Source organism: Crotalus tigris, unplaced genomic scaffold (assembly GCF_016545835.1).
Source record: "Crotalus tigris isolate CLP2741 ecotype Arizona unplaced genomic scaffold, ASM1654583v1 scf7180000023617.9722795, whole genome shotgun sequence".
NCBI lineage: Eukaryota > Metazoa > Chordata > Lepidosauria > Squamata > Viperidae > Crotalus > Crotalus tigris.
The window spans coordinates 7,383,705-7,455,793 of NW_024100081.1; the positions used below are offsets into that span (position 1 = coordinate 7,383,705).

Consider the following 72,089-nt stretch of genomic DNA (forward strand, 5'->3'; position numbering starts at 1 on the left):
ATAAATATAACTGTAAATGCTGACCAACTAGTTGTCTCCTCCCTCCCTCCCTCCCTCCCTTCCTTCCTTCCTTCCTTCCTTCCTTCCTTCCTTCCTTCCTTCCTTCCTTCCCACTGTTTCTTTTTTAAATGTATCACCTTCAAAATGAAGTTTTCCTGTTACATAAAATTATAATATTTTTTATTTCAGATAGCCACATTTCAGCTGACAGTATGCTGCATGGTCTTACTCTATATCACTGTTTCTCAAACTCAGCAACTTTTAAGATATGCGGACTTCAACTCCCAGAATTCCTGGTGGAATGAAAATGTTCATCTGTCTGTTGCAGTTAACATAAACTAAAGCATCATTCTCTCAAGTGGAATAATACAACTCAGAACTGACCATAAACGCTCCATTTGCCTGAGTGTCCCATTAGAGGGCGGGCAAAATTATTTTTTCTTTACAGCACATCTCACTTTCTCCAATCATGGTAAACTTTGGTCCTTTACCTTCCCGCCCAACAGCAGAAACACTGACTAGAATGAATGTTATGTGTAGTCCACTTTAGAGAAATCTGCCTTAAAGAAAATTTCTTCTAGATGGCTAACTACAAGGTTAATGGTCCCAATTTTTTGAGATTCAGTGATTAAAAACTGAATTGTATCATTAGAGGATATCTTTCAATGGTCTGTGTATTAGACAAGAAACCCTTATTCAACACGGAATTCAGTCTATTTTTTCCATATAGTCTTATGGAAGTAAAATGAAATGACAGGTATGCCAATTATTTGAACGAACGAACATATTCTGGAAAGATATAATAGTTTGCATTTGTTTGTCTTTGTTACATTTTTTTAAAAAAATACTTCACAATCCATGTTTGGGTGGTGTTAGAGCAGGGGTAGGCAACCTTGGCTCTTTTATAACTTTTATGCTGGCTCAGGAATTCTGGGAGTTGAAGTCCACGAGTCATAAAAGAGCCTAGGTTGCCTACCCCTGTGTTAGAGGTTTGTGTATGGGGGCAGGATTGTATGTTTCAACGCATGTCTATGTCTAAACTTCTGAATTTTTTTTCAGTACCTTCCCAATTTATATCATCTTCGTATTTCACGCCACATCCACCCAGGCCAACATAATTAAGATACATTGAACAACCTTTCTCTTAGGCAGATCCCTTTCCTGTTTTCTGAATAAAATGGTGTCCTGCGTCTATTTCCCAAAATTGAAAGAAAATTCTTGTCCATCTTCCTTCCTCAAAACAGATGAAAAAAGATGAGTGCTTGTCTATGTATTCTCCTCTCTAACTTTAGTGATAAATCAAAAATGTCTTGGGTTTAGTTGCTGAAGTTCTTGTTTGTGGGAGATATTTCTTATTCCTCTTTAAAGAGTTATTTTAATTGGCTCTTTGGGCTGCCCTGTATAACAAAGTCATTACAACAGTATGCAGTTTTGGTTTCCCAGCCTTTCTTTGCCAAATACTTCTGCCTTTTTTCCCCCCTGGACTCTCTCCAAGCCATGAATGAGCTGCCAAAAACTCAACCCACAGATCTCTGAGTTGTGCAGGAAGAAAGGAGGAGACAAGAAATCACTCTGTTCTTTCCTTAGGTAGCTAAAGTGTTCTGGAATGTTTGTGAGGGACAACCTCTCTAAATAATGGTTTGATAATTTAACAGGCTAATCTAGGCGGGGCCTGCCTAGGAACACCTTCCATCCTCTGATTGCGCAGGTTGCTTTCTTGCCTTTTTTAGGAAAGGAGTAAGTTTACTTCTGTCACCACCAACAATCTAAGCTATTGATCAGACAAGTGGTGTCTGTATGCCACCAACATGAAAGCTTTTATGTTTGTTATGTTTTGCCTTTTTGCTGCTTTTGATCCTGTGAGCTGCCAAGGAGGTAATATATTCCATTTTAGCTTTTTGCTTTGTGTTGGGTAGGTTGTGTATGACAGCTGATGTTTCCTTCTATAGGTTTCTTTAAAGTGCTTGTTTTTTTTCACACAGTTTCTTCTCTTCACCTCTGTTCCTTCTTGGTTGGTCTGTTGCATTTCTGTTTTTAGTGGTAAAAAATTAGCACTTTGTGGAGTTCACATTACCAGGAATTCCTAAACTGCTTGAAAGGCTTATTTGAGCTTGAGTAAACAATGTACAGCACATTATAATGTCTGCTTTATTTGGTTCTCCCTTATTGATATGTTTTATCCAGCTTTTAAATCCAAGAGTGTTAGAGTTGCTTTTCATGTTTTGAAAAAACAAAAGAGGAAATAGAGCCTAAAAAATACATGATTGCATAAGACTGGCATATGCTAACTTGTATGTAGTGATTCAATTTTTGAAATAATTTCTGTAGAAGTTCAATATATAGCAGCCATAATTTCTGGGCAGGCAGGAACTTAGATGCATCTGTCCTGCAGATTGGAAGGATAAAGGTTTCCATAATATGAAAGGAAGTAAACCTACATTAGACAGAAAATATAAATATATGCTTCAGGAAATCAGATGAGGACACATGAAATTACTTGCTGAAGCTAAAGAAGCCTATTTTCTGGCTCTGAGTCAACTGTGAGCCAAAGAAGGCTGGCACAGTAAATTCAGATATGTAAATGAAGAGCAGGCACAAGCTTAAAAATGTCATAAGCTGGGAAAGTCCAGAGCAATCCTATATGATGACTATCTGAAATTTCTTTTCATGTGATAATTATGTGATAATTATAAGTTTCACTTGTTGAAAAGAAGCAAAGGGAATTTCTTCTTTTCAATATGACACGGAGCAGAAAAACAAAAAAGGGAAAAAGAAACGGAGAAAGAGAGAGAGAGGAAGGAAGGAAAGAAGGAAGGAAGGAAGGAAGGAAGGAAGGAAGGAAGGAAGGAAGGAAGGAAGGAAAACATCTTTTGCTGTAACTACCGGTACCAGCAAGAGAAGTACAAATCCTCTTCTCAAATCTGTTTTTACACCTTTCACTCAACTGGTCAACTTAAGTGAAAAAAGAAAGCACTGGGCCTTTCCCTCCCATTTAGCTTGGTAAAAGGAGGCATAGGTAGGGATTGAAAGAGGCTGTTTCTCTGTCTTTTAAATATAAATATTCCTTTTTTCCCCCTTTGCATTTTATAGCAGGTTTGTACAATGTATTCTGGTCAGAATGCTCCTCTTCGCCTTCAGATTCAAAACTGAATTTGAGTTTGTTCTCATTTCATTGAAGTTAAATATAGTTAATATAATTGCCTTTTAGTCCTGTACTTAAGTGACTTTTCTGTGCCATTAAAAATTAACATGTGGTAATAACTTTGGAGGATTGCCCTCAAATGGGGAACTTGTGAAATCTGAGGCTGGGCCTCCACATCCTTCTGGATGGGACAGGCTGAGGGATGGACAGTGATAGGCCTTGCAGTGTCCTTTTTTTTTGTTTTCATTTTTAAATCATTTTGCTGAATAGGCCTTCCATTGAAGAGTCAAGCTCCAGACATTCATACTTGTCGTATTTATTTCCCAAATAACTTCTCAACCTTGGGAACTTTAAGATGTGTGGAACTGAACTCCCAGAATGCTCCAGCCAGCATGGCTGGCTAGGGGATTAAGGATCTGGAAGTCTACCATCTTAAAGTTCGCAAGGTTGAGAAACACTGCTCTAAATTCTAGCATTGTGGGAAAAGAAAGCAACGGAACCTTTCCCATTCTGGAAATCATAAACATATCGAGAGCATTGCTTTGTGAAAAGCTAACTTTTTTCTGGTTCCTTACATCTCTGTTACAGTATAACAAAGTTTGAAGGAACCTTGGAAGTCTTCTAGTCCAGCTCCCTGCTCAAGCAGGAAGCCCTATACCAGGGGTAGGCAACTTTGGCTCTTTTATAACTCGTGGACTGCTCAGGAATTCTGGGAGTTGAAATCCATGAGTCATAAAAGAGCCAAGGTTGCCTACCCCTGCCCTATACTATTCCAGACAAGTGGCAATCCAATCTCTTCTTAAAAACCTCCAGTGATGGAGCACCCACAACTTCTGGAGGCTAGCCATTTCACTGATGAATTGTTTTCACTGACATGGCTACATGTCTCTTGGATAAGCTTCCATCTGTTATTTCTTGTCTTGCCCGCAGGTGCTTTGGAGAATAGGTCAACTCCTCTTCTCTTTGACAACTCCTTAAATATTGGAAGGTTACTATTATGTCACCACTGTTGGTTAGATTAGATGTACCCAATTCCTGCAGCTGTTCATCATATATTTTAGCTTCCAGTTTTCTAATCTTCATTGTTCTCTGCACTCTTTCTGGAGTCTCAATATTTTTTTGTTGTCTCATAGTGACAAGTATAGTCTTACCAAGGCAATATATAGTGGTACTAATATTTCACTTGATCTTGATACTATTCCTCTGTTGATGCAGCCTAGGACTGCATTGGCTTTTTTGGCAGTTGCAGCACATTGTTGGCTCACGCTTAAGTGGATGTCAACTAGGACTCCTAGAACTCTCTCACAGTTACTGCTATTGAGCCACATACCACATATTCTATACCTGTGCATTTGGTTTTTCTTGTCTAAATGTAAAACCTTACTTTTCTCACTATTGAACTGGACTTTGTTGTATAGAGTCCAGTGTTCAAGTGTATAAAGATCCTTTTGCATCTTGGGTCTATCTTCTAAAGTGTTGGCTATTCACTCCAGCATGGTGTCATCTGTAAATTTGATAGGTTCTGCCTCTATCCCCTCATCTAAATTGTATATGAAGATGTTCAAAAGTTCTGGACCTAAGACAAAACCTTGGGGTATCCCACTGCATGCTTCCCTCCATGTAGATGTAGTTCTATTGAGGAACTATATGCTGAGTGCAATTGGTTAGTCAGTTATGAATCCATCTGATGGTGATACTGTCTATCCCACATTTTTCTATCTTACCAAGAAGTAGTCTGTGGACTACTTTGTCAAATGCCTTACTGAAATCCAAGGATACTATGTCCACAGCATTTTTCTGGTTCACTAATTTAGTCACTTTATCAAAAAAATGCAATAAATTTGCATGGCATAACCTGGATTGGACAAACCCATGTTGACTTCTATCAATAGCTTTGCTTGTTTCTAGATATTCACAGATCCATTGCTTGATTATCTTTTCTAGGATTTTCCCAGGTATTGATATCAGGCTGATTGATCTATACAGTATCCTTTTTTTGAAGGATTTGGAACCACATTTGTTTCAGTCCTCTGTAGTTCCCAGGGGTTCAGGATCTTTGAAAGATAAGGTTCAATGATTCTGAGATCATATCTGCCAACTTCTTCAAAACACTGGAAGGTAATCCATCAGGTCCTGGTGATTTGAATTTGTCTAGAGTGGATAGATGTTGTCTTATCATTTTCTTGCCTGTTTTGATTTGTATAATCTGTCTTTTATGATGCTGCTTTTGGTAGGATGGACCATTTTTTTTCCTTTTCTGTAAAGACAGATACAAAGAATGAATTAAGCAGTTCCATTTCTCTCTTGTTGCTCATCACCTCCTTGCCATCTTCTTCAATTGTTTTCCCCTTTAACATTTTCATCCATGGAATTTTTCCCAAGCTCTTTCTGTTGTTGAAGTCAAATCTGTTAAAGTTTAGATGCTGATTTGACTTTGTTGAATTACTTGTGCCTATATTTTGTTGAATTTTGGTATGACATGGTCACTTTCTCCCCAAGTTCCTGCAAGTTCAACCCCCTGTCTCATTTCATCTTGGTTGGTAAGAATTAAGTTCAGTGTAGTTGACCCTCTAACTGACTCCTCTGCCTTTTGGGTGACAACGTTGTCTGCTAGTTCATCAGGAACCAGTTTGATTTCCCACTAGATGCAGAGTTTGTCTCTCAATTGATGTTAAGGTAGTTAAAGCCCTCCTTTACTATTGTATGTGCTTCCTGCATAATTTAGCTAACTGATAGCAAAAAGTTCATCTTCTTCCTCTGGTTGGTTGGTCGGTCTGTGCACTTCTGGCCATGCCATTCCCTTTCTCTTTTATATTAACCCAAATGTATTTTTAAGGTTTTCATCCTTGTTTTTTTCTTTGGCACTTCTATAGAGGTGCAACACACCGACTCCTCTTTTGTTAGATCTGTTTCTTTTGAACAATTTAAATCTCTCTAGCAGTTCGTTCCAGTCATAGATTTCATCCTACCAGGTTTTGGTAATGGCAACAATGTCATATCTGCCCTCATGTAATAGGACTTCAAGTTCACCCTATTTGATCCTCATACTTTGAGTATTAGTGTATAGGTATTTGAGCCATATGTTTCCTTCCTACATCTCCTGTTTTGTATTTCAGTTGTTGATTGCCATGAGGTTTGTGCTTTGGATTAGATCCTAAAATTTGGTTTTCCTCCCCCTCCAGTTTTAATTTAAAGCCCTCCAGATAAGCCAAGCCAGTTGATTGCCAAAAACGTTATTCCCTATTCTTGTAAAGTATAGCCAATCCCCTGCCAGAAGCCCTTCAGGCAGGAATTGTAGACTGTGGTGTAGGAACCCAAAGTTCTCTCAATGGCACCATTAGGGCAAGATGTTTATTAAGCCAGTTCAAAGTTCACACAAATGAATGAGATTTCAAGATTGCTTAAACAAACAAGAGTCTTTGTTTTTAAAGTTATCTAGAAGGTATTCTAAACAATAATTTCTCAGATAAACCTTAATCTGTCTATTTCCTATACAGATATTTCTGTAAGTCTTTTTAATGATACTTGAAAAACTAGAAATTCCAATGTCTTTGTTCTGTAGAGTAGACTGGGAACTCACAAAATATAATAGAAGAAAGCAATATCTAAATCATTTTTGCCCTGTGCCAAGAAACCTGTACTCATGTACAGTAGTCACCCACAGTGCTTCTTGATTCAAAGTTGATCTTTATATTTTTATGCTTTAAATGTATAATGGCCAGATGCAAAACAAAAAGGATTCCTGTATCTTTAACAGTGGAGTAAAAGTTTCACTTGGTGGACAGAAGTCCTGTCTTCATTGGCATTTGCCTACTGATGTAAAGTTTGATATATTTTCTATAAAATGCTACATATTGTACATGAATAGGTGCATTCTGTCAACCTCTTGTTCATCAAATGGCTCTAACAGGCAACTTGTGGGGCCTAAAATTGACAGCAACAGACATTTTGATACTTCTCTTTTTGAAAAGTTTCTAAAGTTAACATTAGTCACGAACATTCATGAAAGTGAATGTAAGACTGTAACTGAATTCCCATTGCATACCAAGTCAGAAACCAGAGTTACAAACTAGAAATCAATTCACACAGTACGGTAAGCTAAAGCGGAAAATATATCAATATCACATTATACCTTAGCTCAGTGAATAAACAAGGTCATATATGTTCTCAATTGAATGATTTTTTTTATTTATACTGCTGGGTTCTCATTGATTTAAACACAAATACCTTCACTAACACACACACAAAATAGCTGAAAACTAATGGAAGTTTGATACTAGTTGCTGAAAGTGAAAAATCAAATTTTAAGCTTACTGGAGAAAAAAGAGAGCAATTTGATTCATAAAGAATAATCTTATGCATATTTACTCAAAAATAAGAGTAATAGGACTTATTTTCTAACAGCTCTGATCTGGCAATCGTATATGCAAATGAACTTTAAATAGAATAATTTAGATTTATTATGGGTTTCATGTCAGGAAACTGGATATAACATTACAGCCAGATTCATCATGTGGTACTGTGTTCTGTGCATATTAATTTATAAGAAATAATAAATTCAGTGGGATTTATTGGGAAATCAGATGACAGCTGCAAAATGATGTCAACTGTGATCATCTTTTAATTTTGTTTATTTATTATTGCTTAGCTATTTATGCTCATGGCTTGTCCAAATAGGCATAGAATGATGATGTATGTGTATGCGTATGCGTATGTATATGTATGTATATGATGCAAAATGTACAATTTCATATCAATCTGATTTCATCAAACTCTAGGGGTTCAATTTCCACTATTCTATTTCCTAACTTTATCATCAACAGATTGTCTAGAATATTTTTTTTAAGCCTCATTATTGGTGGGTTCCCTTTTGTACCTATATGATAATGTGTAACTCTTAACCAGGAGTTAAATTGTTACACATTTAAAACAATAAGAGCTGCACGTGTAAAAAAGTAACTCAGCATTGTGGAAAAAACTAAGTGGACTGGCTTTGTGAGCCCATGGGAATGTTTCAGAATGGTTTTACAATCCTGTACATATTTACTTGGAAGTAAATCCCAGTAGGCTCAGTGAAATTTCTGAATTAGTGAATATAGGACAGCACTCTTAATAATTAGATAGCCCTATGTTTTGGAGTCTTATGAAACTTGATGTTCATTAGTATGAGTTTTTCTTTTCTTTTCTGCTATCTGTATTCTGGTATTTTATGTATAATATATTAGCTCAAAGGAATGTAATAGGTAAATTTTATTGAGATTATTTATATCAGCCTAGATCAATGTTTCTCAACATTGGCAAGGTTAAGATGTGTGGATTTCAACTTGTAGAATTCCCCAGCCAGCTGAACAAGATTGAAAATACTGTCCTGAATATTAATTAATCCACATAATATAGAGACAGCAAAATTTTCTTGTTGGTTATCTTAGAGTTACCATATTCTGGTTACAAAAATCCAGATGACCGTGAGATGGCAGCAAACAGATGAAGAAAATTTAAGATTCCAAGATGCTTTCTGAAAGGTAGACAGTAGTTAAGATGTTTTTGTATCATTTTGCTTCATTGTCCAAGTTATTTGTATCCTAGAAATGACAGCACTAATGAACTGTTGTTAAAGGAAAGAAGTTTTGGCAGGACTCTTGCAGAAAGACAGAGTTCCAGTAGCTGTTTCTTCAAAAGAAACAACACATTGTACGGTGTTTAAAACATTCATCATGATGTCAGACCTGGCCACCAAATGCCTTTTTTTTTTTTTTAGCAATGGACATTGGTGCATTGCAACATCAATCAATATCATTCAGAGTTGTCAATTATTATTTAGGCAAAGGTTCCAGGCTACAAACAGCTGCAGAAGATAAATAAATAAAGTAGGTGAGACTTTACTATTGGATCACTATGCTGAGCAAGGTTTCATTTTTGTGCCACCCTTGAAGACATGGGAATAGCCTTATCAAGAATGGGCAGAACTTGCTTCCATTCAGGTGTATTTTTATTAAAACAAACCTTTTTGTTCTCCAAATGCCTCTAATTTGGTACATCTTTTCTCTGTTTGCTCTTTGGTTATTTTACATTATCTGGATGTTAATGAACAATTGCTTGGAATTGTCTGAGATTGGATTCAGAATCAAGATTGATGGAGAATAAAGTAGATGACTTTTCAATTTGTTTTAAGTTTATAATTCTACAAAAGGAAGACACAGAGCTCCTTTTCCTTTCACAGTTGTCCACAAGGATGACTTTTCAGAGCCAAAGAAGAAAAAAAAAACACACCCTCTTTCATCAGGAAAAATCCATTTATCTGTAATTAAGTACTGATTACTTAATTACATTAAGTACTGAGCTTTTCAGCACCTGGCTGTTCCAGGGCTTTCACATCTAGTGCTTACCTTTTCTGAATTGGATCTCATCAAATTGAACTAAGGTCTAATCCCCTATTTTCAACAATGTAAAAAAAAAAAGATAGAGTTCTATTTTTAAAAATACAGGCAAGATGCAAAATGCCAAGAGAGAACTTTGGACTGTTTTCCTTGACTATTCAAGTCTAGCATTAACTACGACAAAACAATCTGCTCCTGTACTAACTGAAGTAGAGCTTTTATTTGCTTTTAGAATTCCTCTGAAGTTTCAGGATTACAGAGGATTATCCAGAATGACACTACTGATAATAGAAAAGAGTTACTAGTTTGCACTTTTCTTTTCCATCTTCTGACAATTCTCTCAGTTTTTTCAAAACTGCACGTGGAGAAAGCTGGTCCTGCTTTAAAGACTGGACCGTGGTTCTGAAGAGAGGCTGTGTGAATTGCTCAGAATTCGAAGTTTAAAGAATTGGAGTGGTTAATCAAGTAAATATATTCAAAAGCTATAAAAAGCACATCTACAGATAGAATGTTTAGCTCAGGGGTGTCCAACTGTGGGATTTTAAGTCTTATGGACTTCAATTCCCAGAATTCCATGGCTGGCTGAGGAATTCTGGGAGTTGAGGTTCACAAGTCTTAAAGTTGCCCTCTTAGTTAGGGCTTTACACAAAATGGAAACCCAGTCACCGAGCCTTCTAAATTCAAAAGGAGCAGGGAGTGAATGTATACCCTCACTGCACCAACGTTCAGCAACATTGAAAAAGCTACTGATGCCATCAGGACACCGAATTTTTTTTTTTTTTTTAAAGATGCATACACTTTTGTTTCAGAGAAGACAAAAATTAAGACTAAGAGCACTAGAGTCACTTGTAGCAAATCAGGTCTGTTTCCCCAATTATCATAACCACTTTTGAAACTGCCTAATTATTTTGAGAGATTGCAGTATTAGGGAAGACAGATTTAGTTTATTTTCAGGGTGAGGCAAAGGTTGGGTGTTTTTCCAAGAAAGATTGTTGAAAGGGCAGCAAAACACAACTGGGCTGGGCCAAGTAATCATAATGTTGCAAAACAACGCAAACGTTTTCTTCAGAAAGAGATTTGTCAAAAATGTGCTTAGTAGGTTTCAATATGCCATCTACAATGAAAACGTTGTTTTTGACAGGAAAGTCAAGAGAAGAGATTACTTTCCTGACTTCCATTTAGCTACTGGCAGGGCAAGCTACTGTATATAAACAGGGAGAAAACTCCACACTCACTAGCACTGATGATGTTATGTGGTTGGATAATGAAACAACTGCAAGCGAACAACCAAGCTCAGACAATACCAAGCACTCCACAAAATATGTATTGACCACAATCTTGCATTAATTCCTTTTCTTCATAGTTAACAGGAGACTTGAGCCATGGCTACAAGGTATAATTGCCGTTATAGTCTTTTTGGTTTTGGCAATGATGGCCTTTATCATCAACAAATTATGGTGCCAGGATAAAAAGTAAGTGCTGATTTTTTTTCCCCCCTTATGTGGCATTTCACTTGGTTTTATTCTATATAAGTCTGTTTGGTCACGAGATCTGTGATTGGATTCCTCATTTTCCTAAAATAAAGTGGCTGCAGAGGCTATTAAACTGAAGTGAAAGTATTAAGGGAATAAGCTCCCAATGGTGCTTTTTTCCAAAAGGCAATTGGATTTTCTTGTTTTTTTTTCCTTTGAAAATGTTTTGCTTCTCATCTAAGAAACTTCTTCATCTTCTTCTTAGATGAAAAGCAAAAAAATTTCAAAGGGAAAAAAAAACCCCAAAACGTCCAGCTGCCTTTTGGAAAAACCACCTTTGGGATAACCATGGCCTTGATGAATGAGAATCTCCATAACATGAGGGAATAGGGTTAATAATCTTTTTTAGAGTCTTCTCTAAAAATCTTGTGTTTATATTACTCTGCTGGAAATGAAGGGGGGGGAAAGCAGATTTATGAATATTTTATCCTTTGTGATTGAAATTAGGAAAATAATTTCCCAATTGTTTAAGAGTAGTAAGAGTAAACTGGTTCTATGGCCTGGGCTGGATTCCTTTCTCCTTTCTCATAGTTTCCTCCTAATAGAAAAGGAGCTCTCACAATGCCACACCTGTTTTAGCTATGGCTACAAATCTGGGTACAAAAAGTCCAGATGGATTTGTTATCACATTTTAGTAAAGACTTAGATTTTATATATTTGTGATAGTTGTTTGGAATTTTACAATCCAAATCTGGTATAGTTAGAATGTACAGCAACTGAGTCCTTTCTCCTAGAAATCAGATACATACAAATTGCATACCAAACCTTGTGGAGACACAATGGGTTCACATATCAAATGTAATACTTCTATATGCAGATTAACAAATTAATTAACAAAGAAGATCTGAACTGTGCATCAGAAGTCCTCATCAAATTTTTAATCTTAATCAGCTGAGATGCAACTTTGTTATTGATTACACCATTGTGTCATCTATAGAATTATGGAATTATTGTTCTTTTTCATTCCATTAATGTTATTTATGATGTAAGCTTAACACTCTTAGGCTCTGTCTTATAACATTCAGAAATAAAGAAATATGATCTTCAGCTGAAAGAACTATATGTATAATTGCTCCTTCAATTCATCATTATGCTCCTTCTAATTGCTTCTGCAGTGATTCCAAAGAAGAAGATAAACAAGTGTCCTTCATGAATGGGAATACTAAAGAGTCCATCATTTCTAATGGAACGGAAGGAACATATTCACCAACTGCAGCAGACTTCAGGTTAGAGTTGTTTTCTAAACTATTAAAAAGAATAACTAACAATGCCCTTCCAGGAATACCTGCAGAAGTAAATCCTATTGTGTTCCATGGGGCTTATTCTAAAGAAAGTGAACGACAGCTGTCAGCCTACTTCTGAAAACAAAATGCCATTTTGATTTGGTTGTGACAACTTGTCCTTGATTGTCTTTCTGTTTTACTGCTGGTTAACTATATAACATAACAGGGTCTGTCAATGTGATCAATAATGACTGATCAATGAAAAGTTTCACATGATTGTGTTTTACTTATTTGTTTCCTTTAGCTGTTAATTTGGCTATGTGTTTAACCAGCAACCCTGAAATGCTTCGCTTCTGAAATCTATAGGAAAAAAACAAATTGATTTATGGATATATTAACTAACTGAGACCATTTGGGAATCTGAAATGATGTAGGGGTTTCTGGCTTGAGCAGGGGATTAGACTAGAAGACCTCTAAGGTCCCTTCCAATTCTGTTATTTTGTTATTTAGAACATGGAGTTGGTGTTTTTCCAAGGAAAACACTAAAATTCTATTAGGTTAACCATGTACAGGTATTAGCCCTGCGAGATCGTCCAGATAAGAAGCATAACCGGGACTACTAGAAAGGGTCCCTTGTGAAATCTTTTCCATGCCCTCCTTCCATCTAATGCGTGTGTCCAGTCTCCCAAGGTCATCCCCACATATCATTACATCAGAAGCAGCAAGTGGTTGTATCAGGGATAAAAAAAGTATGATTTTTCCAGGATAATGGATTAAGAGCATTTGTCACCCATACCGAAGACTGCAAATACCAATATGCCCAATCACTGCTCTTTCAAGGAAGGGAGGGATCATATGACCAGGACACTACTATGAATATCAATGGGGCTATCTCTCCAATTAGGAGAAGAAATTGGAAGGAGACCTACACATGGTATCCTTGAACATAGGATGAGTGCCAATATAATACATAAATATTTTTTTCTAATATTTCAGGTGTGTAGAAGGCCTTCATGTCTATGAAAATGAAGTTGAGATTCAGTGTGACACCATGACCGAATGTCATACTGAAAATCATGTAGAAGATCTTACCACAAAGATGTAACATCATTTTGTTATTTATTATTATATTTTAAAACCTCCCTATAATATAGATTCCTTACAAGATAAGCCCACATCATTTATTAGGTATGATTTTAATCAATTTAATCAGTTTATTCAAAGGCTAACTAAGTTGGGAAGCATATTAACATTTTTGCATTGGGTTTACTTGTCTAAGTTCTGCACATATTTAGGTAGAATTGATTGGCACACAGTATTCCCTCATATGTTTTTTCACCAAAGGTAACTCACTAACCTATTTTATTCTATTTTAATTTCCTTTTTGTATATCTTTGTACTTTATAATTTTTGCAAGTCTAGTGCCACAGATGGTCCACAAGCTCATTTTCAGGACTTCTGCAAATCAGTGTTATGTTCCTTTTTACCAAGGAATTTTTCTTGGTTGAAAATTATTTTTCTTCATGGTAAAAGATTTTATTTTATTTTTTGTAATCACCCTATAGGAGCACATGAATAGTGTTATTAATAAAGGTGAAGGCGTGGTGGTAGTTTTCCAATAGCTTCCATTTTATTTATTTTTTATTCTTGTTATAGAGTCACCATAAAAACATCTTTTTGGATGAGGCTGGAATGATTTCTGTATACAATTCTCATATATAAACTTTCAGTTTTCCTTTTCTTATCTACATTAAACAAATTGAAAAACTCATTACATATGAGCATATATAATTGGTTGTTACTTTTCTAATAAAATTTGTGAATAAAAAAAGGTGCTACCAGACTCCTGATTTTTTTGCTAGCATAGGCTAATATGGTTTTTCTCCTACAAACATAAGTGTTCAGAATCCTTTGAGAGTCTCAACAAATTTGTGGGTAAGATTACCCAGTAGACCCAAACTAGACACTCCATGTTTTTGATTACCACTTCCACAGTCCCATGCCACTGGCCATATGGGTTGATATGGTTGGCACAGTGGTGAGAATGCAGTATTACAGGCTAACTCTGCCCACATCCTGGAGTTTGATCCTAATGGGCTCAAAGTGACTCAGCCTTCCATTCTTTTGAGGTCAATAAAATGAGGACCCAGATTGTTTGGGGCAATGTGTTGACATTGTAAACTGCCCATACAATACTGTAAGGCATTATAGGGCAATATATATGACTAAATGCTAGTTTTTAGTGCTAGTGCTATTGATATGATTTGAAGCCAAACAATACCTGGAGGATATCAGGTTACCAATCCCTGACTATGCTATAATTGGATCTTCCAAAGGCCTTTGATAAGAGCACCCCTGAAGACTTTTGAGTAGAATTTATAAGATAAAAAGAAAATCTCTTTGCAGATCAACAATATTATGCTCTTCTCTAAAGAATGTAAATGGGCACTTCCCATAATGATATAAACAGTGTGGTTCCCCAAGAAAGTAGAAATATGTAGCTTATTTCTATATGATTTAGAGTTGAGTCTCAGTTGTCTTGTCATATCCTATAAACAAGTCTAATATGAAGCCTAATTTGGTTGGATTTAATTTTGCAAGATTAGAGAGTCATTGTGTGTGAGTTGGACGGCTATAAAAATTTGTTTAATAAATTTATTTTTCACATTTTTCTACTACCCATCTCCTCCCCTCCCTCCAGTGTGTGATTCTGGGTCGTATACACGAAAGTAAAAACAGTATATAAAAGTTAAAAAAAATAGAGAGAGGAGATAAAAACAATGTTAAAATTAATTAAAAGGAGAAGGGAGGGCTCTCAGGGCACTAGTCAGCCCCACAGATGTGCATTCCCCATGCAAGACTGCAAAGCCATGTTTTAACTCCTTTTCAGAAGGCCAAGATAGTGGAGGCCCGTTTCACCTCCAAGAGAGGGATAAATATTCTGCAGGATGAGGGCAATGGCAGAGGAAGCTGTCTTCCTGGATCCTGCCATTTGAAGTTCTTTAGGTGATGTGGTCTGAAACATACCTTCCTTGCTTGGCCTGGGCCAATATAAACGCATGCAGATGGTTCCATAGAAATAAATGAATAAAAATTAAATAAAAATAGAGAAAACATTAAAATATAAGGAACTCACATGGACAACAATGGCTTGTATTGTCAAAGTCATGGTTTTCCTAGTTATAATGTATAGCTATGAAAACCTGGACCACCTGAAAAGCTAAATAAAGGGGAAAAAATATCTTTAAGATGTGATAGTACAAAAACCCCTGTGGATGCCTTGAGTTGTAAGAATAAATGTCTAAAACCAGATTGCTCACAGTAGCACTAATAATGGGGCTCAAACTTAAGTACTGGAGAAATAAAACAGGGAAGGCAAAAGTCACAGGACAAGAATCATAATATGATACTTGGAAATATTGAAAGTGATTTTAAAAAGAGAGCCAAAGAAGAGAGGGTGATGGGATACTGGTACTGAAAACAAGTCTGAGCTTACAAGAACTCAAGGAAATGGTTACTGTCAGCCCCCCCCCAAATGATTTCTAACAAGTGGGAAAGAGTGGGAGATAAGTGAAAATTGAACAACAAATTGGAAAGAGATTTTGACATAATCACAAAGAGTTCCATAAAACCTTGAGTAGAATACACAACTATTGCAGTAAAAAATAGCTTCCATGATGCAATACATTAAGAAAGGAATGGAAACTAAAACAACCAATAATATAATACTTTTGCATAAATCCATAATGTAGCTTTAATAATGCTACATTATAACCATGCTTTGGAAAGAACTGCGTATTTCTCCGTCGGTTGTCTTCGGTGTTAATTGTTAGAACTGTTATCCTCTTCCTGTTTCATTTCTTAATTTTGCTTTCTGAAATGTTTTAAATGGATTTTATTATGGCATTTTTAAAAACCACTTTGATTCAAATCTGGTAAGAAAATCCAGTACCCAGTTTATGAAACTACCTTCTTCTAAGATAAAGGTAATACCTCTCTTGAATAAAGATGGACTAAGATTACACAGTTTTTTTTTTCTCTTGGCAACCCTACATATACACATACTTCCCAGTGATACAGAGCCCATCCAAGAACTCAGATCATAAGAGCATTACGAATTTATACTTGTTGGGTTGATTTGAAAGAAGCATTTAAATGTAATAAAATTCCAGTTCTACTAGCTGAAGAAGACATAAGGGCAATCTTTATAAATTCTTCTTCCTCACTGCCATCTCTTTGGAGCTTGAGAATCCCTTTCCTAGAAACCATAAGAAGCAACCCAAGGAGCTTTAGGAAGGAATAGAAATGTTATTTCCTGTTTTCAAGTGGGTACCTATCAGCAAGCAATTAAAATATATTTTTATTATATTTCTGTGGGCTTTTGGTAACTCAACTGGACAGAATGGAAGGAGGTCCAAATTCCACAAATTACTATACTAGTAGACCTCACTTAGCAACCACAAATGGGACTGGCAATTCTGTTACTAAGTGGAAAATCAATACACTCACAACTTCACTTCCCATTCAGTCAGTAAACGGAATATCACATAAGTGCAACTTCAGTTTTATTTCCATCTTCTCCATTAACTCTGCTTGTCACAAGCCAATTGTGAAATGGGGGAATGCCAAACACATGCAGGATGCTGTGATGGTCATAAATATGAGGATTGGCCACAAAGCTTTTTTTTTTACTCTGTTGTAGCTTCAAACGGTCACTAAACAAGACAGTTAGTAAGCAATGCTGTGTAAGGATTATAATATCTGTAGCTTGGGTGTAGGATGAGGGTGAAGGTTCATTCTCCGAGCTTGTGGGTTGGTTTCCGAACATTTTGTTACCAGGCTTGATAAGATGTTACCTAGACTGGTAACAAAACATTCAGAAACCAACCCACAAGCTCGGAGAATGAACCTTCATCCTCATTGTATAAGGAGGGTAAGACTAGCCTCACTGCAACCATATAGCCTTGAGCATGTTTAAAAGATTGGGTGTGCTTCCCTCTAGAGGTCAACAATTAGTGTGAAATCACAAAAGCTTAAAAGAACTAGTTTATAAAGGCATGAGTTTGAAATGCAGACCATGTCATTTACTGACTGTTTGTATGCAAAGAAGTCAGTCACAGCATAGATTTCTTTTTCAAACGTGAGTGTTTTTTTTAATCAGATACATATTTCCTCAACTTATTTTGCATCTTCATGTATTTCTGTCAATGAAACCTATGTTGGAAAAGGAATTTTAGCTATTATATTTGTATAGTGTTAAGAGAAAAATATGAATTTAGGCCTTTAAATTAATTCCTCAGGATCAATCAAAATTTGGAGTTGGGGTATATCCTCTTTCACTGCAAGAAACACACTTTGTGTCAGGGTAGTTGTTATATCCTGAGCCTGCAAAAGGGCAGGCTCGGGACGTTGCAACAGTCCCGGGCAGCTGCAAGTTGCCCGGGATCAGACTGGTTGGCGCCAGCGCTTGTGCGCATGCGCGAGGCGCTTCGTGTGCCTAAATGTTGCCTTTTGGCCCAGGGAAAAACGTCCTTAAGAGAGGCTAAGAAGTCCGTGCTGCCTTGAGTTGTAACAGGGCTGCTGAAGAGAAATAAAGAAGGTTACTGAACATCAAGAATGTCTCGCGTCGTCATTGCCATTAGCCGAGGACTCAACAATGGTGACGAGGATGGGATTGCCTTGCAATTACGCAAACAATTGTAAGCTTACCCTGGAGTCCAGCACAGCGAGGAAATGGCGTTAAATTCAGCAACTGCCTGCCAATACAGCTTCGTTGGAGGTAAGCTGGCTGATAGACCCTTCCTGCTTTACTAAAATGGCAAAGATTGGAAAACTTTCAGAGTTTGATATTACACATCCCGAAAGATGGGAATCTTACGTGGCCCGAGCAGAAAATTATTTCAGAGTTAATCAAGTAAGAGAAGAGGGCTTAAAGGCTGCCACCCTACTCTGCGTTTGTGGTCAAGATGCATTTGAAATTGCTGAAAACTTAGTAGCCCCTGCACCTCTTGAATCTGTTACTTACACAGATCTTAAGAAATTACTGAAAGAGCATTTTCAACCCAAGTTGTCTGTTATTGCTTGGAGACATAATCAACGGGCTGGTGAATCAGCTAAAGAGTACATTGCTGCATTAAGAAGGGCAGCTAAGCATTGTGAATTAAAGACTTAGAGGAAAGACTGAGAGACAGATTTGTATGTGGACTGAGAAACAGAGATGTACAACAAAGGCTTTTTGCCAAAGAGGACATATCATTCCAAGATGCCTTGAGAGAGGTTACTGCAGAAGAGGCAGCAAGTGGGGCAATCAAGAATATGAGGCCCATCAAAAGCTTTCCAGAAGCTGTTTCCGTGCATCACGAGGGAGTTCAAGGAAGCTCAGAAGAGGAGCCTGATGAAGAAATAGATCATCTCTACCCAACCAAAGAAGGAAAGCAGAGGGTAGGCAAAGAAAAGTCTTCACCTGTACCCAAGTGCTTCGGATGTGGAGGTCGCCACAAGAGGACCGACTGCAAGTTCCGTTCTGCAATCTGTAGAGCATGTGGGAAGCAAGGCCACATAGCAGCTGTGTGTCTGGGCCGACAGAAGGTACAACCCTGAGAAGAATTGCGCCTGAAAGGTACCAGGGTCCCCAGCCAAAACAGGGTGGGTTTCTGTGCTTCACGAAGAAGCATTTTTAAGACAGGCACACACAGAAAACTTAAAAAGAAGCTGTCACTTAGGGTGAAATTGCAAGGAGTTCTATTGGTCATGGAACTAGACACTGGGTCTGCACTTTCAATCATCTCCATTCACACATTCAGAAAGATTTGTTCTGGTAGTGGTTTCCGGGCCAAGCTTAGGCCTTCTAACATAGTACTAACAGTCTTTCAAAACTCCAAAGTGTGTGTTAAGGGGGAGGCCACCCTTAACATGCAGTATAAGGATTTTGAAGGTCCATTAGATGTATTGGTAGTGGGGGGTGATTGTATGAGTCTCATAGGACTCGATTGGTTTGAGGTCCTGGGAATACAAGCTACAGGGCTCAACAGCTTGCAAACGTTAGACTTACAGGAAGTCTGCAAGGAATTTGCACATGTATTCAGCCCTCAGTTGGGCACATACAAGGGTCCCCCAGTGTCTTTGAAATTAGACCCCACTGTCACTCCTATCAGAGTAAAGGCAAGAAGGGTACCTTTTGCCTTAAAAGGGAAAATTGATGCTGAATTGGACAAATTGATTCAGCAAGGAGTCTTAGAACCTGTTGACTCCAGTCCATGGGAAACTCCCATAGTAACGCCTCTTAAGGCTAATGGGGATATTCGCATTTGTGCAGATTACAAATGCACGCTCAATAAGGCATTACAACAACATGCCTATCCTGTGCCTATTGTCAGCCACATTCTGGCTTCCCTCAAAGGGGGGCATATTTTTGCAAAGCTTGATTTAGCTCAGGCTTACCAACAGTTGCCTGTGGACGAAGCTGCTGCTGTGGCACAAACCACTGTAACTCATAGAGGGGCATTCAAGGTCAAGAGACTGCAATTTGGAGTAAACGTAGCTCCTGGAATTTTCCAAAGAGTAATGGAAAATACCTTGAGGGGTATTCCAAGGGTTTGCCCCTATTTTGATGATGTCTTAATTGCTGGAGAATCTATCCAAAATCTGGCTGAAAGATTGAGGGCTGTCCTGCTGAGGTTTCGGAAAACAGGACTCAAACTCAAAAAGGACAAATGTAAAATTGGGGTGTCTTCTACAGATTTTCTGAGGTTCAAAATTGATGCCAATGGGATTCATCCTGCTGAGTCCAAATTAAAAGCTATCACACAAGCTCCCAGACCTAAGTCCAAAGCTGAACAGCAAGCTTTTCTGGGACTTTTGAATTTCTACAATTCATTTATTCCTAACAAGGCTGATGTAGCTGAACCATTTCATAGGCTTCTTGACAAACAAGCTGTGTGAGAATGGTCACAAGCACATGAAGCAAGCTTCAGTAAGGTTAAGGCCTTGCTAACATCTAACAATGTGCTTGCACATTTTAATGAAACACTCCCTGTGTGCATTGCTTGTGATGCTTCCCCTTATGGCGTAGGAGCTGTACTCAGCCATATCACACCTGATGGAACTCAGGTTCCTCTTGCATATTACTCCAGAACTTTATCCTCTGCTGAGAGGAATTATGCCCAGATAGACAGGGAGGCCTTAGCTGTTGTTGCTGGAATCAAAAAATTCCATGATTTTTTATATGGCAGACATTTCACGGTCTACACTGATCATAAGCCTTTGTTGGGATTGTTTACAACTAACAAATAGACCCCTCACATTATCTCTCCCAGGATGCTCAGACGGTCAATCTTCCTGTCAGCTTATGATTTTTCTTTAATTCACAAACTGGGCAAAGAAATGGGCCATGCTGATGGCCTCAGTAGATTACCCTTACAGGTAGTTGAGGCTGACCCTGCCCCGGCAATCAATATTCTTTCAATTCAAGCACTGCCTGAGTCACCCCTTAACACCAGGGATGTGGCTGCTGAATCAGCCATGGATCTTACACTCTCTCGAGTCTTATCCTGGGTTTTGTCTGGATGGCCAGAGAGTTGTCCAGGTACTGAGTTTCAGAGTTTCTGGTTAAAAAGGAACGAGTTGTCCACCTTCCAGGGCTGTCTGCTGTGGGGTAGTAGAGTTGTCATTCCTACCTCAATGAGGTCTAGAGTCTTAGGGTCCCTTCACGAGGGTCATCCTGGCATTGTTCGAATGAAGGCGCTTGTGCGCAGCCACTTGTGGTGGCCTGGGTTAGATAAGGAAATTGAGGTTAAGGTGCATGCTTGTCATCTTTGTCAATGCTCACGCCCAGAAATGCCACAGGCTTCCGTACATAGGTGGGAGGAAACACAGTCCCCATGGTCTAGGGTGCACATTGACTACGCTGGGCCCTTTCAGAGTCAATTCTTCTTGGTCCTGGTTGATAGCTATTCAAAATGGCTTGAGGTTGTACCTGTCTCGTCCAGCACCACTGCAAAGACTATCCAAGTATTGTGGGGAATTTTTGCTGCACATGGGCTTCCGGATGTTTTGGTGTCTGACAATGGCCTGCAATTCACTTCTTCCGAATTCCAAGCTTTCTTACAGGCCAACATGATTCGTCATGCCACTTCTGCTCCTTTCCACCCTTCCACCAACGGGATGGCTGAACGGATGGTCTGCATCACCAAGGATGCTTTAAAGAGACTTACCTATGGGGACTGGCATCACAGGTTGGCTGACTTCCTCCTTTCCTACCGCACTACACCTTCCACTTCTACCGGGAGGAGCCCAGCTGAACTTCGTTGGGGGTGCAAACTGATTACTAAACTTGGCCGGTTGCATCCGGACAGACTGCCGCCTAGGGGTACATAGCCCAGGGCACCGCGGCAATTGCAAGTGGGTGCCCCTGTATGGACCCGTAACTGCGGGCCAGGCCATTTATGGGTTCCTGCCACTGTTTGCAAGGTTACAGGCCCTTTGTCTTATGAGGTCTCCTTGGAAGACGGCCGCATCCTGCGACGGCATATTGACCAGCTGCGTACAAGGCTGGACTCACCTGCAGAGACTCCTGGTTCTTTTCCAGGGGGGAGGGGGACCCTTACAGGCAAAGGGAAGGGTGTTGGCAGCATTCAGACTCTCACAGTGAGGCCACAGACGGCCTTTCGCATGATTCCGCGAGTGTTCCAAACAGGAATTCAAGGGAACCAGTTAGCGCACAAGCTACAGCGCAGACTCCAGCCAGGGAGTCACCCCGGGGGCATAATTATTACACACGTACACCTTTCAGCACTCCAGTCAGGGAGAATAACCGGGAGCATCCTAATAACTCAAACATTGCAAGAGAGCTGCCACACAATCAGTACAATTGGCCCAACACAGCCACAGTCCCCAGAGAAGGACACTGCCACAGGGAAGTGGGAGAAGAGCCAATTTTAGACATTGGACCCTCTGGTTCAACGGAGGGGGGAACTGAGTTTTGGGACAATACTGAAATAACAGACAGTCCTGCTATGGAACTGGGGAGTGGAGGAAGCCAGCCTCCCGTTAGGTCCAGTGTGGGTTTGAGAGGCCATTCAGAGCTACCCAACAATGGCAGCTTAATAGAAGGGTCAGATCGCCTGCAACTAGGCAGGTCAACCAGGTTAGAGAGAGAGCAAAGTCCTGGCCTGACGAGCCCGGTGGGCAAGCAAGCAGGCCAGGCATCAGGGCACAGTCCATGGGGTCACCAGGGTCTGAGAAGGGGGGTGAACCTATAACCTCCACAGGACAAGGTGTACTTGTAAATAATCCAGGCCTACGTAGGTCACAGAGAGATAAGAGGTCTCCCAAATATCTTGAAGATTTTATAACCTTACTGGCCAGGCAGAAGACTTAAGTGTATTCTGTGGAAGCCGGAAATGGGAACACAGGAGTTAATCCCCAGACTATAGCGTGGTACCATTTAACAAGAGTGTACACCACGCTCGTGTTGAGGTTGTGTTAAAATTGTCATGTAGTCTTAGCTGGGGGGGAAGGGATGTTATGTCCTGAGCCTGCAAAAGGGCAGGCTCGGGACGTTGCAACGGTCCCGGGCAGCTGCAAGTTGCCTGGGACCAGACTGGTTGGCGCCAGCGCGAGGTGCTTCGCGCGCCTAAATGTTGTCTTTTGGCCTGGGGAAAAACATCCTTAAGAGAGGCTGAGAAGTCCGTGCTGCCTTGAGTTGTAACGGGGCTGCTGAAGAGAAATAAAGAAGATTACTGAACATCAAGAATGTCTCGCGTTGTCATTGCCATTAGCCGAGGACTCAACAGTAGTGGTGGTGTGCAGAGGAATTTTTTTCTCTTGGAAAAAAAAAGTTACTTATCTTGGTAGGCCTATTTGTTACTATCTAGAAGAGAACCTATCCACCTGCATAATGACTGAAAAAAATATATGGCTGCCATGGATTTGATCTATCGCATTCTAAGCACTATTCTCTAGTGTAGAAAGAAAACTGCTCTATAAATCAGTGAGGAGAGTTATGAAAAAAATCATTTATATTCCTACATTAGAGGAAGAATACATTTTCATGCAGAATACATTTTCATGCAGGCAAATGTAATAGCTAGAAACAAATGATATCAACCCCAATATTGTTCAAGGATTTTCAATTTTAGGGAGGAGTATTAGGAATGTGCACTACCTTGAGTTTCTTATAAAGTAATAAAGGTAGGATAAAAATAAAAAAGATAGATAGATAGATAGATAGATGATAGATAGATAGATAGATAGATAGATAGATAGATAGATAGATAGACAGATAGATAGACAGATAGATTAGGCAAGACCTGGCTCAAAAACAGCAACTGTGAGAGGGACCTTGGAATCCTAGTGGATGATCACTTGACTATGAGCCAGCAGTGTGAAGCAGCAGCCAAAAAGGCTAATATAATCCTGGGTTGTATAAACAGAGACATAGAATCAAGATCACACAAAGTATGAGTACCGCTTTATAAAACCCTAGTAAGACCACACCTGGAATATCGCAACCAGTTTTGGTCAACATACTACTGAAAAGATGTTGAGACCTTGGAAAAAGTTCAGAGAAGAGCAACTAAAATGATCAAAGGCCTGGAGACTAAAACATATGAAGAACAGCTGCAGGACTTGGGTTTGGCTAGTCTAAAAAAAAGAAGAAATAGGATGACATGAGAGCAGTATTCCAGTATTTGAGGGGCTGCCAGAGAGAAGAGGGGGTCAAACTATTTTCCAAAGCACCTGAGGGCAAGACAAGAAATGATGGTTGGAAACTGATCAAAGAGAGAAGCAACTTGGAATTAAGGAGAAACTTCCTAACAGTGAGGACAATTAACCAGTGGAACAGCTTGCCTTCAGAAATTTTGGGCCTTCCATCACTGGAGATTTTTAAGAAGGGACTGGACAGTCACTTATCTGAAATGGTATAGGTTCTCCTGCTTGAGCAGGGGGCTGGACTAGAAGACCTCCAAGGTCCTTTCAGACTCTATTCTATTCTATTCTATTCTATTCTATTCTATTCTATTCTATTCTATTCTATTCTATTCAGATGATAGATAGATAGATAGATAGATAGATAGATAGATAGATGGATGGATGGATGGATGGATGGATGGATGGATGGATGGATGGATAGATAGATAGATAGACAGACAGACAGACAGACAGACAGACAGACAGACAGACAGACAGACAGACAGATAGATAGATAGATAGATAGATAGATAGATAGATAGATAGGCAAGCAGGCAGGCAGGCATGCATACATGCAGGCAGGCAGGCAGGCAGATGCATTGTAAAAAGCAAACTAAGTGATAGATAACAATTTTATATATGCAGTCACACTAAAAAGCAGAATGCAGTCAGAAAGAAACGTAAAAGGCAATCATGTACAAATCTTGATATAAGATTTGTGTTCATTGTTAAAATAAACAAGGTACTAATTTATTCTGCTTTTGCAAATGCCTCTTGATGTGTGTTTTTTTTTAAATTTGATCTGATTAAAAAGGAAGAAAGAATTTAGATTTTATATCACCAGAAAGACTGCTTTTTGGTAGGTGGCATGGATGATCTTCATTTTCCAACTTACTTTCTTCAGGTCATCAGATGCTTTTAAAAGTATTTATAAACGTATTTCTGGAGGTGGCAGAAATGCAAACCCAAAGCATAATTCCTAGGAAAATTATAGCATGAAATATGGCTCAGACCAAGAGGCAGTTAAACCACTGTATTTTATTCTTTTAGCATATAATAAATGACACATGAATTAATTTCCTATATATTATAAATTTTTTTCTCAATTTTTAATTAAAATGTGCTTTGTCCCTCAGTTTTCAAGTTGTAAGCTAAAATTATAGATTCAAATATTTAACCATTTTATAATTTCAGGCATAGAATACAAGGGCCGGAGTTAAGAAATTTTCCAAATTCAAGGACTGTGAACTTAAATACAAATTCATTTCAAAATTACATAAATGTGTATTGATAAGCTTTAATACTTCCAGATTCAGCATGCCTTCACTTAGAAAATCGCTCTTAGGAAGCAATAGACCATTTTTAGTGTTGTTGGTTTGGCAGATACTAGCACTGAAATTTAATTCCCTGAATATATCTGGAGGGAATGAAAGAGCAATTCAGAAGGTCTTTTAGAATAAGTACAGTATTCACACTCATCTTTGGGAGCCTGGAGCCAATGGGACAGATCAGCGTACGATTATTTATCTTCAGATTCCTTTTTCAAAGCAAAACAGCTTTGAACACACATTTGATTTCCATTTTGTCTAGAAATCTCAATGCAATAGCTGTACGAAATGTTCTTCTTTTTTTTTTTACCTGTTGGAAATCTCTCCATGTGGGCAAAAATCTGGGCAGCAGCAATGGTAGTGTGTGCAAGTGAACATACAACGGCACATGTGTGTGGGCAATACAAGATAGCACAAAAGTTTTCCTACTCTTTGTTCACACAAATGAAAGAAATAAAAATGCCATCCTTTGTGGCCTGTACACTCAGAAGCACTCAAACAAACACCCCCCCTGAGCCTTCCCTTATCACTTTATTACACCTGCTAGAATGAATAGATTAAAAGGCAAAGGGAGGGAGGGAAGGCAGAAGAATCTGGCAGAAAGTGTGGGTCGGGGATTGTTAATTATTCTCTGGGGTCTCTAATCTTTAACTGGCAAACAGCATCACTAACTGTCTTAAACCTCCTTCTGGAAGACACTGATAATAAACCATCTGCATGGAGGAAACCAATTATCTAGCCCTCAGTAGCCGCCTCTGACATGGCTGTAGCAGGAGATAATAGATGCACAGTATGTAATAATGACACGTCATTTATGATTATCTCCCCGATACATGACCTTTTTAGCACTTCTAAAAAGAGAGAGAGAGAAAAAACGAGCATCCTGGGTGCTTAGCATCTACACACACACACACACACACACACACACACACACACACCATACATCTTCTTCAGCCCCGTGATGTAACCTTGTTGCAAGTGCAACTGGAACCTACCGAGCTGTTTAATTGGATTTATGGCCCATCCCATCAGACATCTTTAATAAATGGCTGTTTGAGGTTCAGCCATCGTTTCCATGGCGACTGGAGAGAGAGAGAGAGAGAGAGAGAGAGAGAGAGAGAGAGAGAGAGAGAGAGATGGCTAAAAAAATTACAGAAATAGCATGGTGATAGGAGCAGCCCTTTGGGCTAAACACTCAAATGATTAGATATCTATGGCCAGAACCAGCTACCTCAATCTCCTACTCCATCCAGTTGCATAATGAGCAGATTCAATGGATCCTTCAAGAGAGAAGTCAGCAGTGCAGTTATGGGTGTTTCTCTTGCCCTAACTCATGACAGAAAAAAAAATGATGTGTTTATATATACATTGACCTACTAACCAATAACCTCATATCAGCCATAGATGTGAAACTATCTCCTATAGTTGAAGTATGGTTTAGCATATCGTGAAAGCAATAGGTAACACAATCACTGTTTCTGACTGAAAGCTTATCTTCTGGACTTCATCTCAAAACCTTCATCAATTGTGTATGAACTTTTTCTGCTTGGAAGTATATAGGAGATATATTCTGAATCTTCCTTATTTGTGTCAGAACCACCTACAAATTATAAGTCATAGAAATATAACATATTAAAAAGTACATAAAATAAATAAGATTAAAATTAAATGACATTTGCCCAGTATCAGGCCATATCAACAGCATTTTCTCTTGCCAGTATGAGGTCTTCTGTACGTGTTGAAGGACATTATAGGCACCAGAGCATATGTGAGATGAATAGAATAACAGAGTTGGGAAGAGCTTCTTCTAGCCCAACCCCCTGCTCAGGCAGGAAACCCTATATCATTTCAGACAAATGGTTGTCCAATCTCTTCTTAAAAATTTCCAGTGCTGGAGCATTCACAACTTCTGGAGGCAGGTGGTTCCACTGATTAATTGTTCTAACTGTCAGGAAATTTCTTTTTAGTTCTAGGTTGATTCTCTCCTTGATTAGTTTCCATCCATTGCTTCTTGTCTTGCCCTCAGGAGAATAGCTTGACTCCCTCTTTTTTGTGGCAATCCCTGAGATATTGGAACACTGCTACAATGTCATCCCTAGTCCTTCTTTTCATTAAACTAGACACACCCAGTTCCAGCAACTGTTCTTTATATGTTTTAGCTTCTAATCCCCTGATCATCTTTGTTGCTCTTCTCTGCACCCTTTCTAGAGTCTCAATATATATTTTTACAGTGTCATGACCAAAACTGGATTTAGTATTCTAAGTGTGGCCTTACTAAGGCATTATAAAGTAGTATTAACACTTCATGTGATCTTGATTCTATCCTCTGTTAATGCAGCCTAGAACTGTGTTGGCTTTTTTGGCAGTTGCAGCATATTCCAAGCTCCCTCTCATAGTTACTACTATTAAGCAAGGTACCACCTATACTTTACCTGTGCATCTGGTATAGATGGATTGAGATATATTCTGAATGTCCATCTATGATGCCATGTTCATCCAATATTTATTCCTCTCTGAGTTAGTAAACTTACTCAACAAGCAAAGTAAATGAGATACTATTAAGGACAGATGTATGTCTAATGATTACTATTTAGTCATGTCTTTCTCAGTTGATAAGGAAATTTATTGTCAGTGATTAATGTATTGCTATAGAAATGACAGAATCACAAGTTACTTTAAAGATGAAAACATTTATTACATCAGCTATCAAACACTATGTTTTTTTTTGAAACTAGTCATCAGCAACAAAATGTGAAAACTGATTATAATGCCTTAAATACACCATAGAACAGTGATGGCGAACCTTTTAGAGACCGAGTGCCCCCACCCCTGTCCCTGCTCCACCGTGCCCGCTGGGCCACCTACCACCTCCACGGCCCACCACAGATCACCCAGGCAGCCCAGCACTGCTGTGGTGGCCACGCCCTCCGCCCATGGCCTCCAGCATCATCTGCGCACGACAGAGCGCAAGGGCAGTCTTGTGCCTGCTACCCAGCTACCATGTCCTTGGCTGCGCTGCTTCACGTGGGCCATGACCGAAGGTGGCTCTCCTCTGGGGGGTTGCTGGTGGGAGGAGGCAGGGCTGGGGCAATGGTGCGTGTGCCCACAGAGAAGGGTCTGAGTGCCGCCTCTGGCACGTATGCCATAGGTTCGCCACCACAGCCATAGAAGATATATAGCAGTGGTTCTTATACTGAATTCAATGACCCCCAAGGGAGTATTTTGGTCATATCCTGAGGGTAATGGAGCAATTTGTAACTGCTTATTTGTGAGCCAAGGATCAAATCTGGGACTGCCTCTCATGAAACATTTGCATAGAACAGCATACTCTGTAGTTTTGATGAGGGTAATTACATTATTCATTTTGAGTCATCAATTTTAGCCATCAGATGTCTTTCCTTTAAACGTATTTGAAATACATAAAATATATGTTACATTTATTTTTTTATAAATTTACAAATAAATATAAATATTTATAAAACAGATACAGTTCATTTATTTTAATTTTCAGTTACAGATTCTACAAAATAAACACAAAAGGGAAAACTCTGGGCAGTCACATAGCTTCCTGTCATATGTTATTAGTCTGGGATATTAAAATAAGGTAAATAAGGGGAAAGATTCAAATATCACCTCAGCTGTTCTAATTTCTAGGAAGCCTAAGGTACAGAGTAACAGGTTCCTTAGCTGAAAATTTCACAAGCTCAGTTCCATACATCAATTTTCTGAACTGGATATACAGTTAGGGGTGAATTTCTGAAGGGATACAGGTGAACTACAACTCTTCTTCCTACATTGCTAGAAATGATGACCTGGAGTGTCACAGATTGCCTACTAAGGCATCAGAGATTCAGTTTGGGAAATCTTCTAGAAGTAAGAATTGAGAAAAAGACACACAGTTCAGCAGATGTGATATCTCTACGGAATACTTTTTACTCCCTGTCCAGCTATGGTATAATAAACTAAGGACACTTGTCTGTTCTTTCTAAATCCTTTTGCTGCCATCTAGTGGTTTGATTCAATATAACATTAATCCCCTTCCACCTTTTCCTTTGATTCACCCTTCTCACTAAAAATTAGCAGAATTTCTTCACCGGGAAATGCTTTATGACATAAAGTGAATGAGTCTGAGACTGGGACCAAGACATTGTTTTCCGAGTGATCTGAATAGTAATAGTAATAGTAATAGTAGTAAAGTTGGAAGGGACCTTGGAGGTCATCTAGTCCAACCCCCTGCTCGGGCAGGAAACCCTACACCATTTCGGACAAATGGCTGTCCAGTCTCTTCTTAAAAACTTCCAGTGTTGGAGCATTTACTGCTTCTGGAGGCAGCTGTTCCACTGATTAATTGTTCTCACTGTCAGGAAGTTTCTCCTTAGTTCTAGGTTGCTTCTCTCCTTGATTAGTTTCCACCCGTTGCTTCTTGTCCTGCCTTCAGGTGCTTTGGAAAATAGCTTAATTCCCTCTTCTTTATGGCAGCCCCTGAGATATTGGAATACTGCTATCATGTCCCCCCTTGTCCTTCTCTTCGTTAAACTAGACATACCCAATTCTCGCAACCGTTCCTTATATGTTTTAGCCTCCAGTCCCCTAATCATCTTTGTTGCTCTTCTCTGTACTCTTTCTAGAGTCTCAACATCTTTTTTACATCGTGGTGACCAAAACTGGATGCAGTATAGATATCATGTTTGCCAAGAAAAGAAGTAGGATAAAAAAATCTGACGATGTATCAAGCATCTATAATTGATAATCCTTTGTTGAGCTTCTTTACATTGCCAGAGGCAAATTGAATCTCCTGCAGCTCAGCTCACACATTTTTCCTTTTTATCATTGCCAAGAATGCCACATGCTTACTTACCATACTAAAGTTCACTAAAACTATCTGAAATATAAATTATCCTTCAAAATCAGAAGATTCATTTGCTCTTTAATGCACAACAGTAACTGTAATTGATAAAGTCAGTGAAAGAATTTAGAGCATTGACACAAAACTTCCACATCTGAGATGCCAAATGGAGGTGACTATTAGAGATCAGGGAAGACTAGATTCTTTTACTGCCATCTAGTGGCCAACTGGAATTTGGCAGCCTAGATAGGATAGTGCTTATACTTTCCAGCACTCAAGATCAGACCAGGTGTTTGCATATGCATTTATCTGTCTTTATCTCTTTAGCACATGTTAGTCTGCCTGCTCATAAAAAAAATAGAACTGAGAGAATTAAATTTTCACGCAAAGAGAAATTTGAACTGTCCTGCCATGATTAAAGTAGTCATGGTGTACGGACCAAAATTAAGCCCAAAAATTATATTGCTAAACAAGACAGTTGTTAACTGACTTTATGTTATGACTGTTTTTTACAGTTGTTAAGTGAATTACTGCAGTTAAGTTAGTAACATGGTTGTTAAGTGAATCTGGCTTCCCCCTTTGACTTTGCTTGTCAGAAGGTAGCAGTGACCCCAGGACACTGAAACCGTCACAAATATTAGCCAATTGCCAAGCGTCTGAATTTTGATCACATGACCATGGGGCAACAGTCATAAGTGTGCAAAGCAGTCATAAATCACTTTTTTCCATGCTGTTGTAACTTCAAATGATCACTGAATGAAAGATTTTAAGTCGAGGACTATCTATATTCAGTTAACCTAGTTTTCTGGTTTTGCACAATAACTTGACCCAAAAATTGTTCACATGGAGGAGTTCTCACAACTTCTTAGGCAATCCTTTAGTTGGCTGGTTGTTGGCTTAGTGCATTCCTGCTCAGGAACTCTTAGTGTGTTCCACTCAGTGCCTATATTTTAATTGTACACTACCCAGAGTCTCTCTGTGAGAGAGATGAGAGATAGTCTCTAACTTTGATGTACAAATAAATATGTATAAATAAATTTTACAAGCATAGATATTGGGAGCTTGAGAAGTAACGTCTCATGTGTTCAGTAGTGAATGCATCTACTGATGCAAACCTTAAACTGTTTACTCTTTATTTTGCTCACTTTTAAAGTAGAACGTAGATTTGGGGAAACTATTAGAGCACAGCACCCATTTGTACACATTCAAACTCATGTTCTAAATGAATGGTGCATTAGTTGCTTAAGATATGTGCAATTGCTGTATGTTTGCCTTGGCACTTTTATGCCTAAGATGGTCATATATTCCTTTCCAGGTTATAGTACTTAAAATAGCTTAAAAATAACCTCCTTTTCTTAAATAGATTTAAAGATTGCTGGCTGAGGAATTCTGGAAGTTGAAGTCTACTTATCTTAAAGCTGCCCAGTTTGAAAAACACTGCAATAGAATTAAGCACATGCTCACCCTTTTTTAAAAAAAATGTCTGAAGTCCTTGAATAAAAAGGTTATTGATGTCAAAACCATTTATAAAATCCTGGTGAGCCACCAGCCCCAGAGTCAAGGACATGGTCATAAAAAAAACAAGATTGGGGAAAAATCCAAATATTTCAAAGAGCACCTATCCTGTGCAGCAGAAAAAATGAAGCAGGAACTACAAACACCCCCCCCCCACTCAAAAAACCCCATATAGCTCAATATTCCTGGTGATCTACAGATGTTGCTCATCTCAAGTTTGTGAAAGTAACAAAAAAATTGAATGATTTTTCAGACTTCTGAAAGAACATTCTATGGGTAGATGAATCAAAAATAGATTTTTGGGATCTACATGGATATTAGAACACTAGCAGAAACCAATCCCTGCTTTTCAGCTCCAAGTGCAGGATATATTCTGTATTCATTCTACCCCTTTCTAATCTTTGCTTGATGGTCCTATTCATGACCACGACTGTAAATATTCAATTAACAGACACTTAAATCTTAAAACCTTCTGGTTCTTAGACAAAAGCGGTTGCAATTTCATCCAAAGAGAATTTCCTTCAGGGATCCAATAGCCACGGAATCCTCTATTAGTAGATAGAATCACCAGGAATCAGCAACCTGTTAGAATGACTGAAAATTCAGTCTCTTTATTTATAATTTTTTATCTTACTTTTTCCTTACCTTACTATTCACTTACATTGCCATTATATCCCTTACAATCTAGACTAGAGGTCCCCAATCTTTGCAGCTTGGTGGCCCGGCTGGGAGGGAGAGGAACGGGGAATGCCAGTGGTGGGCTGGCGCTCGTGAGCACATGCAGCTCCATTCACACAAGTGAGAAGAGAAGCCTTTAGGGCATGGTTTCATGCTCCTTCAGGCTTCTCCATGCCAAAAGCTTTTGCAAAGGGGCAGAAGTCCTAAATCAGCGTGAGGTTGCTTCCCTGAAGCTTTTTGTCCCTTTGCAAAAGCTTTTGGCATGGAGAAGCCTTTGGGGGCACAGTCTTGTGCTCCTTCACTCCAAAAGTGGATCAGGTGTCCTGTGCAGGCAGCCTCAGTCAGTCAGCGCAGCTGAGCAGGGTAGGCTTGACCCACTCAGCCTCTGCTCTCATTGCTCTGCTTTTGGAGCATCGGGAGCAGGCAGCTTGGCAGCCCGGCGGAGGGGGGGGGGAGAGGGGAACCCGGCCGCACACATGTGCACAGCTCCACTCATGCAAAAGATAAGCCTTTGGGATGCTACTCATGCAAGTGGAGCTGCCAGTACACACTGGCCCATTTCTCACATGGCCCAGTTCCAAATAGGCTATGGCCTGGTAGGGGGCTGCAGCCAGGGGTGGGGGACTTCTGATCTAGAACATTTCATTATTTCTCATCTTTTTAAATAGCCATCATCTGTTTCGAACCAAAAGAGTCTTCGTTTTCATTTCTACTGTATGTGAACCAGTTCTTGTAAGCATGTATCAATATGTCTCTCGTTGGTCTTCTCAAAGTCTACATTTCTTGTATGTGTCTTATTTTTGCAGACAGCTTCCATTCCTTTTAGGGATTATTAATTCATTAATTGGATTTTTTGGGGAGCATTTATATGTGCTGCAGCTGCCAAAAAAGCCAACACAGTGCTAGGCTGCATTAACAGAGGGATAGAATCAAGATCACGTGAAGTGTTAATAGCACTCTGCAATGCCTTGGTAAGGCCACACTTGGAATACTGCATCCAGTTTTGGTCACCACAATGTAAAAAAGATGTTGAGACTCTAGAAAGAGTACGGAGAAGAGCAACAAAGATGATTAGGGGGCTGAAGGCTAAAACAAATAAGGAACAGTTGATGGAACTGGGAATGTCTAGTTTAATGAAGAGAAGGACGGGGTGATATAATAGCAGTATTCCAAAGAAGAGGGAGTCAAGCTATTCTCCAAAGTGCCTGAAGGCAGGACAAGAAGCAACGTATGAAGAACAGGTTAAGGAGACCATGTTAATTTGGAGTAGGGATTTTGGTTTCAGTATTGACCTACATATTTGGCAAGAACTGTGGGAAAGGAATAGGAAACTCACTTTAGCTACCTCATATAAGGAAAATCTTTACAAGATGTTTTGTAGATGACATTTCCCACCCACAAGGCTAGCCAAAATGGGTTCAAACATCTCACCCCTATGCTGGAAATGTAAAACAGCAATAGGTTCATACTACCATATGTGGTGGGAATGTCCAAAGACTCGTGAGTATTAGAACAGGACACGAAACTGGTTGAGGGATATATTAACACTGGGCTTAGAGTTAAAACCTGAACTCTTCTTTTTGGGAATAATGACAGAAAAATACAAGGGAACAATCTACCTGCTGCTACACATCCTGATTGCAGCTAGGCTTGCTTTAGTGCAAAAATGGAAGAGCAAGGAAATTCCACAGAGGAAGAGTTAATACATAAAATATTAGCATGTGCGGAAATGGACAGGCTCACAATGATATTAAAAGACAAATGTGGATCAGTTTATTATGAAACCCGGGATAAATTTTACCGCTGGAGGAATTTGAAGAGGACGGTCGGGATTAAAGATTAATGTTAAGATAGAAATATATGTTATTTTAGAACAAGTATTGTATATAAAACTTAGATGTATATGTAGAGATGAAGAATTGATTGTAAAAACTGGAATAATCTGATAAGAATGCATATACTGGAATGTCACGTTAAATCCAATGTTTGTTTGTTTTTAAATGTATTATAAATAAAATTTGTAAAAAAAAAAAAAAGAAGCAACGTATGGAAACTAACCAAAGAGAGAAGCAACCTAGAAGAAGAAGGAGAAACTTCATGACAGTTAGAACAATTAATCAGTGGAACAACCTGCCTCTAGAAGCTGTGAATGCTCCAACACTGGAAGTTTTTAAGAAGAGATTGGATAGCCATTTGTCTGAAATGGTATAGGGTTTCCTGCCTGAGCAGGGGGTTGGGCTAGATGACCTCCAAGTCCCTTACAACTTTTATGATTATGATTATGATTTATTTATTTATTTATTTATGAGACTTATATACCGCTTTAAGTGCAAGCACTCTCTAAGCGGTGTACACCAGTAAGCAATGTATATATATATTTACATTGCCCCCAACAATCTGGGTCCTCATTTTACCTACCCCGGAAGGATGGAAGGCTGAGTCAACCTTGAGCCGGTGAGATTTGAACCGCTGACCTGCTGAACACAGTCAGCTAAAGTGGCCTGCAGTACTGCACTCTAACTGCTGCGCCACCTCGGCTCTATGATTCCAAACTAATTCTGTAAATCTTTTACCTAGTTGCTTAAAGACACTGATTCTTTCCAAACCATAAACTGAAGCATATAACCACTACTTCCACTGCATTCGTGTACTATCTTTTGCTCTTTCAACTTATCACCTCTGTCTTTTGAGGGTATTTCATTCACTACACCGAATTATATTTTTCTTACTTTTCCCTTTCTTTTGACCCATTTGCTATTTCTTCATACACTTGCTTCACAGTTCGATATTATCTGTGTGACTATATACTGAATAATAATATACTTGCTTTGTACTGTTCATTTATTTTTGAATTAAATCCATATTTATGCAGGATCCATTCCATTTTTTACCCTGTTGCTTCTTCTTGTTTTAATATACCCACTATTTAAGTATCGTGTTCCCATTATATTCCTCAATTCAGGAGCACAGTACCTACTTTCATTTTGATATGGTTTACCCATAACCATTTTTTGGTTATTTCATGAACATGTAACTCTTCACAACAGACCACATAGCCACTGTCTTTTTATCAGCATTTGCACCTCTGAAAAATTCTCTATCAGTTTTCCTATCTTTAGTAAATGTTCTAATAGGATACACAAAATTATTGACTTCTTTTACCTTTTCAATAGTTATGTATACCCACTTTTTCATTCAATTTTCTCTGTTAAGCATAACTACTTTGGTGTTTAGTACATTATCTTTAAATGCATAATGACTCATATAACATAAAAACATGCATTGCAAATAATTATACTACCAAGTTCTATATAGATTTATTCATAAATTTGTTAAACTAGTAAGGGAATTTCCAAATCCTTCTTTTACTCTCTTGCTCTATGTTGAATCATTGGCTAAGCACTTCATTTATACTGATTCATAACCTATTTCTATTACATGTCTCTTTCATCACATTTTTCTTAATTTCATTGCATCAATTAATATAAATTCATCATTACTCCTCTTACATTCTAAGTTGCAATCTTTCATTGCCAAGGTTGTCAACAAACAGTCCTACAGATATTGACTTCTGATGTCTGTCATGACTTTAATTAATCAAGGTTTTCACAATGCTTTTCAGTAAGAGAAAGTGTAAACTAGGTGACAAATCTTAGTTCTACCCATGGCAAACATCCTCTGCTAATAGTAAAAGCAATAACGATCAGTTTTGGCACATTTTGGCTGGTGTGTCAAAAGCCCAAGCCAACCAGAATCAATATTGTGGTCATGCTATTCTATGCAAGCTAAGATCTGTAAACAGCCTTGTAAGCCAACATACTGTTGTTCACATCCCACTTATCTGAAAGTACATGCAAGGTACTGCCATACACTAACAGAAACATATTTTTTAAAAGAGAAAATGCACCTGAGGCAAAAGGATTGTGTATTTAGGAAAATATTGTTAAAAAGTAGAATGGATGTAGAATTCTTTATTGTAATGGCACAAACATTCATTCATTGTAGACAGGGATGATTGCAGTTCTCATCTGATTTTCAGGTTCTTCACTGCATAGGATAATGGAATCTTGATTAAGCTGACCAGCTGGGCGAAGAGGCAGTGTCCCTTATATCTAGGTATCCACTTGATATATGAGGTCATTTCTGTATTGTGCATTATCTGTATAATGACATCATTCTACAAATGACTATTGACATAATTTGCATCCAATGACATAAATCATTGCTAATTATCATACCTCTCTGGATTACTTAAGATGCAAAGGAACTTCCCTCTATTTTGGGGGGAGGAATACCAAACAGAAATTTGGTGCCTTGTATCTGAGGTCTGCTAATTGGTGATCTGCTAGAGATTTAATTCAATTCCTATTATTAATTTTGCTGTATCAAGGATGAGTGTTGGTGCAGGGTAAGGTTCTACTGTAGATAGAGTTACCATGAGATAAGATGGGTGGCCTATAAATTTTATAAATAAATAAATAGAAAACAGATTCAGTTTTCTAATCCAAGACATGACCCCATATATTTTGCCATCCATGCAAATCTTTATATGTGTTACATGATTTGAGGTTATTTAGCCTGTAAACAATAAGTAAATAATAATCCTCTAATCAAACATTGATACATATCACAAAAATTCAAAGTGAAGTGCCACAATTTTTCTTTGGGTGAAGTAAGAGTTCCCCTGAAAATATCGCATTTTGTTTTAAAAGTTGTTGTTCTGTTATTTACAGTTTTAATTAATGTGGCATGAAACTTACATAAGTTAAATATTACACAAGTTAACAAGTCTGTAAAAATACAAGTTCTATCCTTGGAGCTACTTTTAATATATAAGTTGAAAACAGTTTCTGTTGCATGCATAAGTAGACAAACATGTTGCTGTTTTCATATACATTCACATTAGCTAATATTCACATGAGGGGGGGAAATGACTGTTTTCAACATCTCCCAAATTAGGAATTCCTCTTTGAAGATTTTTTTTAAAAAAACGAGGCAGTCCCTTAAACAATCAAGCTGTAAGCTGTTTAGGGCTTTAAAATATGTCTGCTAAACCAGCAATTGTCAGCAAGTATTACTCAGTACAGTTGTCTTATGAACCTTGGAATTTGTACATGCTTCAAAAACCGGAACATGTTAAGAAAAAAAATCATGAAAAACAATAATTTCAAACGATTAGTTAAAATCATACATCATTTGAGCAAGTTAACCCTAAAAGATGAATTCTACATTTTTAAAAGAAAAATAAATAAAAGGTCATATCTGCATATCAGCTGTGGTATACCTCAGGATCACCTGAATGGTGCAAATGGATGTGGAACCTTCGTGGAACTGCTGAAAAGACTGTGTTGTAAACAGGAGATAGGGATCTGAAAGAGGGGCCAAAGGGGCCATCTACATTAAGATTGAACATCCCTGTCTCAATGGGGGGGGGAAGGCAAGGAATATGACACCCTCTATCTCCTTTTTTACAACACAGTCCTTTCAGCAGTTCCAAGAAGGTTCTACACCCATTTGCACTATTCAGGTGATCCTGAGAGCACAGCTAAATCTCCAAGTGGCCTCAGTGACTCTCAGAAAGAGGCTAATAACCAGATGACTGCAAGGAATATACATCTTTCCATTCTCCATCATCTTCTTGGACAAGAAGCGAAATGTCTTTTGAAAGAAAACACTTTTGGGACAGTTATTTTGAGGTGTTTTAGGAAAGCTCTCTTAACTTAATATTTGAGAAAGGTAAACTTTTAAAAAAGAAACACTTTTTCTGCTGCTATCAAGTGGACTAAAGTTGTCTCACAAGAATATATAATTACAGTATAGTAGTCATTATGTTGTTCAGTGACAATATATATTTGCACTGATGTGAATAAAAAGAAACTTAAAAGAAACTTCAAATCCTACCATTTAATCTCAATTAAATACACACTTTCTTGAAGATTACAGTTTAGAACTGTAAAGGAACCCCATTTTTTAAATTTTGTCCAAGCACTTAGCAACCTCCTAAAATTTGGAGAAGCAGAGAAACAAAAAATGGCTAATGGAAAAGTTATTCTAGAGCTATATTTAGAAAGAATAACTACCTTGACTCCTTTTTAGACATTCTCAGCATTCTATCCATTTACAAAAGGTAGTTATATAATCATAATTTGAAAGCCTGAGGGCCATAATTTATTTTTCAGCAGCATGCCAGTATACAAATTAATATTGATTTCATTTGGTTAATAATTTTAACATTGGATTAAAATGTAATTTTACATCTATATTCAGTTATTTCATGTTTTCCCTCTTCTATTACATTAACAATTCAGTGTGGTAATGAAATATGGAGATGTCAATGGAATTTAGGTTGCCCTATTACCTTCCCTTCCACAAGAGATCAGCTCCCCCCCTTTCCTTACCTGCTCTGTAATGTCCAAATTTGGATGAGCAGGCAACAGTTTTGCCAGAATGGCTTACATTTATTGACCACAGCTAGCAAAGAACCTGAAGGAGGAGGGAATTAGAAAAACAGGTTTTCCCTGTAAGTGCACTGAATTATCTTCATGATGAATGGTTGCTGTTCCTCAGTTCACTATTGCAAAAGAATTGGAGAGACGTGTTCAAAGTCTGAAAGATTTATTTATTTATTTATTTATTTATTTGTCTATCTGTCTGTCATCTATCTATCTATCTATCTATCTATCTATCTATCTATCTATCTATCAAATTTATTTGTTGCTCGTCTTTAACTTCCCGAATGGTTCAGAACGGTACGAGTAGCAAAGACATCCACTTTTTTTTTTTTTGCTTATTATGCTTTCTGCTTATCATGTTTTGATAAGCATGTATGAGCACTCAAAGATACAGCCTTGGCAAAAATCAGTTGCTTCCACAAACACCTCCCTGTTAGATGCCAAGCCTACATTTAAATCTCAGGGAGGAAAAAACCCAGAGTTAAAATAAAACTTTTTCAAGCAATTACAGTAAATGTCCATCAAGTATCTTAACTCATGCGTAGGTAAAGCCATAACTATGATCTCCTAGATCAGGGGTGTCCAACCATGGCAATTTTAAGACTTGTAGACTTCAACTCCCAGAATTCTTCAGATAGCTATGCTGGCTGCCGAATTCTGGGAGTTGAAGTCATCAGATCTTAAGTTGGCAAAGTTGGACAAACCTGTCCAAGAGTGTGATTCATCTTACAAAAGGTCATCTGAATTTACTGATGAAAGAAGGAGAAATATGCTGATACTTATTCATAATGACTTCTAAAGCAAAGGTTAGATGAGATTATAAGTTTGAAAATTTTACCTTCATTCCCAAGCATATGATGAAATGTTGAGAAAGTTCGGGTGGAAGTGGCCAAGGTACGACAAAAGACTCAGTTGAGGAACGCCCATTTTGCATTTTATTGGTGATGACACTCATACTTTTATAAAACCCAGCCAGTGAAGTAACACCATTGCAGAGGCTTCAGCCTCATGGTATTCATGATGGAGAAAACACCAAGTTTCTACCAGCTCACACTCATTGGTTCTGCTTTCTGTCTTGCTTATGTCCTGGTTAAAATCATCCAACTGTATCACTTGAGACAAAAGCAGATTAAGGCTTATAAGAATTTCCCAGGCCCTCCTACTCACTGGCTGTATGGCAACATCCATCTGGTAAGAAGTGGTAAAATATATGGGGAGGTGATGGGGCAGAAGAAGACAGTGAATTTCTGACACAGTTTAATCGCTAGCATATCTTGAAATCATTTGAAGATTGTAATTGTCCCTTTAATAATATTGAATATTCTTAAATCATTGATTGTAGCTCTGTTTCTGTCAGATGAATAACTTCATTCTGATGTCTGTGTTCCACAAAGTAATCTAAAGAGTGGCTAAGTTATTTATTTATATCAAATTTATCTAGTTGCTGATCTCTCTAATTCAGGGAATATACTATATTTTCTCAAGTATGCATTGTATCATGAGTGTCTTTTACACATTCTTATCTTTGTTTACATTACTCAGGATGATTTAAGTGGATTAATATTCTGACTCTGAAGAGTGCCAGGGTTTAAAGACACAATTTTGCAACTACAGTGTAAACATAATTTTCTTTTTTCCTTTCCTTTCTTTTTTTCTTCTTTTTTTCCTTTTCTTTCTTTCCTTTTTTCTTTCTTTTTTCTTTTTTGCAGATACCTACCCAGAAAGAACTACAATATTTGTTGGAGTGGTCTCAACAATATTCTTATGCTTTTCCCATATGGTTCGGGAGCTTTTTTTCTGCTGTAATTGTTGCTCACCCAGAATATGCCAAAACTTTGTTTGCCAGAGGAGGTCAGTCCATGTTGGTTAGGACAATGACTATTTCCCATGCAAGTTATATGTATATAGAGATTTTCACTAGAAAATTGACTACTTGGCTATTCCTGGCAGTCCTCCTACATATGGAAGTATGCACAGCCACTTCATTTTCCCACAGCAAAGCACTGTAAACAACTCTTTTGACCTGCTCTAATTTTTAAGAGGTTGAATGGATTGAACTTTAATAGCTGAACTGAAGTTGATATTCTTACTATATACTATGGAAATGTTTTACAAAGCACAAAATGATAGATTTAAGATTTTTGTAGCAACAGCCAAAAAAGAGTGGCCCATTATTTTTGTCATGAACTTTGATAGCCACTAATTTTCATGTAAATTAATTTGGTTGTCATATGTAAGCTGTATATACATCTGTGCCTCAGTAACTCTGAGCCACAGGTGTGTAAGTATATATCAGAGTTATTGATTCTCTCATATTTGTTCAATGAAAGAAAAATGCAGCATACTTCCGATGTGAACTTTATCTATGCCAAATAAGTTAATTGTTTCAGTATATGTTAAGCATTGTATTATAACTTTGTTCTGATCTTCTTTGAATTTCCTAGATCCAAAGCCTGAATTCATCTATGCATCTTTGATTCCTTGGATTGGTATGTGTAAAAATTAAAATCAATTATAAATATTTTTTCTATTTGTCCTCCCCCTTTTTTTCCAAAATATAGTTAAACTGACAATTTTACTATGTTGTTTGTAGTAGTGTAGCTTTCCCATGTTAATTTGATCTTCTCCAGTCTTCTGCAGGCTAATTGTATATAATGGGACCAAAATCTGGAACTATATTCAAAAACCGCATCTGAAAGTTATCAAATTGAGAAGGCCTGATTTAATTTACAAGAAATTCAATTTGATCATAAGAGTCTGCTAATCACATCTACACTTTAATCAATTAAATGATGCATTGAAGAGGCTTGTCCCAGGTCATCCAATGGCTTCTGTGCCTAATGGAGGACTAAAACCAGTCAAGTCATACCTTCTCAGCCCAAATCAGTATCAGACTCTTCAAAAACCTTCTCACATTATGTAGTGATAGTTTTGTTAAAAGAACTGCAGTGAGGGTAACACAAAACAAGCAGACCCTGCAAGTGGGGCAACACTAGGAAGAAAAACAACAGAGTATAGAATAACCTTCAATATTTGATTTCCCTAAAATTCAAAGAATGGATGAAAAGCTACAGGGAGATGAAAAGGTAAATTTTATCTATGTTCCTGATGAATAAGCAAAGGAGAGATAAAGAAATCATATTCCTGTCAGGAATTCTAAGGCAATTTGAAATGATATGCAACAGTCCTTGAGCTCTGTGGATGAAATATGGTCATCACTGTCAAATGAATATCAAAAGATGCAATTTTGATTGGTGCAGACCCATTTTTAAAACCCTGCTGTCATTTCTGATGAGATTTGTTTCATGGGATTTTGAAAGATGGGCCTGGACGTGGCAGGTACATTGACTCTGTCTTAGCACTTTCAAATATCTCAAGCCTGGGATAAACTGCCTATCTATTTTGAATGCAAACAATCTCTTAGCTCAGTCAGAACAGATGGAATAATATCATTATCACCATCACCGCCACTACCACTTAATTCAATGTAATTTATCTTTTTCTTTTTGTATCTATAGGAAATGGACTGCTTGTCTTAGCTGACACAAAATGGCACCAGCACAGGCGATTGTTAACACCAGCTTTTCACTATAATATTTTGAAGCCTTATGTGGCATTAATTGCAGATTCCACCAAAGTTATGCTGGTAAGGAAAGTTTTTTTTCTCTCAGGCTGTACAAGCAGATGCAAAAGGAACCATCATAAACTGAGCAGGACCATTCCTAGATAGCTCTCGGATAAGAGACCTTCAGAATTTTCAGGATTGTAAAGGTAGTCCTTGACTTACAACACTTCATTTAGACACCGTTCAAAGTTACAACAGCACTGAAAAAAGTGACTTATGACAGTTTTTCACACTTATGACCACTGCAGCTTCCCACGGTCAGGTGATCAAAATTCAGATGCTTGGCAACTGACTCATATTTATGTTGGTTGCAGCGTCCTGGGGTTCACCTTTTGTGACCTTTTGCCAAGCAAAGTTTCCATGGGGAAGCCAGATTCACTTAACAGTCACGTTACTAACTTAACAACTGCAGTCATCTACTTAACAACTGTGGCAAAAAAGGTTGTAAAATGAGGCAAAACTCATGTAACCACTGTCTCACTTAGCAACAGAAAATTTGGGCTCAGTTTGTAGCTGTAAGTCAAGGACTACATATAAACTATTCCAGAGCAATTCCGGAAAATGAGAATGGGAAATCTATGTTGTTGCTAAGTAAATAATATGGTCATATCTATGTAGTTATCTGAAGCTGAGATGAACTCAGTGATATATTGGACTGCAGTTCACCAAAATGGCACATGGCATAGGAACCCTATAAACAGCTTACACTGTTTCATCTCTATTTTCCACACTAGGATAAATGGGAGAAACTGATTGCAAAGGAGCCCACAAAGTCTTTGGAGATGTTTGACCATGTTAGTTTAATGACTCTTGACAGCATCATGAAATGTGCATTCAGTCAGAAGAGCAATTGCCAAACTGACAGGTTAAAACTTTTATAATAATACATTCTAATAACATGAGTATTGGATAACGTTGATCATATTTGTAAAAAATAATATTTTTGTAAGAAAAGAATCATTTTTTTCCTCCATCAGAGATCTAGATTATTATGTCCAAGCTGTGTCTGACTTAACTCTTCTGTCATTTCGGAGAATTACCTCCACTATACTTTTGAGTGATTTCCTATATTCATGTACCCCGTCAGGAAAAAAATTTAACCAGGCTTGTAAATTGGCACACCATCATACAGGTAATCTTGTGTTCTTTGGTAAGATTAAGATAAAATTACTGTGAGCGTAATCTTGGGTTGCCAGGACATATGAAGATGGAGGAGGAGTGGCTGTAGCCTAAGGTCAACTTTTGTGGACTGTTTCATTAATTGAAAGCAAACATATTGAAACTACTTGGAGTGAAACTCTTTCTTCTTATGCCATTATATAAGAGCTATTATATAACAAGTAGAAACAAATAAAACATTGTTTTATTTGGCAGCGAAGTCATTCAATCTTCACTCAAAAGTTAATGTTTACTATATGATGCTTAAAACAGCATGTTTTAATTTTTCACTTACTTCACAGTGCTAGCCTCTGCATGTCTTCTTAGAAGCAAGTCCCATAGACTTCACTGAGGCTTATTATAATATAAGCAATGTCTTCTGATTCTGCTAATTAGTGGGATAAGCCTCATTAGGGTCTTAAGATATGTTAGTGAAATCCTTGACCTGCCAACACACAATAATCTCTATTCAGCACTAGTAAAAATTGTCTAGCGTCAGGAAGACCTTGCTGAATTTTCTTGGAGCCTAATGAGGGATTTCGGTATATTCAGTGATTTTATTCTGAATAGCTCTTAGCTTGCATATTGCAAATTTTATTTGTAATAAAAGGAACAAAATTAATCTTTCAGGACAACATAAGAACCTTTTTTTCTGAAGTCAAGGGATAAAATGAGGTAAACATGGTGAATTTCTCATTTCTGGCATTTAACTCATCTTGTATTACTTCATAGAAAAAGTAATTGAAGAGCGAAAGAAATCACTACATAATGAAAGAGAGCTTGAAAAGATCCAAAAGAAGCGACATTTGGATTTTTTAGACATTCTTCTCTGTGCCAAAGTAAGAAACTATAGGAAGTTTTTTTGTAACAGCCTCTTGACTCACACTGTTATGAAAGATATTGCAATACAAAATGAAATATTGGTTTTTTTTTACAATGGTAAGTAGAACAACTTGGACATAAATTTGATGTGCTAATGAAAAACTGGTAGATCTGAACAGGTATTATAATAAACTGGGGATAATTAATCTGAATCTTTATCAGTGGCTTATTTGCAATGTTTGTAAAAAAAAGAGAGAGAGAGAGAGAGAAAGATGAGAAAGTCAACAGTACCATAGAAAAATACAGTTACAGCAACCTATATTTTAAATAGCTTGCATTTTGTACACTTCAGATAGGAGTTTTCTGTATCAAATGGTTGCTGATTCAGAGCTTTTGTGCAAATAAATTATGGAACAAATGGGGCTGCCAGGTCAGGGATTTGATGTTCTCCTTAAAAGTTGCAGAGGAGTGAAAATTTCATCTGATCTGTTACTGCAGCACTTAAGAGGAACAAAGTCTATATGGTAATTCTGATTTTTTTTTTCTATTATTGAACAAAATGTTCAAGGCTATAAAGGGGAAAGCTTCCCTGTTTTTCCTTTTATAACATGTTTCAAGCCGTACAGCATGCAGATGCAATGGGAAACAGAAATAATTCTCATTTCCTTTAATGAGGTAACACTGGAAATTGGCTAAACAGGGTAAAAGGCAAATAGCTATGGGCTCATTTCTCAAGCCCTGCTCATCTTGCCCTGAAATCATATTATTGTTTTTAAAGGACCTGCCCATGTGACAGTTGCCTTGGCCTCATTCCCAGCCTATTGTAGAGACAATGTTTTCCTTTTACCAATATTTTTCGCTGAGGATGCGATCTATGGCACTTTATTGGCTAGGGTGGGAATAAAGAGTCTTTGAACTGTACTGTTTTTTTTTAATTAAAAAAATCCTATAATCATTTACAATTACAGAAGGGAAGATAGAAGGTGAGGTGGTGAAACCTCATAAGTCTTGCAAAAATAGCACTAAAAGAATCAGATGTATTTGTAGTATTATTTGGAAAGGGCAGGGAGAAAGAAAGTAAAATAAAGATTTTTATCACGTACTCTGCTGGAGAAAAGTCCCCTGAGGATGAGTTCCAGCACAAGTCCAAAAGCTTAGAAGACTAAACCTCTGGTCCTAGTGACTGGCCCAGATTGGATCCTGCAACATTATCCTGGAACACTTCACTTTCATTTGCCAAAATAAAGTCAGCCAATTTTAGGGTATTTGTATCTGAAGCAGAACATCTCGATTCAGTAACAGCTTTGTTCCATATTATAGTATCAACCATGTGAACTCTTAAGTTTCCTCTTTCTGCTATGTATGTATGTATGTATGTATGTATGTATGTATATGTGTATGTATATATATATATATTTGTTTTCTGAGGTTTTCGCGGGTGTTTGTATGTAGGTCTTTGGTTATTTGGGTTTTCTCCCACGTCAAATTGGAAGTGGCTTGGCGACGTTTTGACGAAGTCTCATTCGTCATCTTCAGGCTGGTGTTTTCGGCTTTGTGCTTCTAGGAGCAATGTGTGATCGTAGCTGTTTCTTCCTTTTAACTGCCAGTGGGGGCATGAACTGATTGGATGAGAGCTTGGCTGTGTTCTGATTGGATGGAGGTAGGAGCTTGGCTGTGCTCTGATTGGATGGAGGGTTGGCTGTGCTCTGATTGGTTGGGGGAGTGTTCTGTTTGGGTGGGGGCTTTGTTGTGCTCAGGTTAATTTGAGTTGCAGGGGGATGTGAGATGGTGAGCATTGCTATTGTTTGGCTTCGCGTTCGTGGTCATGCCTCATCTTCATGGTGGGTGTCAGTTTGCTTCATGTATGGATTGGAGTGGTTTAAAGTGGCTAATGATGCAGCTGTGGTCTGGCTTCTGGTTTGTGGTCGTGCCTCATTATCGGTGTGGGTTTGGGTTTGCTTTTTGCATGGACGTGTGGTGGTGACATCCTGTGTGGCTTTTGTGAGTGTGGGTCTGGTGTCATTCTTTGTGTTAGGGACTCGTTTGTCAATAAGGGCGGGTTGCTAATTTCATTAAAAACACGAATCCTGAGCCATACTATAAAAAACAAATAAACACGAACACCAGGAAAAAATGTAAACTAAAAACGAACACCAGGAAAAAATGTAAACTAAAAACGTTTAATCCAATGCCAAGCTTTCATCGGCCAACTACCGACATCATCAGGGCTTAAAACAGGTCGATGGGAGTCTCCTTTATAGTGTTAGTAAGTTTTTGCGCACGGCTCCTGGACCTTGTCACCAGTCCACTTAACAGTCCTAATTACTTATGTAGTGTTAGGCTCAAACACACAATGCAGTAATACCCCTGTGAGGAGAGAACGTGTACGATCCACATTAGATGAAAGAAATGGACCAAGACGAGGGTCGCAATGCGATGATCAGGGTGATGCAAATGAAATGAACATCAAAGAGGAAGAAGAGGGGGGGGAGACTGCAGGTGCAGGGCATGGCCATGGACGAATGGGAAAAATGACGGGAGGAAAAGACGAGGGGAGAACATCAAGCCCACAGCCCAATAGGGTGAGAGGGAACAACTGGATAGATACAGAAGAAACTAACGGCCAAAAAAGTGGGGGAAAGAATATGCGGACCCTAGGAACCTGCAGTGGGGGGATAGATAACAACACACACACAGAGGAAGAGAGTGGAGGAAGGGAAGCAAGTAATGAAGCAGCAGCCCCAAATAACATCAAGAAAACAGCCAATACACAGTTTAACCAATTAAGACTGTTAAGTGGACCGGTGACGAGGTCCAGGAGCTGTGCGCAAAAACTTACTAACACTATAAAGGAGACTCCCATCGACCTGTTTTAAGCCCTGATGCTGTCGGCAGTTGGCCGACGAAAGCTTGGCATTGGATTAAACGTTTTTAGTTTAAATTTTGTCCTGCTGTTCGTGTTCTTTCTGAGATTCGAACCTGGGCTGCTTGCATGTTAGGCAGCTGTGTTGACCCCTAGGCCACATGCTCTTTCTCACTTTGTCAGCTCTTCAGGGAGGGAGGAGAAAAGGGAGGAGATATGCCTTGAAAAGGCAGATCACCGAGACTAAAATTTTTATTTAAAACATAGCTTTCATCAGCAATTGCTGACATTATCAAAGTATAAACCAGGATTGGGGAGCTCATTTTTATAGTTCCTGAGAAGCTAACAGTTTAGGCAATGAACACATTACAGGTCTGTTTGGCCCCTGCCCTCCCCTAATCAGCTGTATCAGTTGTGTTTCTGTCATGCCGGCTGATGTCTGTTTGAATTTTACCGTTCTGCCTCTCCTCACTTGCCCCGCCTGCCGGGAGCGTTTGTCTTGAGGCGCATGATCGTCTGACGTCTCCATTTGACTATTCTCCTCACTCTCATGCCTAAGTGGTTAGCTTCTCAGGAACTATAAAAACGAGCTCCCCAATCCTGGCTTATACTTTGATAACGTCAGCAGTTGCTGACGAAAGCTAAGTTTTAAATAAAAAATTTAGTTTCGGTGATCTGCCTTTTTAGTTTTATTATGTATACACCCGAGACTCGCATTTTTAAAATAATTATCCCCAATCACTTTCCATTACAGGTAGTCCTCGACTTAACAACCATTTGTTTAGTGATCATTCAAAGTTAAAAACAGCAGCAAAAAGTGACAATCATTTTTCACCCTTACAACTGTTGCAGAATCCCCATGATCATGTGATCAAAATTTGGACACTTGGCAACTAGTATGTATTTGTGATAATTGCAGGTTATGTGATCACCTTTTCATTCTTCTGACAAGTAAAGTCAATAATTCCATTTTTTAAAAAAAATTCTTTAAATGAATGCTCATTGAAGGTGGTCCTTGTTGATTCTTCTTCTCTGTTTATCAGTATGAAGACGGAACTGGACTATCTGATGAAGACCTCCATGCTGAAGTGGACACTTTCATGTTTGCAGGCCATGATACCACAGCTGCTGGCTTCTCTTGGCTACTATATATAATGGCTAAGAATCCAGAACATCAGCAGAAATGCAGAGAAGAAATCAAGGACCTCTTGGGGGATCGGGAGGACATCCAGTGGTGAATACAGTATTGTTTGCTTTAGATTTCTATCATTAGTTACTTGATTTAAGCATAACAATACATAAGTAACTTTAAGCAAATAAAAATCAGAACACTTGGACGTTGTCAGAAGGATGAATTGGTGAGAAGGGATGTTTAATCCTTTTGCTAATATCACCATATTCTGCCTTTTTGGATCCAAGCGGAAGCAGAGGGAAGGACAGCCATCACCATAGTTCTTTATGTTATATTTAGACCCATAGGATTTCCTATAATATCACTGTCAGTCAGTGCTATCATTATCTATAGCAATATGCTACAAGAGGCACTGTTATCTCCATTCCACTGTGCGGGATTAGGAAGGATACTGCACCTTGCTATCTGTCTACTGGAAAACTTCTTCCGCGCTCTATTCCTTTAAACCTATAGATAAAAAACAGCTGGTGATGGGGGCTGTAGGGAGGAAAATTGCCCATCTACTTGTTCATTCTCAATTAAAGCTTCCAATTCTATTTTTCAATGAACAAAAAATAACTAGCCAAAAGACTGTTAGTAGCTTAGAATTTAGTCTATTATTCTTGAAAGAGAATAAAAGACTTGCTACACACTTGCTAGTTCTATCTTAAATGTTAAGCAGCAGCTCAGTTTGCATAATGATTTTATACGCCAAATCATTTATTTCCAAAGTTACAAGATTTATAGAAAAGATGAGAACAATTGGATACCATATGATACCTGAACACAAAACACGATACAATCATACTTACGTGGTTATGATTCAGTGAGATGTAACTTTCAGGGAAACATATTAAAATTGGCAATTTAAAATTTAAAATATTCAGAAGTTTAAAGATGCCTTTTATCTTTAATCTTTATTTTTGTTTTGTTTTATCTGTTGTGAGGTCAGCCCCAACAACTACACAGGAAGCTAAATCTACTTTTGTGATTGTTTCTAATGACAGAATCCTGCAAGTCTGATTGTGTTGTACCTTCTCCTCCTCCTTATAGTTCAGTGAATTAGGTGGGTGTCTGATCCTCTTCCAAATGTTATCTGGACATCCTGCACTTATAAAATACTTCAGCCCTTTTTCCATGGGCAACAACCTTTGGATACTTCCATCAAGGTCATCTTTCTTACTTTCTACAGTGAGACTGGTCCATATGCCAAGGAAGGACTGAATCCTCTAGCTTTATGTTATTCTTCTAAGAAGTGGCATTATAGAAATTAGTTTGACCCAGATAGTTCCCAGAAAGGCAGGTTGAGTTTTGTAAGTCTTATCTTTCTCCCTGGGAAGACAGATGATGATATCAGGAACTACCAAGACAGAAGGTAGAAGTGGGATGTAAACACTCAGAGGGATTCTGGGGAAACTGGTTTGAATCTTTGATCCTCTGCCTTATGACCTTAGCCATCAAAAGCTAAAAGACTTTGCCCATTACTGAATTGAAGCACTATATACCCATCCTTGAATCAGCAGAAAACTATGCCAGAATTGAAACCACTGTCCCCATTGTCAATCCATGTCAATCCCTGCTTCCACTTCTTGCAGTTACCTTCCACCAATATAATAGATAACAAAACCTAGTACCTTTTATGCACATTGAAGCTGCCCTTGAATGGTATAGAATGGCAACAGAGGAGGGGGAGGGGGCAACACTATTTTACATCATTGCAGTTAAAAGTAAATTAAGCTTGCCTTGTTCATGTCCTGGGGATCAGAGGAAAGCAATTGTCACAAGTGGAAGAAAAAAGTGATACCACGACACATTGGGGTCAATGTTAAGTGTAAGTAAATAATAAAATTGCTTGATTTAGTTCCAGGTGATACCCTCCTTTAGCACCTAGCAGTTAACTAATAGAAAGATTAATTGTTTTTCTCTATAACTTTCAGGGATGATCTTGGTAAGATGACCTATTGCACCATGTGCATAAAAGAGAGTCTTCGTATATACTCTCCAGTTCCAGTGGTGTTCCGAAAGCTCAGCAAACCTATTACCTTCTTTGATGGACGCACTTTGCCTGAAGGTTTGCAATTTCTTTATTAAAAACAAAAATGTTACTTTCATTCCATTTTGTGCTGCTCAGTGTTGGATGAATATAAATATGATTGAAAAAAGGGTAACATCACAGTAATAATGATAAAATGTTTGACACAATCTGATTTGGACAAAATCTTTCCTTCCAAACTTCCTCTTTACCTTCTAGGAGATACAGTTAAGAAATTTTAATACAGTCATACTGTATTCTGTAGTAAAATGCAAAGTAGTCCATGATAGTTAACATTTAGAATTCACTTGAATGTAATCTTTGCCTGTTTAAACCGCACCAAAGTAGTTCAAAATTGCACCAAGCGTTCTGAAATTATATAAATTAAACATTGCATTGTGTCTATAAAACTATACTGATAGCACATCTATCTAAGGAGTTACTCTAGTTAGAATAAGCAATTGCCATTATAACAGAATTATTAAAAACACTCAACTTCAACCATCTGAATTAATTGAAGTTCTCTGATACCTTTGTTCCAAGAACCTAAGTCAATTTTTCAGGCATTAGATAATTACTAATTGGAAGTTTGCAAAACAAACTGCCAAGTCATAGCAACTTTGCCAGATTTCTAGAAAAACTAAGCAAAGTAAGATCTTGGATGAGAGATTATTAGAAAATTTTGGGCTGTAGTTTAACTTGGGAGCTTGACAAAACATCCTAGAACAAGACAGTAGCAAACCATGTCTATATTGTTGTCAAGAAACTGTGTGAATGTACTAGGAGTTGACTTTGATTCTTCACCATCATCTAAAGTTATGGTTCTGATTATACAACATTATTTGAGTTTATTTTCTACAAAATACTTAGACTCTTCTTAATGGTAACTTCATAGTTATGCCAAAGGTCAAGATAAACTATTGCCCACTTGCAGCTGGAATGAAATTGGATATATTTAAGAGTGATTTGGATACTTAACTGGGATCAGGATCCCCCCTCTTCCTGTTGTCAGATATGGAATTCTTTTTCATCTTCAAACTAGTTATTGAATATATAAGTATTTATACTTTTATATGTAGGATTACTTACTTACCGTAACACAAGAGAAATCCATTGAACAGATCCTTAAATTAATAAAAATGTGAGCAGTTTGCTTAACAGTGCCTATGAACATTTTCTTTGAAAAATGTAAATGCCAAATTTCTCTTGCTGGATAGAATTGGCTGCAGAATTCTTCTCATCCTGTCTGGTTGATCTTGTTTCAACCACTGACAATGTTTTTATCACTGTGGTTCTTTATTTTATAGACATTATAGTTGCAGTTGACATTTATTCTCTTCATAAAAACCCCAGCATTTGGCCAGAGCCTTTGGTAAGTAGGTTTTTTTTTTTATCAAATGATGACAGTGATAAAGGGGACTAACTGTTGTAAATAAAAATTGTCACACTTTATCAAGACTTTTATAAGATACTCTATAGTGCAGGAAATCCCATTTATCACCTTTAGGATATTGTATTGACTCACTATATTTTTCAGAGAAAAGTGCAAAGTTATTCTGAGATGCTCCAACAGCTTTATAATAGCACAAGTACTGTAATTAGAAAAAGGGTTGTAAGCATAGCAGATTCACTTTTTTATTTTTTCCCCAATTTTCGTTGTTTTCTTATTTCAGGAGTTTGATCCTATGAGGTTTTCATCAGAGAATGCCTCTGAAAGACATTCTCATGCATTTATTCCTTTTGCAGCTGGATCAAGGTGAGTCTATGATCTATTTTTTAGACCATTTGTTTAAAAATAAACTTTCCTGTCAATGTTTCTCATCCTTGGCAACTTGTTTGGACAGCTGGATGCAAATTCTGAGAGTTGAAGTCCACATATCTTAAAGTTGCCAAGGGTGAGAATAGCTGCTCTATGCCTATCCCTATGATTTGTGGTCTTTTAAAAATCTTATGAAAGGTTCTTACAGCTAAGAATGACAGACAGATACCAGTATGTTACATAAGCAAGATAATCATCCCCCAAAGCTATGCAATCGACACAGCTGTTTTTTTAAATTAAATGTGAAAATGTTTTCCTATTTAGAAGGACAGATCCTGTAACAGCGGTTGTGTATTCTAGCATCCAACATTGCATTTACAAGCCTGTGTAAGATGGAAAATCCCAGCCAAAGGTTGAAAACAGGGTATAATTTAAATATGATACTCATATTTAATTTCTTACGGTGCTTTCCTGCTTAGTTACTTCAGTTAAATTCAGCCCCTATAAATTAAATGCTTTCACTGAAGAGAAATAGTTCATGCATTCGCACCTTGATTTAATTGATTCAATACATTGTCCTCAAGTTTTCAGTTTTTAAGATATCTATAAATGTTTGCACTTTTCATTACACTCTATATTTAATTTACATGCATACTAACTGGTAGCTAATTGGATAGGAAAAAACAAATCCTACCCTACCTTGTTCTGCATATCAACCGACCTCTTGTTATGTTGAGTATAACACAAGGGGTTTCTCTTTCTTGTTAGGAATTGCATCGGACAGCAATTTGCCATGAATGAACTAAAAATAGCACTTGCTCTAACGCTGCTTCGCTTTGAACTAATGCCCGACCCAGAAAAAACTCCGATTCCACTCTCTCAGGTTGTGCTCAGATCTGAAAATGGAATATACCTCATTTTAAAGAAACTCAACTGATCCTGAAAAATTATTGCAGGAGTTGATACCAAGAATGCCGTAAGACATTCGTGACTGTTCAAAACCACCAGGAGCATAATGCATACTACAGCTTTTTTTTAATCATAATCAGTCTCTCCACTTTGCTAAAAACTATTCTTATTTTTAACTTTAATTACTTGTAAATTCTTAAAAACTCATCTTTCACTATTTGTCAGATGAATGCATCACAACCTGTCATGGAGTCATGTGTTCCCGTATCTCAGAAAGTAAAATATAGCCAAGAAAGCTCTGCTAATAAGTTACACCTTAATATTTCATGCAATAATTGTCCAACAGCAGCTTAATTGTAGAGCCCAAGCCTTTAATTTCAAATTGTTCTATGCTTGTGATTTCCCCATGCATTTAGATAGCAATAGTAATAGCACTTAGACTTATATACTGCTTCACAGTGCCTTACAGCCCTCTCTAAGCAGTTTACAGAGTCAGTATATTGCCTCCAACAATCTGGGTCCTCATTTTACCGACCTCAGATGGATGGAAGGGTAATCAACCTTGAGTCGCTCAGAATCAAACTCCTGGCGTGAGCAGTGAGTTAGCTTGCAGTACTGCATTCTATCCAGCACACCACCACGGCTATTGTGCAGATGACTGCACTTCTTCGAGTCCATTGCTGCTTCAAGTACAAATGACTGACCAATTGAAAAGGTGAGAGTTATTGGGTTTCACAATATTTTTTGTTTCTTTCTACAACTTTGTCTCTGCGGAAAGTATAGTAGTTGAACATAAAAGAGCAATACAACAATGAAAGGAAGCATCAACTGCACAGCAGTACAGCAACAAGGCAAAACAAACTGAAGAGAGCTGAAGAAGTTTGTTGGATGAGAAGCAAAACATCTTCAAAGAAAAACAAGAAAGTCTGGTTGCCTCGTGAAAAAGCATCTTTGGGACAACTATGACCTGGATGACTGAGAATCTCCATAGAGACAAAGACACATATTGTCCCCCCTCCCCCCAGTTGAACACTGACAAATCTATTGCAACAATAATAGATTCCCCTTTTGCAAAGCAGGTCCAAAATTTATAAGCTTGTACATCTATTTGCAACCCAACTGAGCTGTCACACATTACATAGATGAAAAGAAAAATAGTTAACAGATTAAACAATAGCAAAGTTAAAGTTCAAAGTACTGTGTTAACAATCTGTTATTGTAATTTACTCCATGTTTTCTTATTTACCACAAATCAGCCTGATCATTATCTCTGGAGTCCAGGGTCAAATACTCTCATTTGGTTCTTAATAGTGAAAACTTTCCTTATTGTTTCATTGGGAACTTTCCCTCTAATTGCATCTCATTTCCAAAGTTCATAAGTCTCTGTTGTAAATATCTCAGCAATATCCATTGTTGAATAATTCTCCTTGATAACACAGTTTCCTCTTGCCCAGAAAGTTCAAATGTTTACCAATAGGGTATGATAACTCTATCTTCTTAAAAGAGTTCAGTTCATCACTCATCAAATCTGTCAATTTTAAGTCTGTAAAATCCAGATCTCCTTCAAATTTCTGCAACAAGCCTTCTGCTTTCTAGCCAAACTGCCCTTTCTTCAAATCTATCAGCAAGGACTTAGATTCCAGTCCATCTAATTGCAAGTCTGGCTTGGCTGTAATTGTTTGCATCTGGGTATCCTCTTTAGGTTGATTTAAGACCCAGGAAATTTTATCAAGCTTTTTAACCAAAGTTTTCAATTTGAACTTGTAGATTAAAAAAACATTTTTTTCGAAGGCAAATCACCAGGTTTTATCTTTAAACTGATGCATTGTTTGCATTTTTAATATAGAGCAGACTCTCCTACATCTGAGCTTACACAATTCCTTTCAAAGACAAAAAGGTTACATGCACTGTAACAAAATGGCCAGAAAACATTAAAATATTTCTCAAAATGAATATATGAAGAAAAAAAAGGAAACATTCCATCAATTTTTTTTTTTAAAAAAATCCAGACCAAAGCTTTTTAAGAGTTAAACCCTGTAATGAAATCTGATACAGATGTAAATCCAATCTGGTCAGTATCACTGCTCAAAAAGTTGCCCTTAGCTTCCACACTGAAAAGGAAAGTAGTTCACTCACCACCACCACCCCAAAAAAACAACACCCCTCAGTAAAGGTGTTAAGGAAAGATGAAAACTCTCTGATCACTCCTGCCAGGAATTGCAAACTCCAGGAGTCCTCTTCTCAGGACTGTTCTTGGTTGTCTGATACTTGTCTTGGGTCATTCTTGCTGTTCCCTTTCAATCTAGGGAGTCAGGTGCCAAAGAATCTTGCTTGGCAGCAAAATCAGCTGTTCATCGGCAGGAGAAGCAAATCCCCACCACCCCTCTTGGAGGCCTCTCCACTTGTTCTACACAATTTTGGGAGGCATGGGCTTACCAATAGTTCAATTGAGGCATGCTTTTTTTATTTCTTCCTACACATTGGGAAAGCAATTTGTGGGATTTTCTTCCTAATATGCTAAAATATCTTGTCTGTTGGTTGATTTGGAGTATTATGATCCTTAATTTGTCTCATTTGGGATATGATGATTCTTAATGCTGGTATTTGGGAATGCCATTTGCTGTTTACAATAGTCAGAAAAAATGCTTTGGCAAGATCTGAATGTTAGAGAAAATGGTTTTTTTTATAAAGAAAAGGATTCCCACCACATTTGTCATAAGTTGAATATTTTAGAGGTACTTCAGAGACCCTTATTCTAATTTGGTTTAAAAGTTAAGGAGAATTGTGAATGCAAATACTCCACTGGGCCCACTTTGAATCTGGACTAAAGATTAAAGGTCTGGAATATTTATTCTGAATGCAAGAATTATAATAGATTGAATATAAACGAATTGCACAGATTGACTGGATTTAGATTTGTCAGATGTATGGAAATTGTATATCATGTATGGAAAAACAGAAATAGAAGCAACCATTTCTTGTCCTATATAGTGTTAGGAATGAAAACAATAGAATTGGAGTAGTCAAATCATGATGTAGCAAATTGTCAGCCATAACTGAACTTCTCAGCCTGCTAGTGATGGCTCGTTACTGTCCAGAAGCAAGAGCAGATTGAAGGGGAAGCCATAGTCTGAATATAAACATGAAGACTTGCTGCTTGTGGAGACAGTAATAATGGCAGCATTAATGCCGAGAACCAAGGATGCAGTGAGGTGGTCTCCCATGGAGAATGAGACACGCACACAGGTATCTCGGGATGGGAGCCCAGAGCTGACTCTTGCACCCTATTTTATTGTTACTAAGGTTTTTACATCACACAGCGTAAGCAAAAGACGTATATAGGGGTGGTTACAATGTATCAAATAACAGACACTTTCCAGATGCAAGGCTACTGCAGGTGTTCTTATCAGAGTCTGTCCAAATGGTTGATGAATGCATCCTGTGTCTAGAGTGGTCCGTTTGTTATCTCAAGGACCTTGTGGGAGATGTCCATGGGCAGATACCCATGGACATATTTGTGCAATTAATCCCACATCTCCTCCTTTTCTGTTTTTTCTTTAATGTTACTCACTTCCAGTTCCAGAAGGGATCTTGATTCACTGATTAAGGTGTCCTTCCTAGTGGAGGGCGTAACATTTTTGCACATTTGCAGGAGGGAGGGAATATATTGAATGCAACAACATAGCAATACAAATAATATCAAAATGGTTACTATAATAGAAATCAAAGATTGTAGCCAGGATCCATCTGGTAGCCAGGACCAAAGGGCACCCCAAATATCCACGGTGCCTGATCCATCGCTGCGTAAGGGATTATTTTGGAGCAAAGATTCCATTTTCCTGGCTGTAGCAGAAATATTAGGTTGAAAATCATGTATATACATACAACAATGAGAATGAATTAAAGCACACACACCGCCTTTTGCTGCTAAAATAATATCTAAAGCATACTGATTTTGCAAAACTACTTCCCTTATTTCCCCCATTTCTTGATTAATCATTTTAATGCTGTTGATTGTTTCATTAAACATATGAACAGTCCAATTATTAAGCAAATGAAGGTCCCTATAGTTCATGGCAACTCCTAGACTGGGTAGAATTCCTCTGCTGATTTGAGTCTCTAAACTACCAACCAATGTTAGGGGTGGATCTGAGGAGCCAGTATCACGTTTGTTCCATAGGCGTCCATCAGGGAGATGAGGCAAGGCATATACAGCAGGAGTCAAAAGGCCCAGTGTACAGGTGCCTTTCCAATCCTTAGGCACCTGGCGATAGGCTCTACGGCCACATAGTAGCCACATATCGGGTAACTCATAATAACCCTGGTGAGACTCATTAGCAAATGTTATTATGGATTCCATGTCAAGGCAAGCCATGTAGGTACTGATGTTTGTCCATTGATTGCTTTGATAAGTGTCATTTATCTTAGTAAGGTTGTTTTTGATGGATATGCATTTTTTTGCTGAATTCCATATAATAACTTGTTGACAATTACTATAAGTTCCCAAATAAATGGCAGTACGGAATAGTCCTGTGCTATAAAAACAAAATCTGGCAGGTTCCATTATACGAGCGCCCACAGCATATGTCATATTCAATGTCTCTGTAGTTATGTCCACAGCTGCTTCCATCCTGTTTCATTGAACGGGATGGCATGGAAAATAAGGCCACCACGACTGTCACCAGGAATTTGCATGCAGATCCAACAGTTCGTGTTGTTAAGTGTAAGAGCAGTGCGCCTGGCATCCCGTACAAAAGCATTAAAAGCCCACAGTCCCTGATCCTCATATGCCTGGCTGAGGTGGTGTACGTTGAGCCATATAAGGACGAACACAACGAGCTGGAGTCCAAATGATCTCGCCATGGTCGTCTATTGCAGCATAGCCTCGACCCCAGGTAATGAGGGAGGCAGGCCCTTTCCAGGTGGGATCAGGCAAACGTCGATAGTATACCTGGGGGCGTGAAGAATCTGTGGGAGAAGCAGAAAAATGCCTGCTTGCGGCAGTTGAGCCAGGGGTGCCAGAAACATTCAAAAAGTTTAAGGTAAAAAGTACAAGATTAAGAGTGTTTTGTATCCCAGGCAAGTCGGGGATATTTTCCCCTTTCTTTTTTGCATGCATAATTTCTTTTGGATTGCCCAGGATAGAAAAGGTACGAATACAATGATTAATAAGATGTTTAGCAGACTCACCCCTTTGGGGGGTGGCCATAATAAAACCTGAATAGGTGTCAATGGAAACATGCAAATATTTCAGGGGGCAAATGGCAAATATTGAGTAACATCCATTTGCCAAAGTTGACAGCTCTGCGTCCCTCTTGGGTTGACCCCTTGAGGAACAGAGTGTGCTTAGAGGCTGCAGGTGGGATATCGTTGTATGATAGCCGCAGCCTCCGTATCCATTAAAGAAAATTGTTTCATTAAAGCCTTCTTATTTTGATGAAAATATGAATGGCTGTCCCATGGGGTTATGGGAGATAACACAAGGACAGAAACGTCCTGGTGAGTCGAGGCGGCCGAAGCGGCAGCATCCGCCTTGGCATTGCCTTCGGAGATAATACCAGGGAAAGGTTGGTGACGTCTAATATGAGCAGGAAAAAAACAAGTAGAGCGGGAATGAAGAAGGGATTGGAGTGTGAGAAATAGACTGAGGAGAGAGTCATCCAATGAGGGTGACACATATGAGTCAGATAAAGAGGTGAGAACTTTATATACATAAAGACTATCTAAAATAAGATTAAAAGGTTCAGAAGAAAAAGTTTGTAAAGCCAATATTGTAGCAGCAAGTTCAGCACGCTGAGCAGAAGTTTGAGGAGGAGTAATTTTTGTGTGCCATTGTTCACCCTCCTTCCATACACATGAACCATAAGTCTTGCTGCCATCAACATACAGGGTGACAGCGTTAGGAATGGGAGAGGAGGAAATGGGAGAATGCAGAGAAATTGAAACATTATTAAGGAGTTGGAAGCGAGGGTCAGAGGGAATATGACAGGAAACAGATCCTGCCCAGTCAGCAAGAGAAAGTTGCAATACATCTGAAGAGTACAATTGGAGAGCTTCCACCGGGGAGCGACGTTGATGGCGGCTGCCTTGTAGCCGTCCTCCTGGGACGGTGTTAGATCCGCGGTGTGCAGCGAAAATCAGCTGGCCTGCGGCTCGGAATCCCCTTCCCGGGCGAAGGGAAGGGGCAGAGATTGCAAGAATAGAGGTAGAACCTCTTAGCCCCCTCTGGATTTTTCTTTTGAGGGGACAGAAAGAGCGTTCCCTCGGAGTTCCTGCTTTCTCCGCCTCCCAGCTGTTTTTGCCTCTTCGGAGGCAAAAGGAAACGCCGCTACCAGCTCCGTGTTTAAAGTCTTCTGGTGAGTAATTTTTAAAGCGGACAGAGCAGTTTAAAGGATTTCTTTTTAGTTTAGTATTTTATTTTAAATTTTTCTTTTTAGTTGACTCTGATTCTTTTGTTTCTTTTTTGCTGGTACGGAAAGTGAAAGTAAGATGGCATTTTGAAAGTACTTTGTTCTTTGTTCTTTTGTTCTTTATTTTTTTTTCCCTGGGAAGATAATTTGGACTTAAATGAATACATTTACTGCTTCTAATTTTCTCCTTTATTTTTTGATTGTGTTTTGGATACTTTTCTTGGCTTTTTTTAAACTTTAAGAACTTTAATATTTTTTTTTCTTTTTTTTGTCTCCTCTTTCCTTTCAAGAGGAAAGAGAGAGAGAAGAACACTTTGAAAAATGGCTTCAAAGAGGCAACCGGCCTCTATACTTTCTAAAGTGGTTTCCTCTCCTACAACTTTAACTGTACAACAACAACTTAAACCTACACCATCAGTATTGCTTCCACCCTCTCCTCCTCTGCCAGGTTCATCTGCACAAGAGATTAAAGATATAATGGGAAATGCTGTATCCCAAATTAGAGATGAAATGAAGCAACTTCTTGAACAGAGTAAATCTGAAAGCAGAGAGGAAATGAAGGATCTTCTTAAACAGATTAAACAGATTAAATCTGAAACTAAGGAGGAGATGAGAGACCTCCTTAAGCAGAATAAAACTGAAAGTAAAGAGGAGATGAAGCAGCTGTTAGAAGATAATAACACCATTTTGAGACAAGACATAGTAGCAGCTTTGTCAGGCTTGGCTTCAGTGGTCGTGAAATTGGATTCCAGAGTGGAGGAGGTCGCTGATAAAGTTGAATTTATTGAAGATAAATTTCAGGATATGGAAAGAAAGGTGGAAACTTCACAAGAGGATATTCTCATGTCCCAGTACAGGGAAATGGAGTATGCCTTGAGAATCAGGGGCTTGAAAGAAGATTTGAATCAAGACCTGACACAGATGGTGCTTAATGATCTAGTTCTTGTTTTGAATATGGATAAAGATGAATTACGCAGAGAAGTGGAAAAAGTCTACAGAGTCAATTCTTGGATTGCGAAACAAAAGAATTTGCCAAGAGATGTGGTGATCTATTTTTCTAAGAGGTCTCTGCGTAATGAAATCTTACAAGCTTATTACAATAAGAGATTTCAGATTGCTGCCCAAGATGTCATTATCTTAAAGGAAATTCCATCCAAAATTTTAAGAAACAGGAAAGACTTTGCTTTTTTAGCTAATGAACTCAAAGCAAGATCGATGTCATTCAGATGGGAGATTCCTATGGGTATTGTTTTGAGCCATGCGGGGATGCGTTATAGGCTTAATACGGTTGCCAAAGCTAAGGAGTTTTATAATACGGTCCTGGGAGCAGGCTCATCTTTACCTATGATTCAGAAATCTTTGGATGGCAAAGAGGCGGAACAGCAATCTGGAGGGCTAGGTTTGATTCCTGCTGGGAAGTCACAAGTGGAATGGCAATGTCAAACAGAGGTTAAAGAGCAAAGGATGACTCGTGCAGCACATAGACGTAAAGAGAAGGAACAACAGAAGAAAGAAGTTAAAGAATCTACTTATGAAAGTGCTTCATTGCCGGTGGGAGGAGCAAGACCCAAGAGTTCTGCAACACATTCATCAATGGCAGACCTTCAGGCAGTCTTCTCCAGGCTCCTGGTCAAGGGAGATGGTAAAGTTCCTGACCTGGAATGTTAACGGCCTTAACTCCCCTCAGAAAAGAAAGAAAATCTTTCACTACTTAAAACAACATAACAATGATATCATCTGCTTGCAAGAAACTCACATTTTACTTAAAGATCAAAAATATTTAGTTAATGGTCGTTTGGGCTCACATTTTGTATCTTCTGCCCCGGGGAAAAAAGGGGGAGTGGTTATTTATGTTAAGCAAAATTTACCAGTTTGTCTGGTAGAATCAGATCCCCAAGGAAGATATGTAATGGTTGAACTTGGTTTATATGGTAAGAAAATACTCCTTGTGGGACTGTATGCACCAAACCAGCAACAAGAACAATTTTATAAACTGTTACATCAGAAAATAATTTCGCTGGACTATAGATCCGTTATATTAATGGGGGACTGGAATGGTGTCTTAGATACACAAAGGGACAAAAAAGGTTCTTTTACCCTTTTCAAACAGGCTAAATTACCTAAAGCCTTTTTTGATCTGAAAGAGGACTGGGAATTGAGAGACTACTGGCGTGAACGTAATCAAGAGGAGAGAGACTTTACCTTTTTTTCAGATAGACATCAATCTCTTTCAAGAATTGATTTTTTTCTGATTACAACTGACTTATATAATAGGGTAAAGAACGTAAAAATTTTTCCTAGGACATTGACGGATCATAGTCCGGTTTGGATGGAGTTGATTCATGAAAAAGAGGAGAGGAGATCTTGGAGGGTGAATGAGAATTTATTTAGACAAGAAAAGAATGTTCAAAAGTTAAAGGACTGTTTAAAGGATTATTTTGTTTTGAATATGCATAAGGGGACATCAACATCAATGGTATGGGATGCAGGTAAAGCTTTTATGCGTGGAATTCTGATAAAAATGAATAACGTTCATAGACAAAAGCAGATTCAGAAGCGTAAGGAATTGGAAGAGGAGATTAAATTAAAAGAAAAGTTTTTGATTTTAAATCCTTTAGATGAAAAGATTAAGGAATCTATAAAGCTTTTAAGAGCACAATTTAATATGTTGATGGTTGATCAATCTGCAACTAATCTTTTGTTTATGAAACAAAATACATTTTGTAATGCCAATAAACCAGGGAGATGGTTGTCTTATCAATTAAGAAAGAAACAGAGACAGAGAATAATAGATAAAATAAATTATAATGGTAAATTAGTGTATCAGAAGGAACTGATTAAGAAATCTTTCTTAGAATACTATCAAAAATTATATAAGACTACTAATGTACAAATTTCAGACATAAATAAATATTTAAGTGAGGCTAACTTTCCTAAATTGACAGAAGATCAGAAGCAAGAAATTAATGGTCCAATTACCAATGAGGAGATTGTGACGGTTATTAAGCAATTAAAATTAGGTAAAGCGCCAGGTACGGATGGCTTGACATCTATTTATTATAAAACTTTAGTTGAAGAGATGACTCAACCTTTAGTTGAGCTTTTTAATAATATATTGCAGGGTGCAGAGATCCCTCCGTCATGGCGCAGTGCTTTTATATCCTTGATTCCAAAAGAGGATCAAGATCTTACTTTACCAAGGAATTATAGACCTATATCTCTTTTAAATGTAGATTATAAGATTTTTGCAAAAATTTTAGCTAATAGGCTTATGAAGGTTGTGCATCAGCTTATACATAAGGATCAATCGGGTTTTATAACTGGCAGGTACATGAAAAATAATGCTAGACAAATTATTAACATATTAGAATATTTAGATAAGAACAACCAAGTCCCTGCAGGGCTGATATTCTTAGATGCTGAAAAAGCTTTTGATCAATTGAACTGGCATTTTATGTTAAGAGCAATTGAGGAGATGAATTTTGGAGGGAAAATATTACAAGCTTTTACTGCTATATATCAAAAGCAAACGGCACAACTTATTGTTAATGGGGGTTTGTCAGAGGTTTTTACAATAGAAAAAGGTACTAGACAGGGATGTCCTCTGTCACCTTTGCTGTTTGTTTTAACATTGGAAATTTTGTTGATTAAAATCCGAGAATCGCAGGAAATAAGAGGAATAGAAGTTAACAAAAAAGAGTACAAGTTAAGAGCTTTTGCAGATGACTTGGTGGTTACTTTATCTCAACCTACCTATTCTGTAGTTAACTTACTACAGCTGATTCGTCAATATGGACTTGTTTCGGGCTTTAAAATTAATAATAATAAGACTAAAATATTAGCTAAAAATATGACTATTCAGGACAAACAGACTTTGGCTGAGTTGACTGGTTTTGAAATTGTTGATAAGACAAAATATTTGGGGGTCACTTTATCTGTTTCTAATGCAAAATTGTTTAAGAATAATTATGAAAGGCTGTGGGCCAGTGTACAGAAGGACTTGAGGAATTGGGAGAAGTTACAGTTATCTCTCATGGGACGAATTGCAGTGATTAAAATGAATGTCCTGCCCAAATTTCTCTTTTTGTTTCAAATGTTACCTATTTTAAAGAATGAGGTTAATTTGAATGAATGGCAGAAAGGTATTAACAAATTTATTTGGGCAGGGAAAAAACCAAGGGTAAAATTTAAAATTATGCAGGACTTCCGTGAGAGAGGTGGACTCAAGGTACCGAATTTGAAATTATATTATGATGCAGCGGTTTTTACGTTAATTAGTGATTGGGTAAACTTAACAAATTCAGAGATACTCCATTTGGAGGGATGGGATTTACTCTTTGGTTGGCATGCCTATTTAATATTTAATAAAAAAGTGGATCGGCCTTTTAAATCTCATATTTTAAGGATTTCTTTACTTAGAGTCTGGAGGAAATATTATAAAAGTGATTTTAAAATACCATTATGGGCTATACCTTGGCATGCGATAGAGGTACTTTTTTTTTTCTTTGCTTTGCTTTTTTTTAAAATATTTTTTCTTTTTAAGGTTTATAATTCTTTATTCATATATATTTTGTTCTTAATTATCTTATAATTTTGTTAATTTCTTTTAATTAAGCCTATATTCTGCTCTGGGAAGCTCGGGGGGGGGAGGGAGGGGGTGATTTGGGAGGGGTTGGGGGAGGGTTGTATTGTTTTGTTTTGTTTTTGTCTTATTGTAGTTGTCATTGTTTTTTTCTGTCTTTGTAAAAGTTTTTTAAATTTTTTCAATAAAAAAAAGAGTACAATTGAAACAAGTGCCTTGGGGTTGATTCCCCTTTTGGATTGCAGCTGCAAGAGTGTCCATTTGAAAAGCATTGGTTCCTACAATGCGACAGGCTTTAAGAAAGTCTGCTAAGGTGGCCGTGGGAGTGGAAACAATTGGTTTAAAAATGGACTGGCAGTCTGCATTTGCATGTTCATAAGCCAATTTTATGAGGATTTCATTTGCTGCATCTCTGTTTGAAATTTGACGCTCAATGGCAACTTGCAGGCAATTCACAAAGTCTGTATAGGATTCAGTTGCAGTTTGGCGAATGGCAGAAAAAGATTGAATCGGAGTGCCAGACTCATCAACACGAGCCATGGCAGAAAGAACACAAGTATTAATAATTGGAAATGCAAAGGGAGTAAAAGTTTGAGCCTGAGCATTAAGGGTAGCAAAATTGCCTTCTCCAAAGAGTTGTTCTGCTGTCCATTGTGAACCTGGGTGATTAGCTCTGCTTTGTGCCTCTCTTTTATATTCAGATTCAGAAACTACGTATTGTGTTCCGTTAAGAAGCATGTGGAACAGATCTTTCCAATCTTGAGGCAACATTCGATATGCACTAGCAATTGAATGTATTACTCCTCTAGTATAGGGACTGGTTATGCCATAATCTTTTGTAGCCTTTTTCAATTCTCTGATCATAGCCAGGGGAAGTGCTTCCCAATCAACTACTAAGCCTGTTGCAGTCTGTTGGTAAGTAACAGGGAACAACTCTGTCTCGGATAGTTCAGAAACGCTTAAATCACCATTGTTTAAAGCCTTTTGAAAAGCACCACAGATGATTCTGGGCCGGGAGAGAGGCGGCAACGTGGCAGGAACAGGAGAGGCTGTTTGTTGTTTATCAGGATCCATAAAATTTGCAGGGGCCGAAGGAGGGTTAAAACCAGCTCCAGGGGGTAAGGGAGTGGCCAACATAACAGACGGATTTTTATACGGTGGAGGGCCTAATAAAGGCTGATGAGGCGAGTCAGCATGGGTTTGAATCAGGGTATAGGCAATTTTCCAAAGGCACAAAATCTCTGCTGGGGGGCTCTCGGAGACTGATGGAGAACGGTGCCAATTTTCCTCCATGTATCTACTTTTAAAGATCCAGACTCCGGATAGGATGAGCAGTTAGCCCATACGTAAACAAGCAATTTAACAGCCTCAGATTTAGAAAGGTGACGGGTTAATTTCTGTTCCTGATCAGTAAGATATTTTTTCCTGCCAAGTAACCTCAGCTCTTCCACATGCTGCTTTTGAGCGTGAGACATTCCACCCCCCATACTTACGAAGAGGAGTCAGTTGCCAGCAACTTCGTCGGGTGCACCAAGCCTATTCCAGGCAATAAGTAAAGGGTCGGCAGGGACGTATCCTTCAGTGGATCACGTCGGGGTCACCAGATGAGGTGGTCTCCCATGGAGAATGAGACACGCACACAGGTATCTCGGGATGGGAGCCCAGAGCTGACTCTTGCACCCTATTTTATTGTTACTAAGGTTTTTACATCACACAGCGTAAGCAAAAGACGTATATAGGGGTGGTTACAATGTATCAAACAACAGACACTTTCCAGATGCAAGGCTACTGCAGGTGTTCTTATCAGAGTCTGTCCAAATGGTTGATGAATGCATCCTGTGTCTAGAGCAGTCCGTTTGTTATCTCAAGGACCTTGTGGGAGATGTCCATGGGCAGATGCCCATGGACATATTTGTGCAATTAATCCCACAATGCAGAAATTGGTATTTCTCTGATCACAGGGACCATATCCGTACCCCTTTTCCACCATTACTCCCAATCTGATAAATGCTGATGGCTTCTGGGAATGGGACGACAAATCTAGATTATGGGAATTTATCTAGAAGCCTCATTCCTACCAATGTGATTTTTGATAGATGGTACACCTTTTCTTTTATAAGAGGGTGTACAAGAAAAAAGGGGTGTAAAATAACTATGAAGTCATGTACATAATCTTAGACATTACTGATCAACACTTCCAGCTTGCCTTGGCTTAAGCAGGGATCACTGACCTTCTGTGAAGGACAGGAATTCATGGATATCATTTTTAACTTTCTCCACATCCTACAATGAAGGAAGCTGTCTTTTCTTGGACCACAACATATACACTATTTCCCAACTCATGCTACTTTAAGCTGTGCTGAATAGTTACACCGTTTCATGGTGAAAGGGTGAACTTTTGTTATTTTTTTCCCAAGTGCACTGAAAATGTGGTGATTTTAAAAAAAGGTGAAATTTGTCAGAAGTTCTGTGAATTCCCATTTCTAGCCCCAGTAGCAGGAGAAATAATTAAAATGTAGTGTTTTATTTCTTTTTTTTATACATTTTCTGGTGGACATATCACCCTGGAAAATACTAAGCAGGGGCTCATCAAAAGGCAGCTTATAGAAAGGTCCACTTGTGGAAACCACATGGCCCTAAAGACCCATAAAAAGAAGAAAATTGATTTCTCAGCACAAAGGAGAGAACCAAGGGAGGAAAACCTATTATTCAGGGGCTGTGGTTACCACTCTCTGGGCAGAATATCTGACTAGCATCCTTGTCAAAGGGGAGGAGTGATTGAAACATAGACAGTAATGTCTTGAATAGGATTCATTTCCAACTTCTTTCAGTCTGGGAGACAAACAGCATAAGACTGCTGTGTAGAATTATCCATAGAGTAATCTTTATTTTCATCAGCAAAGATAATCTTTATGGCTTGGTAGTAATCGGCTTTTGAATCTTTTTTTTTTTTATTAAAAAGTTTTATAAGTTTTACAAAAAGAACAAAACAATACAAAAACAAAAAACAACATATACAAAGAAAAAACTAAACATTACACAACAAAACCCCCCTTCCCCAACCCCCACCCAAACACCCCCCTCCCCCCCTTGAGCTTCCCAGAGCAGAATATAGGCTTAATTAAAAAACAAATAAAAAATTATGTTTATAAAAAAAGGAAAATATAACATTAAAATATATATGTATATATATAAAAATTAAAGATTATGAAAAGGCTATATAATATTTTTTTATATCCAGTTTAAATTGTATAAATTTTATCCACTTATCCCAAACAGCAAGAAATTTCTCTTGCGTTTGTTCCTTTAAAAAAGCCGAAATCTTTGCCATTTACACCAAATAAGACACTTTAAGAAACCACTCTTGCAAGGTAGGCAAAGATTCCTTCTTCCAATATTGCCCTACTAACAGCCTTGCGGCTGTAATCAAATTTAATATCAATATAACCTCCTTCGTATCACAATCAGTAACTATACCCAACAAAAATAATTGCGGAGTAAATTTTACCCTCCTTCTAAAAATTCTCTGGATATTCCACCATATCTTAATCCAAAATGCTTTTATCTCTCTGCACGACCACCAAATATGATAATAAGTAGCGTCCATACAACCACATCTCCAACATTTAGGTTGTAAGTCAGGGTACATAAGAGACATTTTTTGTGGATCAAGGTGCCATCTATAAAACATTTTATAAAAATTCTCCCTTAAGTTCTGTGCTTGTGTAAATTTGACATTTCTCACCCAGATGGTTTCCCAGGTGTCCAATGGAACTGGCTCACCAAAGTTCTGCGCCCATCTGATCATACAATCTTTAATTAGTTCCGTTTCTGAATCCAATTCAACTAAAACCCCATAAATCCTCTTAATGTGGGTTTGTCTTTGATCCTTCACTTGCTTAATAAAATTTTCATCTTCTCTAAGAAAACCCACCTTATAATCCACCTTCCATCTATCTACTAATTGCCTATATTGGAACCAAGAATAAATAATATTTTCTTGTGCTAACTCTTCCCGTAATTTAAACTGCCAGTTTTGTCCATCCCATCTAAGTAGCTGTCTATAAGACACCATATCCATTTTAGCACCTCTTGTTATTCCTTCTATCGCATGCCAAGGTATAGCCCATAATGGTACTTTAAAATCACCTTTATAATATTTTCTCCAAGTCCTAAGTAAAGAAATTCTTAAAATATGAGCTTTAAAGACCCAATCCATTTTTTTATTAAATATTAAATAGGCATGCCACCCAAAAAGTAAATCCCATCCCTCTAGATGGAGTATCTCAGGATTTGTCAAATTTACCCAATCACTAATTAGTGTTAGAACTACCGCATCATAGTATAATTTCAAATTCGGTACCTTGAGTCCACCCCTCTCACGGAAGTCTTGCATAATTTTAAACTTAACCCTTGGCTTTTTCCCTGCCCAAATGAATTTATTAAGGCCTTTCTGCCATTCACTTAGATTAATCTCATTTTTCAAAATAGGTAACATTTGAAACAAAAAGAGAAACTTGGGTAGAATATTCATTTTTATCACTGCAATTCTTCCCATGAGGGATAATTGCAACTTCTCCCAATTCTTCAAGTCTTTCTGTACCCTAACCCACAACCTTTCATAGTTATTTTAAATAGTTTTGCATTAGAAACAGATAACATCACCCCCAAATATTTTACCTTATTAACAATTTCAAAACCCGTCAAATTAACCAAAGTCTGCTTCTCCTGACTAGTCATATTTTTAGGTAGAATTTTAGTCTTATTAACATTAATCTTGAAATCCGAGACCAAACCATAATAATGAATCAATTGTAATAACTTTACTACAGAATAAGTAGGTTGCAACAAAGTAACCACCAAGTCATCCGCAAAAGCTCTTAACTTGTATTCTTTTTTGTTAACTTCTATTCCTTTAATTTCCTGCGACTCTCGAATTTTGATCAACAATATTTCCAATGTTAAAACAAACAACAACGGTGATAGTGGACATCCCTGCCTAGTACCTTTCTCTATTGTAAAAACCTCTGACAAACCTCCATTAACAATAAGTTGTGCCGTTTGTTTTTGATATATTACCGTAAGGGCTTGTACTATCTTTTCACCAAAATTCATCTCTTCCATTACTCTTAACATAAAATGCCAATTCAGTTGATCAAAAGCTTTTTCAGCATCTAAAAATATCAGCCCTGCAGGAACTTGGTTGTTCTTATCTAGGTATTCTAATAAATTGATAATTTGTCTAACATTATTTTTCATATACCTTCCAGTTATAAACCCAGATTGATCTTTATGCACAAGGTAATGCACAACCCTCATAAGCCTATTTACTAAAATTTTTACAAATATCTTATAATCCACATTTAAAAGAGATATAGGCCTATAATTCTTTGGTAAAGTAAGATCTTGATCCTCCTTTGGAATCAATGATATAAAAGCACTACGCCATGAAGGAGGAATCTCTAAACCCTGTAAAATATCATTAAAAAGATCACCTAATGGTTGAATCATCTCCTCCATTAAAGCTTTATAATAAACAGCTGTTAACCCATCTGTACCCGGTGCTTTCCCTGGTTTCAATTGTTGAATTGCTAGCGCAATCTCCTCCTTAGTAATTAAGCCATTAATTTCCTGTTTCTGATCCTCTGTCAATTTGGAGAAACTAGCCTCACTTAAATATTTATTTATATCTAAGATTTGCACATCGGTAGATTTATATAATTTTTGGTAATAATCCAAAAAAGATTTCTTAATCAATTCCTTCTGAGAGACTAATTTACCCTTATAATTTATTTTATTTATTATTCTCTGTCTCTGTTTCTTTCTTAACTGATAAGCCAACCATCTCCCTGGCTTATTAGCATTACAAAATGTATTTTGTTTCATAAACAATAAGTTAGTTGCAGCTTGATCTGCTAACAACATATTAAATTGTGTTCTTAACAACTTTACAGATTCTTTGATACTTTCATCAGAAGGATTTAAGATCAAAAATATCATGCAAAGTGGCATTCACAAGAAATCCAGGATAAAAGTGTATTGCAAAAGATTGGCAAGGAGTAGTTTGAAGTCCTGTTTCCTGTTGCACATATATGAAACAAGGTATGCTTCTGGAACATCTAGAAGACTTCCCAAATTTATGGGTTCAGAATAATAAAGAGATGTGCTAAGTAGTTATGCTACTTAGGATCCTAAAGAGATCCCTGTGCCTTCTACCCAGATGGCATTCCAGAAGGCTTAAATCTTGGCTGTTTTCCTAGGCCTTATTCGAGGGATTTTGCAATTAAAGAGTTTGCATTTAAAGCTGACCAGTTGGAAGTTGATTATTTTGTATATTTCATACTATGTATAATATATTGTTTTAAATTGTGAGCCTCCCAAACTCCCAGAGACACTTTGGAGTTAGGGTCTAAATCTAATAAATATATTTTAGACCAAGACAACACACTGTATACCAGGCACTAAGGTTGTTATTGTAAAAAAAATCAATAAAACTCTTACAAAAAAAGAAGCTTAGGCCTTTCCTACTGGGAAATAAATAATTTCTGTGAAGTTGTATTTAACATATTGTAATGGAATGTGTGAACGATCTTGAGGATCAAGGTGAAATGGTACTGCCTAGGAAAAAATCAGACAAGACAGGCAGGAACACCCCCCCTCCCCTGCAGTGACTTAATGTTGAGAGAAATTTAGGAAAGACTTGTCTAAAAGAAAGAGTAATTTCTCTGCTGAAAGCAGTCAAAGTCTATAACTATAACAAGATGCTTGTAGTTGGATGTTATCTTTTATCTTCCCATTGTCAAGCCCCACGGGGCTTGCCATTCGGTGGGGGGGGGGGGTAGCGGAAGACCAACCCCACCCCCACCAGCCCAGACCGTTGCTGCACCCGACGCCTCCCGACTCCCCGCCTCAGCCGCGGAGGACACCGGGGCCAGGATTGCACACCGTGCCGACCAGCTGAGCAGGGAAAACCGGCCGGCGGCGTCACGTGGCCACCCCGCCAGCCAGCTGAGCAGGGGAAACCAGCCGGCGGCGTCACGTGGCCACCGGCCCTCCCCTGGCACCGCGGGGAGTGCTAGGCCCAGCATGGAACATCCCGCCGGCCAGCTGAGCAGCGGGGACAGGCCAGCGAAGTCACATGGTCCCCAGCCCTCCCCAGATGCCGTGAGAGACGCCGTGGCCGACGCAGAGCATTCCGCCGGCCAGCTGAGCGGCGGGAACCAGCTGGCGGCTTCGTGTGGATTCCAACCCTTCCCCGGCGCCGCAGAAGACGCAGGGGCCGGCGCGGAGCACCCCGCCGGCCAGCTCACTGGCGGCAACCAGCTGGCAATACCGCGTGAGGACTGCACCCCCTCGGATGCTGCAGCTATAGGGGGTGGGAAGACACGCTCCACCAACCAACGGAGCGGCAGAGACTGGCCAGCGGCTGAGAACATGAACTCACCACAAGCACGGAGGCTGGGAGAAGCAGATGTAAGGCGGCAACAGACGGTCGGACGCTGGATTATGGGGGGCGGGGCTGCACAGGAACAGGGAGTAGGTCACAAGGGTGGGGTTATAAAGGTAATCAAGCGGATGGTGGTTTGTGGGCGGAGGGTGGGGATGTGGGCTTGGGCATGCTATAAAGAGCATTGGGAACAGGCCAGTCCCAGTGCTGACTTTGTTAGTTAGGCAGTGAATAAAACTTCCTAACGTGCACTGAGTTCCTGCGTTCCTGGCTTTCATTTCCGGATGACTGAGGACTCGGATTGACACCCATACTGTTTAGTCAAAGCACTTTTTTTAAAAAAAGATCTGAAATAACTACACCTAGAGTTTTGGAAAAAACAGCATCCTTGGTTATGTTCATCCAGGTAATCTTTTACATAAGTAGGTCAATAAAGAAGTGATACTGATAAAAGAAAAAAAACTAGAAGAAATGTATTAGGAAGAAAATAGGAAAGAAATACCAATTTCAAGACTACTGACATTTCA

General features: G+C 38.3%; 3 protein-coding genes across 3 annotated transcripts in view; 2 read left to right on the forward strand and 1 right to left on the reverse strand.

Annotated features, from left to right (window-relative positions):
* Nucleotides 1-1,589: 1,589 nt before the first annotated feature.
* Nucleotides 1,590-14,109, forward strand: PDZK1IP1 (PDZK1 interacting protein 1). Its single transcript, XM_039319920.1, has 4 exons — nt 1,590-1,875; nt 10,883-10,991; nt 12,167-12,277; nt 13,271-14,109. The coding sequence occupies exons 1-4, from the start codon at nt 1,809-1,811 to the stop codon at nt 13,377-13,379; spliced, it is 396 nt and encodes a 131-aa protein (XP_039175854.1). The 5' UTR covers nt 1,590-1,808; the 3' UTR covers nt 13,380-14,109.
* Nucleotides 14,110-35,140: 21,031 nt separating this feature from the next.
* Nucleotides 35,141-56,024, forward strand: LOC120297372 (taurochenodeoxycholic 6 alpha-hydroxylase-like). The gene is made up of 12 exons (XM_039319936.1): nt 35,141-39,975; nt 40,494-40,635; nt 41,229-41,273; nt 42,303-42,430; nt 43,144-43,274; nt 43,387-43,541; nt 44,300-44,406; nt 48,296-48,486; nt 50,361-50,494; nt 51,763-51,827; nt 52,129-52,211; nt 52,983-56,024. The coding sequence occupies exons 1-12, from the start codon at nt 39,793-39,795 to the stop codon at nt 53,149-53,151; spliced, it is 1,533 nt and encodes a 510-aa protein (XP_039175870.1). The 5' UTR covers nt 35,141-39,792; the 3' UTR covers nt 53,152-56,024.
* Nucleotides 56,025-71,930: 15,906 nt separating this feature from the next.
* Nucleotides 71,931-72,089, reverse strand: part of LOC120297342 (cytochrome P450 4B1-like) — a 19,672-nt gene continuing 19,513 nt past the window's right edge. Inside the window, exon 12 of the mRNA XM_039319872.1 lies at nt 71,931-72,089. This exon is cut by the window's right edge and continues 625 nt beyond it. The gene's annotated coding sequence lies outside the window, so the exon portion shown is untranslated.

Excerpts from the sequence above, each read along its gene's own strand:
- PDZK1IP1 (XM_039319920.1), top strand. The coding sequence starts at position 1,809 with ATGAAAGCTTTTATGTTTGTTATGTTTTGCCTTTTTGCTGCTTTTGAT. Across the intron at positions 1,876-10,882 it reads TCCTGTGAGCTGCCAAGGAG|TTAACAGGAGACTTGAGCCA; the intron begins GTAATATATTCC and ends TTTTCTTCATAG. Across the intron at positions 10,992-12,166 it reads TTATGGTGCCAGGATAAAAA|TGATTCCAAAGAAGAAGATA; the intron begins GTAAGTGCTGAT and ends TTGCTTCTGCAG.
- LOC120297372 (XM_039319936.1), top strand. The coding sequence starts at position 39,793 with ATGGTATTCATGATGGAGAAAACACCAAGTTTCTACCAGCTCACACTC. Across the intron at positions 42,431-43,143 it reads ATTCCACCAAAGTTATGCTG|GATAAATGGGAGAAACTGAT; the intron begins GTAAGGAAAGTT and ends TTTCCACACTAG. Across the intron at positions 52,212-52,982 it reads CCTTTTGCAGCTGGATCAAG|GAATTGCATCGGACAGCAAT; the intron begins GTGAGTCTATGA and ends CTTTCTTGTTAG.